Source organism: Phasianus colchicus, chromosome 4 (genome assembly GCF_987193195.1).
Source record: "Phasianus colchicus chromosome 4, bPhaCol1.hap1.1, whole genome shotgun sequence".
Lineage (NCBI taxonomy): Eukaryota > Metazoa > Chordata > Aves > Galliformes > Phasianidae > Phasianus > Phasianus colchicus.
The window spans coordinates 43,457,175-43,529,263 of record NC_143439.1 but is presented as its reverse complement, the minus strand read 5'-3'; the positions used below and the strand labels follow the sequence as shown (position 1 = coordinate 43,529,263).

The 72,089-nt window shown below is 34.5% G+C and overlaps 1 long non-coding RNA gene across 1 annotated transcript; it reads right to left on the bottom strand.

Annotated features, from left to right (window-relative positions):
• Positions 1-32,805: 32,805 nt before the first annotated feature.
• Positions 32,806-63,766, bottom strand: LOC149918224 (uncharacterized). The gene is made up of 4 exons (XR_016466450.1): positions 63,731-63,766; positions 47,372-47,497; positions 37,881-38,014; positions 32,806-33,187 (listed from the first exon to the last, which is right to left on the bottom strand). It is a non-coding gene; the product is annotated as an uncharacterized LOC149918224 (long non-coding RNA).
• Between the last annotated feature and the right edge of the window lie 8,323 nt (positions 63,767-72,089).

Below are 72,089 nucleotides of genomic sequence, written 5' to 3'. Positions count from 1 at the left end.
CAACTGATGTCGAGAACCCTATAATTATTTCTGGATTAATCTGAGGAGTTTTTTTTTAAGTAATAGTGGAAATCAGTTTTCAAAATAATGTAACGGATATTCTGTGCAATGCAATTAATTTGCATTTCCCTCATTAAGAAATTACTAGTTAAAAGCACTCCTGCTTACATAAGAAGGTTCAAGTTCAGTACAAACACATTTCAGTTTTATTTTCAGTAGTCCCTTTGATTACGATGGTAATGATCCCATGGATGAAGTGTGAAGCAGGAATGCTTAAGTGTATTCCTGGGCTTCAGTTATTGCCTAAAAGCATTAAAATCAGCTGTAACTTCTTCACTGAGATTAATGGATTTTGGACCAAGTTCCACTTGTCTCAACAAGTGTTGCACCCATCAAGAGAAAGATAAACATAAAATGTAAAATCACTTAAACTAAAAACTTCAAGTAACCTGGCCATCTACATTTTGAACTAATTTCCAAAATAGTCAAAGTAGGTTACAGAGATTACATCAGCTTTTTTTTTTTTTTTCAGATCACTTTTAAAAAATAATTTTTTTTTTTTTTTTTTTTTTTAAAGAGGTTAACTTTCTATTTCTTGCATTGGTAGTTATTTGACAATCAGATATTCAGAAACTTTGTCAGAGTAATGCTCAGTTTTTACAAAGCTTGATATTCCACGGCAATGTGTTTCAGATTACTGGAAGTCAGAAAGCAAATTAGAGATGTCTTGTAGCATACTCTAATAGAAAATAATATTTTAGTTGTAGAGATTAATGCAGCCATTATTTCATATTTTCTTTTGAATGCTGATATAGTGCTTTAGTTGTGGAAGATCTAACAGCAAAGGGAAATAAAATAGAGAATAAGTGCTTAACCAGATAGAATACCATGTCACCATTTCTTACTTGTTGGAATAACCATAGGCAAAATAAGATTCTGCCACTGAACAAACTGAATACTCTGTGTTTCTACAGCATAGCACTTATATCCATAAATGACAACACAGAGGAACGTTTTAATTTTTCTAGTTTCTTTCCATTTCAGAGTCAGAGACAAACTGGACCACTCTAGGAGATAAATTACTGAACAGAGGAAAAATTTCAGACATACCAATCCTCGAACTTCCCAAAGCTGGAATGCAGTCACAGTGTTTATTTTGCAAATGAATAAATTTACTATCCATTGTCCAACAGCCACTAAGCTACTGGATCAAATATCACTGGTATTTCTTGTAGAATTCTTCCTCCTAGACCTACCAGAGGAGATCTTGTTCTTACAAAAGCACTACTGTGTGGCACCTGCTGAATTTCTGCAGGGAGTAAAGATACTGTCTTCTTTCTATTTGCTTTCCTACAAATATTTCTTTTTCAAAACAGTTTACAGACTCCAAATCTGTGCAGTTTACAGGGAATTTTCAGATGGCTGTAGAGGTACTCTTCATTTTGCCAGACCCTGCAAACAAATAAAAGTTGTCTTGAAATAAAAAGTCATGCAAGAACAGGTGGGCAACATTCATATTGTTTTCCTTCCTATGAGGATGTCTGGGAAAGCACTTAGCAAGCAATGAAAACTGTGTTACAGTTGATTTGAGTAATGGCTATGAAATAGTTTTTCATATTTGCATGAACTAAAATTCACATACTTGACAATTTGCTGTCAAAATGCAAGCCATTTCAAGGATGTACATGGCTTGGAAAATAAGCATAAGTACACAGGAATCTGCAACTGATATGATTTACAGTGGCAGCATCTCATAGAAAATACTGTCTGTCCACTGAGTCTCTGGCTATTTTATTTTTCAGACTACTCTTTTGTCATATAAGTACTGCAGAAAGAAATAAGATTTTCTCCTGGGGACAAATATACTAAGATGTTTACTTATTTAATTTTATTGGCAGTGTGTGTGCACATTTTGTCAATAGGAAACTGAGAGGCTAGTTTCTGTAAGGTGGTGTAGAACTAGGTAGCATGTGTCATCTGATGACAACTTCTGTTCTCTGCTTCAGATTGATTATTTCCACTTGAAACATTTCTTACCTGAATGAACATTTTTTTTCTCTAGAAGTTGTATCCTGTTCTTTGCTGGCATAATACTAGGCTTTTTCATGCTGCATATAAATAACAATAAAAATAATGGAAACTGCATTTATTATTTGAAAGAATTATGTATTTCAATATTCAGGCTGAATTTAATGGAGGATTATTGAATTTCTAAGATTTGTAGAGTTCTTTCAATTTATGATTGGGTAAGGATGGCTTGATACTGTAGGTAGTTGTTGAGATTCTAATTTCATAGCCATGGAATAATAAAATCCAGAAAATATTTATGCAAACCATATGCATGAACACTGAAATAATTGCAAAGGAATATATTTCTTATTTACTTCTCTTTTGGTTGTTAGACATTTAATGGAAACTTGTACCTAACAGCAGTTCTAAGTCATTTTTATTCTTGGACAGTTGCAACTTTGGATTGTGTTGCAATTATTTTCAATATCTATGAATCTTAAAACCCTGCTATCCTTTCCTTTCCAGTTACATCTATTTCATCCATATCTTTATAGAACAGTGTTGTAATGATAAGTTTGCAGATTAACCCTAGCACCTGTGAAGGACATTACTGAACTCAGTAGATTTACTTTATCTACTGGGAGATCATTATGAAACTAGTACCATTAACTGCCTGAATAGAAGTCACAAACTAATTATTAACTAGTCATTAACTATCTAATGACATTAATATGTCATTAACTATTTCCATTAACAGCTGAAATTGTTCCACACTTTACATTTTACTATGAATTTCTGATGTAATAATGATAACCTGTGGGACCTATAAATTATAAAAAATTTAAATATATTCATTAAGAAATTATGGCCTTAATCAAAGAGATTATCAGAGTCATAAAAACGACCCTAGATCATCACTCGTAAGGAACTTTACTTCTTGCCCAGAAATCTGGTACCAAAAAAATTAACTACTCTATGGAAAGACACAAAATAGGCAGTGTTGTAAGAAATACTAATAAGGAGAAAGTTTGTCAATAATACAGAATGATAGCATTTCAGGGTCTGGACAACAACTAGCTAATAATGATATGTGGTAAAGTCAAGCCACAAATGTGAACCAGATATTGTTCTCAGTTACAATGTTGATGCTCCAAAACAGAACAAGAGAACATTCTTGTCATTTATATATTACATAAAATTAAATCATACACAATTACAAAAGTTAATAAACAGTTATGCTTGTGATTTCTTTACTTTTCTCATTACATCACTGAACTGTCACCTTCGTATACTTTCATTTTTATGAAATTATAAAATTTCAATTTTATGAAGCAATGCATTGCTAGATATACATGAAGCAGTAGGCAAATTCTACTGAAACAGAAAGTGTTTACAAGAGCAAATCCCTGGTAGGCAGAAACTGCAATGCAATGTGAATGGGAAGAGTGTAACCAAAGATCAAAACATTCCTTAATTGTTTATTTATGATACAAATGTTAATTGCCTTATGACTTACACAGACTGTACGATAGGATTGGTTAATTGGGCTCAGAAATGGCTAGCTCTGAAGGTGAAATCTCAGTATAATTAAAATGCCTACGCCATGTTACCACAATTCTTCTGTCACATGTGCTCAGAGAATATTGTCTTGCTTTTTTTTTTTTCTTTTTTTTTCTTTTTTTTTTTTAAATCTTTTTCTTCTGTTAAAAAATAAGTAATTTCTACTATGAATGAAGAAATCCAAGACCAGAGCTTTGGCTGACTACTGATATCATGTGAGACAGATTTTCATGTGGATTTGAAAGTATTGTGGGAAATGAAAGGACTACATATGTCTGAGTGACTTACAGTGATTTGATCACAGTTTTATTTTCATCTGCCAGTACTAAAACAGACAGCAGGAGCCTTTAGTACTTCCAGGAAATAAAATGGTCTCTAATTGCTTATATTTTGATTGCAAGCTTTGCAGAGCAAATCCATCACATAAAACATATCCTAGGTCACTGAGCAGTGCAATGGTCACATATCTACTTTTAAGAAGGGTAGCTGAAGAGAAACCTGAGGTCTTACAGGCTGACTCGGCAGGAAAAAAAAAGTGGAATCTCATTCTCACTGATCCCTATTCACATCAAGGTGGCTTTATAGCACACTAGCAACATAAAAAGGGACAAAGTGGGTGTAAATTACAGTTATAACTATGGTGCAGCAGTAGTAATGTCAAAGGATCGTAAAAGGCCTATATTGCAGACAAAGATTTGATGGCTGCTGCTCTCAGAGCTGTACCTGAGTTGCTCTGAAACTATGTATCTGCCTCAAACAACCCAGGGAGACTAGCCAACCCCTTAGCAAGCAGCCCTGCGCTAGCGCTGCTTGCAGTTACTTCCAGCTAGCTGTAGCAAGTTTGCTCAGAGCCGACATAAAATGTATTATTAAACAAGACAACCAAGTCTTTGTCCCAAAGGTGGTCTACCCTCACTGTGCTTAAAAAGGTCCATTAAGCGGCAAAACTACTTGATATGGAGAAGTATGAAGGAGAAACTTTGAATGAAGAGAACAAAAAAACAGCAAAAAAAAAAAAAAAAAAAAAAAAAAAAAAAGTATGGGATCAAAAACTATATAGAAAAAAATTTAGAAATGAAACTTAAGATTAAATAAAGGACAAAAGTAAAATGCATGGCTCTCATGAAGAAGAGCTGTGAATCAGTCATCTGTTTCCCATAATACTGTCTATATCTGATGGGTCCACTTTGAGTAACAGCAGAGTGCCTCTCATTCTCCAGGAGTTTCATTCTCTCAGAAGCTGAAGGTGAACACCTTAGAGAGATAAGTTGGCATAAGGAGTTTAATTAGGAGATTAAAAGCCTTTCCTGTCTATATTTTTCCACAAGACAGAACATTTTATTCTGATGGAACATAAATCAAAATAAACCTTCTTTCTGAGAAGGACAGAGAAGCCTGATTTATAAGCTGAGAAGAACTACATTTTCTTCCATCGCATTAAGACAAACCCATTGTGTTCATAAGCTTTTGTTATTTCTTGCTATTGAAGCACACCATGACATAGTATTTTCCGCTTCACTTCGTTAATTAATTCACTGTTTTCAAAAGTTTTTCTGAAAAGGCAAAACATCAAAAGGTCCAGTATACGCTTTTGTACATAGCAATATTGCATACATGAAATTAAACATTTGCAGATTTGATGTCCTGACTGTACTCACAAAAAAATAAAATAAAAATAAAAATCACTCGGTCAGTTTTATTTTCGTGTAAATGACCTTAGAAATGGAGATAATGTTCAAGTATTTTCATTTACCACTTTTGATCAAAGCATGCTTATGGCAGGCCAGCAGTGTACAGAATATTTTCTAGACCCTGTTCTCAGTACAGTTTATCTGGTCATCATTCAAAGCTTGTACTGAAATACTTTAAAAAATGCAGTCAGAATTTAGTAACCCCCAAACTTACTCTGAACTCCTAACTCTATAAAAATAGAAGATGAGTTACACCCCTCCATCATTTCTTACAGACAAGCATTCATCTTCTCCACTCATGTACAGTCTTGATGGATCACCTTCTTCAGATGTACATATTGTGCACGAATTTACTAGGATTGTTTTGGATTTCCCGTCCCTTCACCAAGCATACTAGAATTTTTTATTTTATTTTATTTTATTTTATTTTATTTTATTTTATTTTATTTTATTTATTTTATTTTATTTTATTTATTTATTTATTTATTTATTTATTTTGTGAATTCTCTCTGTACTTTGGACTGATTGTCTCTTTCCAGGGTAATCAAAACATAGAAGAAAGGATGCACTTTGACAGTATCTTTCCAATATACTATTGCAATCAGACTAGTGTTTTGGTGTTTTATTTTTTTTTTTACTTTTGGAAATGGAAATGCTCTCAAGAATGGGACCATAAAATAGTTTCAGGTAATATTACCAAATGTAGGTATGAAGTTTCAATAGTGAAGTTTGTGTCTTGTAAGTGGCTCTACTTCTACTTGAGCTTTAGAGCCATTTAGAAATTAAACTCACCTCCCACACAGGTGCTCACTGGGATGCTTCAGTAGGAAGGCCAGTATCTTACGTAAATTCAATCCAATTCCTGTTTATACTACTCATTTAAACAATGGCTCCATTTGCTATCTAGAATTGCAGCAACTACACACTTACCTCTGTGGCTGAAGGATGTGAGCTATTCATCTTCCTCAGAAGTTCCAGGCAGTCTGTTAAAGCAGTATAGATAATGATTTCAAATCATAATGCACATATCGCTATTCGAGAAAGATGGGTTTTCAGTGTAAATAGGTCTAATTCACGGGGGAAATCATTGTTTTCATGTGAAAATGTTAACCAAGTGTCTATATTAAGCTTGTGAATGAGATACCATCCAGATAAAAATTACTCTGGCAAGGTTTTAACATTACTACTGCTATTAAATCTTAGTCATTCTGCAGTCAGGTAGAGAACCATTTTGATGCTTGGTTACATTTTCTTCCTCCTACCTGGCTGTGCAAGAGGAGCAGTTTAACAGTTTACCACTCAGCTAATTCCAACTCATATTTGCAAGCATAGAGACGGTGACCTAGAACATGGAATACTACTTTTACTCACTCTGACACATAAGAAATGAGAAGAAAGAGGTACCTTCAAAGCAAAATCCTCAAGAATAGAATTAAAATGAAACACATTTAAAGTAGTGGTGAGGGATTTTTGTGTTTAATTCTATTTCTGAAATAAAATGTACAAAAGGCTACTAATTGTGGATTATATAAACATATGATTAGCTACTACGTGTGAGAAATGCTGAAATTAGAAATACTTAATTAGAAATGTAACGGAGAATTTCACACAATTTTTTTTTAATTATTTACTTATTTATTTATTTATTTTTGTAGTGATAGCTACATCCCACTCTTTTTTGTATTCAGTTTTTGAAGTTTTTCTACTTCAGAGAACTGGTTGCCAAGAACTTGATAACAACAGTGCACTAATTTTTAAGTAGATACACTTTTTTAGGAGGGAAATTATCAACATACATTGGCTTCCTGAAGTAGTTGCTTAGAGCTTCTCGAATGAGATTTCACCGGATGTACTACTTGTCCTGCTTTAATGTGGTCAGTTATGGAAATTAGTTATACATTTGCACCAGGGAACGTATTTCTTAACATTTAGTTTTAGAGAATCTAAACAAGTAATATGTGGAAAGACTGCTTTGTACTATCACATTACTCTTCTGCAGTTTTTATTCACTGTGCAGCAGAAATAAAAAGAGTAAAAGTAAATCTGTGATTTCTGAACACTGAGTACATTACTTAACACTTTTGCATGAGCTACGTTTCTCCCCTCAGACACACTCCCATGTCTCATGATTTCCAATATCTAGGATTCATTTAGGCTTTGCAAAGTAGCATAAAAAGATTACACTGTTAATTTTTAAATGAAACCCAAAGGCAAGTTTAATTTTAAGCAGCGTTAATTTTCATGGTGAAAGACTTCAGTGGTTTGTCATATGCAAGGATGTAGATATTAAATTTGCTATTTAATGAAACAGATGAACAAATGGAGGGAAGTTTGTCAACAAGAGTTTGTCAGTTTTGCTTCTTTTCTTTGCAGGTTTATATTTGCCTCAGAGATCATCTCTAATGTTACAAAGGAGATCTGGCTTCACACAAGATGCTGCTGCAGTCTTAGTTCAGCAGAATTAGGTAGTCACACAAGTGTGGCACATTAGGAAGAGATAAGCAAGACATTGGACTAAAATACAAAGTTGTTATAAATAAAATTAACAAATGCCTATCTATCTCAACTTTTTTTTTTTTTTTTTTTTTTTTTTTTTTTTTTTTTTTTTTTAAGATGAGTCACATTTCAAGAGAAGTTCCACATATCAGAGGCAGGACAAAACATAAAAATATTAAATAGGAAATGTCCACAAAGTACTCTACATCAGCTGAAAATGAAAGACAATAAAACGTGCCAAGGCCACTTCTTTTCTGCTTCTGGTAACCTCAGAATATGAATTTTAGATTAAAAATTACTGAATCATGAAACACACCTTTAGCTTCTTTGGTTTTTGCCTTTGCCAAGTTCAGTGATACTCAGACTGTTGATGAGGTAAGTTTGCTTTAGCTGGGCCAAACACACACAAACAAACAAACAAACCAAAAGATCAACTATATTAGGTCTTTTAGAGCTTTTACTCCTCCAGTCAACCATCACTGACTATCACTGGCTGGGTCGGGGAAGATGCCTCCTCCCACGCGATCCTAGACTAGTGAAATGTCATACTGAATTTATCCAGGTTGGGCCATAACTCTACTTAGAAAACATTTGTCAGCCTCTAATGCCTTCAGATAGAGACGAAATCTTTGCCTCTAATTGTCATATTTTGGGATAGACTGAAAACTTACTTTGAATCTCACTGGATTGAGCTTCAATTAGATTAATATTCTGCCTGCAAAGTACATGTAAATACTTTGATTGCCATTACTTTCCTCTGGGAAGGTAAGATAAGAAGATACCACAACAATCCTTTTAACTGTGACTGTATTACAGAACAAATGGTTCAAAAGTAATCACATTAGTTCTACACATTAGGCTATACTCTCAAGAGGGCATACTAGAAATCATGCTGGTACTAAACTCATAAGAAAATAGGTGGCAAGGTATTACAAACACTCCAAATGAAGATTATATTTTAGTCCTCAAAAATATTTTTCTCACTGACGTGAGTATAGTTTCACCAACAATGCTGGGAATTAATTCACCTTATCAGTGCCTGGAAAGTGGCTTACTGCTAGCATAACATTTGCTTTCAAAATTTCATGGCAAAATGGTTAAAATACTGCAATTTGCCCTACACAGTTTTATTATATGCTGACTCTTCAGTTTTATTTCAATTAACTTTTCTACTATATGAACTGCTCCTATAAGGTCCACTTTTAATAACATTTTTAAGAGACAGTCACATAAGTTTTCCCTATTAAACTCAAAGACATTGTAAATAAGCTGAAATATGGCTTCCTTTTGTAAGAACCAGGTTATGAACAGATCATAAGAGCTTTTTTTTCAAATTGAACTTCTCATCTTTCATCTGAAAAAACAGAAAAAATTGATGATTTATTTCTCTATCTTAATCATACATAACACATTCAATCCCATCTGTTTGTCATGTGATACACAAACTGCTTCAGGCCTTTCCAAAATGAATTTGATCAACCATTTAAGAAGAATACAGACTAATTTCCCATTGGTCAGGCTGTTTTCATCCTACTGGAACCCAATATGTTTTGTGAATGTAGATAACTAGTCTGCGTGAGCCTAAGATAGTGACTGTGCACTTGACATGCAGAAAGAGAGTTATGCTTTGAGCACTAGGGTGGCAGAGATAATAACCAGACAGATCTTAGACAATGTACTAATATGTAGACGAAATGTCACAGGACTGTTGTACAACTTATGAGAAACAGGACATTGAGTTATGCAAATTCTTTGCAAAAAGAGACGAAGAAAGATAGATGAAAAGAAGATTAAAAATAGGCGTTCAAGACAGAAGTAATTTGTTTGAGTATAACTCAGGTAGCATCAGGAATTTCATTGTAAAATCATTTCTAACAGGGCTAAAGCTTGACTGTAATAGCTTCTGGGGGGCTGAATCATTTCTTTGAAGGTCTCTCCACAAGCATCAAAAGATAGACTTATGTATTAAACTCTCTTTTTCTAATTAAAAAAGAGTAAATATCAATTTTAATGACAGTATTTCACAATATCTTTTAAATTTGTTTCAGTTGCATCACAGATGCACATCACACTGAACTCCTAAGAGAAAAGCAGAAATATATTTATTGATATAAAAACTGATTTTAAAAAGCTTAATTGTAACTAAGAAAGAGACTTAACAAGTTTTGAGACTGTAGAATACACCTGATAAGCTCTCCTGTTGAGTCACAGTCACAAGGTTCAGAGTGGACCTCCCCTTTCTTTCTAAGCTCCTCAAGCCACTGAATTAAGGAGCCTACGTGCAGCTGTTCCTCTCCTAGTCTCAGATTCAGTCAACAATTTATATCTGAGAATTATGTGTACACAATCAAAGATAAAATCTTAGTGAAGTTAACAAAACTTAAAAAGTTGGTCACCAATTATGTGCATTGCGAAGGCATCTTGACGTCAAGGTGTAAGAGATCTCTGCACAAACATATAATCTCAAGACATATTCCTACTTTAAGGGAGATCATATCATACAGCATAGTATCCCATAGGAGAGCTCAAGGGGCCCTCCAGCTAAGGCTCACTGTTTATGGGGTAAGGTGATTGACTCACAGGTTTTAAGCACGTGCTCACTTGGTCCTCAGTTGTTAAATCAGGAGTCTGCTGTCAGTTCTGTTAGCCCTCATGGACTGAGACAAATTTGTGGTTGATCTTTTGCTTTAGCAAGTATCTTATCTCACTGTCTTTCTGTATAAGACCAGGTCAAAGGAGGAAGTTGAGAGAAGAAGAGGATGGGAGGAGCACATCATCACAAACTGACACAAGTATTTTTCTTTAATAGGCCGCCCAATGACTTCATTTCTTGAGACCTATTTAGAAGAAGTAAGGGGTGGCTCAACTATTCTCTATTCAGTTCCCCTACATTTCATTCCTTACTGTGCCCACAATTTTAGGATATTTGTAAGCAGATAATTTTACAATAGATTTTTAACTCTATGTTTTGGTATGGCCACCCAGGTTCTGCTTCTAAAATTTCATAAGCAGCTGAGACTATTCCTGTAGTTTCTAGGGTTAGTGTTCAAAGTTACCATTGTAAAGCTCTCAATCATTGTATTTTTCCCTGTCTGCCATGCCCGTATATTTAAAAGACAGTAGAGGTTGGTAGTAAGTAAGGGGAAAATTTTATTCCCATAGCTTAATATTTAGAGTCATTCTAAATTATATTTTTTCTTCTTAGGCTGTTTTTGGGCCTAGTGTAATGTAGGATTCTGCACAACTACAAAAGCTGACAGATTTTATTCTTAAACTTTCTGTCCCTTTTATTAATTCTACTGCTTTTATGTCATCTGAATTTGTTTCACTTGTTTAAAGAAACATAAAACACAGCTGTAACTCATTCTCAGGTAAGTGGGTATCTCAGTCCATGGGTATCTACAAGTAACTAGGTGTTTTTCAGCTGAAGGAGATTTATTTGTAGATTCTGTTTTTCATTGCTTTCCAGAAGCGAAGCCATAATAAAGCATGCAATTTCACAAAATGCTACCAAAAGGAATATATTGATGTAAAGACTAGTTCTTAAAAAATTCTGTCAGCACAGCAGCTCAGTGGAGTATTGCTTTTTCTTGTTATAGTTCCTGTGACACCAAAGTTCTGCATTAAAGTACTGTCAATTAAATTTTCCTACATTCAACTTTTCTCTCTTTTTGTTTTTGCATGCTTCATTTCTACTTTCATACATTTTTCAGCTAATGGAAACTGAGATTATGTGTGTTAATAGGAAATATAGTTTGGTGATGGTAAAAGTGTAGGTGTTGCTCTCTGGAACTTTAAATTAAAAATTTTCTACTGCAATTACTTTCAACAGATGATTACTTTAACTTGTATAACAGTTAAACAGATTTAAAATTAATTAGTTCCCAAGCAGCTTAGAAATTAGTGTGGGATTTTTCAGTCAATGAAATAAAATGGCACAGAAACACGATCTATTTAAGCAGAGACATTCTAGCTACAGTTATTTAAATTGCAGAACCACTATCTCTTGGTGATATACAGCAGCAGAACATTTAATGCACTCTTTCATAGAAATGTTAACATTAGAAATAAATTTAGTGACTATGCAAAACCTATGCAGAAATAATTGGTCACTGGACAGCGCAGAATGCTAGAGGAAAACTTCAGATTAGTTATCATGGGGTTTTTATTGGAAATTAGTATAAAATATGTTTAATTTATCCTTTCCCCTAACAGCCACAAAGCAATAGTAAGTGGTACCAAAACACCAGACATATCTGAACCCAAACTTGTTGACCCCAAACTTCTTTTCCAATGGCTTAGACTTCACTTATCTTTGTTTCAAAGTCCCTAGGGCCCACATATCTTTCAAAAATTAATGTTCCTTACTTTGCAAACTGAATTTCTTCCAAAAGGTCATAAAAAAAAAACAATGCCTTGCCCACTGCAGCTCAAAAAACTTATTCTGTACCTCAGAAGCATAGCAAAACTTGAGAGTAATTAAGTTCTGTCATCCTGTCCTCCTCCCCCCTCCTGATTTTAATTGATGGTATTTTAAAACTAAAGTCCAGCAGAATGAACTGTGTCTGCTGCTGATGCATTGAAGAACAGTTTGGCTAGTATGCAGATTACCTCCACTACATTAAGCTCCCTTAGCATTGCCAAGTATAACATTAGAAAATTCCACTGTGTGATGAGACTGGGATTCCTGACATGTTCTGTCTGGGAACTGAACACCAGGTGGGTTTTGTTTGCATGTTGGTTGATTTATTCATTCCATGAAAAGCAGCACTTATAAGTCATTACAAAATGATAGTTGATTTTTATAATTTTTTTTTTTCTGTGATATGTCAGGTGCTTTGAGCACTTATCCAGTTAACAGAAATAGATTATCTTGGAGTAATTATTTGGCTAAATGAGTACCTGTGCATTTCAAAGAAGAAAACTGCTGCAGATTTCACTGAGCTTTACTTCTTTACTGTACCACAATCTCCTTTGCAACCTCTGTCCAAGCAGGTACATTCTCCTGGGGTTAGTTGTTTTTCCTATCAATACCTGCATGAAACATGATCAAAGCAGCTGTCTCTCACCAGATTTGTATATTGAAAACTTGCAAAGTTGTGAATGTCAGGTGATTTCAAAACACTATCTCAGGCATAGGTTAAATGCCTCCTTTGATGAACACAGTCTGGTATTCAAGCTTAGAAAAGGACACAAAGGAGTCTGATTGTTTATACTCTGCATGCAAATATTGTGTGCAGACCAGATTCACCATATCTGTTATTTCTGTCAACATGCCCCAGTGGTAACTCCATGCCATATTATTTGCATTACCTTGTCTTTCCTCTTGGAAGAATGCTAACCACAACAGTTTGCTGAAATACCTCTTGTGTTTCTTCTTTTCTGTGGCAGTTATGTCATTGTCTATTTTTATTACAGAAAAATACATTAATGTATTTTTGAAATAGTGATACTGATCTTATTTTACTGTCTGATATTTTTATTTTAATATTTTATTAAAAACACAGCATATGCCACATCTTGAGAGGAAGACAAAGAGGTTTCTCACATTTATAATCCTACTTACTCTGACTAGTGCTAATCCAGACAGTAGGAAGAGTTAATAGAAAGTCATTAGTTCCATTTTTAGGAGTGAAGACGCTAAATAAATAAATAAATAATAGAGAAATTATGTATAGTTAAAGGTAAGAATAATTAAAAGCTTGTAGAACAAATGAGCCAATACCAAACTGCAGTGTGCACAGAGGCTCATCTAGCCCAGTTATATTTTGGAAGCATTAATTACTATCTACAAAAAAAAAAAAAAAAAAAAAAAAAAAGACAAGGAAAAGCACAAGGAATAAAAGACAGCACTAAATCCTAACTTAATGAAAGAAGCTGTAAATGAGTAACAGTTTCCTTAAACTGTTTCATCTTTCCATTGTCTCTTCACAACCAACCAAAGCACACCTGTACTGAACAAGCTCTAGAGAAAAAGTGTGCCTGAATATGAAGTGGGAAGCAGCTGGATTAGGTAGCAATATATAATGATATTGAAGAGAAGGACTGAAAAATAGGGACTGTGTGTCACAGAATGGATGTGGATCAAAACTTGCCTTCATGTATAAATAAAAAGAAGACTATTAGTGTATACAAAGTAAAGCCTTAGGAAATAATTTTATTCATCACGGGGAAAACTTAAGCTGGGATGTGACAGTGATGAGCTTTGGGTGATGCAAAAAGTCAAGGGGAAAGAAATATTTTGGAAGATATGACTGACATGAAAGATGTAGCAGTGGCTGAGTACTTAAAATCAGCCATCTGATCCATCTGTCTGATGTAGAGGCCTCAGTGACATTAGTGGCCTTAAAACAATAATCAAAGTCAGTCAAGAGATCTTTTCAACAGAAAGGAGGAGTAAACTTTTAACTTAGTTGTCTGTGAAACTGTAGTCAGTATTGAAGTATGCAGAAGTCTTAACTTTTCAGAAGTTAAGACAAGAGGCTTTCAGGAAACAGAAAAGATCAGTGACTCTCTCCAAGCCAAACAAACTTTTGTCCTCCTTCTTCTCCAGTCCTGCAGTTTTCTGCCAGTTCTATTCTCTGTTTTGTGTTGGCCATTGTCTGTACATATTCAAATTTGTGTTTAATATAATCTGCTTCAGGATCTACATTAGCCAGTGTATGAGACCAAGTGTTTACTCTCCTGCCTCATCGCTGAGAAACTTTTGGGAATTCCTGGCTGGACTGTGGTCAAAGAGACTCCTTTCAATGACTTGATGCTTTCTACCTGTGTAAAAATCAATCCCTTCTTTCTCACCATGTTCTATCCAGACCATCTCCTTCTCTTACGAATGAGAATATGGCAGCATAATGTATGTTTTTCCCATACGCCTTAGCAGGCACGTGCTTTCAACTTAAAACTATTTTTTTCTGTTTCTTGGTATTGCTGATGTGCTAAACCATCTAAGTAACATTCTTTACAGTAAAACACTTATTGATCACATTGCAGTATTAGCAAAATAATTTAAACTATTTCACTCTCAAGAGCTGGTGAAACCTAAGAAGGCTGTCTAAAATCAACCAACTGACTGAGAGACACGAAATATAAATTACCTGGACTGGGTAGGATTTTCATCATATTAGTTTTAAGGAACTGTCGGGGACATGAGGGATGTAGTTACATGGAGGATCAAGGAAGAGGAAGGTAAAGGTAGGAAAAAAAAGATGAAAGTGAAAGGAAAATCAAGCATAGGGAAGGAAATGCAAGAAGTTTCATGTTATGTGTTAGTGTCTACAATTGTTTCTCAGAGGAGTGATCTTTCTCATCCATTCAACTTAGAACACTTTTCAGAAAGTGGATGTTAAATGCTCAGTTTGAGCCAGATGGAAATCAGTACTCCACATGGTTGAGGGCATAGCAGCTATAACAAAAGAAATCCTTGTTTCAATTTGCTTGACCTTCCAGTATCGATATCACATTATAAACCTTAGTCTGCAAGATCTTGCTTACTGTTATCTGTCATGTGGATGCAACTTGCAACATCTAATGGCCACTTAACCATCAGGACCTAGGGCATATGATTTGACATAATGTATCCAGATATGTCCCCAGAAAGGCACCAATACTCTGCAGGTCCTGTGTCAAATACTCAGCATTGTAGTATCAGATAGCAATGGAATGGAACAGATGCCTCTGTTTTGATACCTGTATGTCTAACACAATTTCCATCCTTTTACAGGCAGAAATGTTTGTTACATTACTGTTTATTTTGTTTCATCAGAGTAAAGTTTTCTGTCTTTTCTTGATTCTTCAAATAACATTTTATAAGAAGATGAGTTGAGCCTTCACTAAAGCGAAAACTAAGAAGTGTAAATCTGTGTCCGACCTTCATCTGCAGAGTGTGCTACACAGGTACCTCTGACTACCAGTTTCATCTGTGGAACTGGCAACACAGGATCTGGAATTCTGCCAAGACCTCAAAAAGAGAGAAGCGTGATGAATAAGCTGAGGATTTTTTTCACAGAATTTAATAAACTGGAGTTGATTAATCTTTCTGTTCACGCAAATGAAAAGGTACATTTTAGATGGCTTTCGCTGACATTTAAAGTGACTTCTCTCCTTAATCTTACAGAAATATCTTCAAACACTCTTTTGGGAGAGGAAGTTGTGAGAAGAGCAGAGTAAAGAAAAATCTAGCTCATCTATAACCTGAAAGGAACAAAATTTGTTTCAGTCTTATCAGTTGGGCCCTCTTAATGGATTGGAGTAGACAAAGAGGGGAGGACAGCAGTTTTTTGCTTACTAGCAGTTTTTTACTTACTGGAAGCATTCATTCTTGACTGAGAGTAGCTCATGCAAAGGAAGTTTTGACCTTACAAATTATTTTATTAAAAAAGTAATGCATATTAACGGGAATTAAAATGATATTCATTCTTAAAGGTTTTGAGATAATCTAAGAATATAATGCAATATTTCTTTCTCCCACAGTGCAAGAAAAAGTTGGAATAAATAAGCAACAAACAAATAGTTTCTTCTACATCCAAATGCCAGTTGTCCCTTAGTTTCAAAAAGGCTTTAGATGGCCATTAACATTTCAAAAAACTCATCTTCTGTGTTGACATAATTTATTTCTTGTTAGGATGGTAATTCATACTAATTAAGACAAACTGTTTCTAATTAATTGAAACCTGGCATTTGTAGACTGAATTTTAATGTGTGCAAAGAACACAGGAATCACAATCAGATAATGTTATAGATTTTTGCCACTGTATGATTTAAATTTTTTGGATATACATTACTCATGCTTATATAAGTAATAAGGTCCCAGAAACTTAGCAATAAGTTAAATATATCTTGATATTTTCAGTGTGGTGGAATACTAGGGGCTAGTGGGACAACCTCCACTAAAAGGCACTGGAAAGTATGTAAAAATGCCTGAGTAAGGTTAAGGTTTATTTTAGCTGATATTGACTATTCATTTAATTAATAAAGAGAAAGAGAATGACAGAAAAGCAAGCAGAGAATGATGCTGGAATTGCTTCTTAACATTCACTCTTTGACCATTTGAATCTTAATATGATATTTAAAGTTTTTTCTCCTCTCCTTTATCAAGTTGTCCCATCTCCTAACTTTAGTCTTTCTCTCAAATTTTATCTTTTTAGTTCTACTGGAAAGGTCTACCTTAACTCCATTTGATCAGTGTAATATCTTAGTAGAACTCTCTGTCACAGATCTGAAATTCATAAATACTAACCCTTAAAATAAGCTCTATTCAGGATAGCTCCTAGAGATTGAACTTTTTGTTTAGAAAAGAAAGGCCAACCATTATTTATCTTGCATATATGTTATGTCAACAAACAGGTGTGCATTCTTTCAAATTGTACAGGTTTTGTTTGTTTGTTTGTTTTTTTCCTTCGGAGTGTCTTCCTCAGGGCTACTATTTTTTTTTTTTTTTCACATGGCAATGAATTAGGAATTAGTCAGTACTATGTTTGTTAACTTATTCACTTTAAAAATAGAAAAAGAAACAAAAATTTCTTAGCAACAAAAAGCATACGCAGTGAATTCTGTCTCATGAAAATATATATCACAGCTGGTCTTTTACCATTTTCCTCCCACTGAAGGCTCATATCCCATTTCATGTTTTTCTTGAATACTTTTTACTTTTCAACACTGCCATCATAGATAAATCTGGAAGTATGTTTTATATTATTATAGTTGCCTTGATGACAAATAGCTGGTTTAGTGATACTTTGTTATCATAAAGCACTTTAACCTGGCATTTAGCACCTCTTTATTTATATTTCTTACTGCTTTTATTCCTAGCTGACCTGGAATTTTTAAAACTTCAGATGTATCAGCCCTCCAATAATTCAAATTGATAAGTCTGTGCAACCACAAGAAAAAGTGAGCTTGTCTTTGAAAAGGCATACAGACTTTTCCAAAGTGAAGAGTTTAAATATAATATTTGCTTACCTGTGACACTATTCTTTCCCTTGGTTCCTCCTGAGGCATGTGAAAGAGGCAAAATCAGCAATGGCATTTGGGGTTCTCCTTGAACTTGGACTAAAGTCTGCTAATGTAATTTCTCTACTATATACCTACTTTCATATAATCTGTCAAAAGCCTGCACAAACCCAAGAAAGTCTTGAGGCTACCAGGCCAACTCTGCTTGCAGTGACCTCCAAAGCGTGTTTCACATTTTAAGACTTGCATGCCTCAAACACAGGCAGGTGCCCTGTTGGACTACTTTGGGCTTCAGGTCTTTCTCTTCCTTCCTTTCTGCTTCCCCCACGTTCAGGTAGAAGGGAAGACAAAGCAACAGGGAATATTGCTGTAATATAATACTGTGACTGGAAAATGATAAAGACATTGGGGCTGACTTTTGAGTGCGGGGCTGGTCTTTGACACTTCCAGTATCAGGAATGGGAGGTCTACTCATGAATAAGTGATATGTGAAGATCAAGCTTGGAATGAAAAATTTCAACTTTGCCTGTTTCCTAAGAAAATTGTTGAAGTTTCTTTTTGTTGCAGTTAATGAATTAGTAGGACGTTTGGTTTTGTTTGTGTTATTGTTGTTGTTTTGTTTTTTTGAAGAGTAGAAGGATTTGCAGTGTGGTTCTGAGGAAGCCACTGAGCTCTAACATTACAAGAGGTTCCTTCTCCCACTTTCCTTTGATACAGAGGTTCAAGATAAGGAGGAAACCATGATCTACTTCATTTCAAGTGAAGCTGAGCTCATACTAGGCCTGAGCCAGACAAACTCAATACATGCCATATGGGTTTCTTCATTTAACTCTTCATTAAAGTGCTTCCTTTTGAAAGAATGTACTGTAGGGTCATTCACAAGTGGCCTAGGCCACTTCAGCTCTTCTATTCTGTAGAATTGTTTGTTTTCTTAAAGAGCTCATACAGAAGTATTTCCTTTATAAATTAGGTAAGCATGAAATGTAATAAATCCTTACTTGAATAAAGATGTATGAAGAAATTTTTTAAGCAGTTGCTACAAACAGAAATGAGCTCAGTTGTGCTGGTAAGTTAATGTTCATTATGATGACTTTTAGAAAAAAGTGCATTTATTTATGGAAGTAGTCTGGTAAACCTGTGAGCAAAGCCCACCAAAATACTGATGGAACATTTCCATAGCATCTCTAGCATCTAGCCCTGTATTTTAGAAAGGAAAATCAAGTAAAACATACACACACACACACACACACACACAAAGACACCAGTGTTTCTGTAAACACAGAGCAAATAAATAAATAATTCAAAGTATAGGTGAAGGCTACACTCATAACTAGGGATTACAGTTCAACCACATGTTCCATAAGGTATTTACTACTATGTGGACCATGTATTCATCTCAGACACCAATTTACAAAGGAAATAAATATGGACAGAACAAAATTTTCTCATGGAGAATTTAAGCATTTGTTTCCTTTTATATTTGTTTTGGTTTTCTTGATGGGATGACTTTTATTCTTCTAATAAATCAAAAGTGAAAATGATAGACTCTTACTGAAATGAAAGCCCATTAAAACAGACTAATCCAGTTAGGGGAGAGGACAGGTTTTCTGGAGTTCCATAGTCAGCATGGCAAAGTGTTTACTCTGCTGCAAATAAGACATGTGGGAAATGGTGAAAAAAATGAGAATCTAAAGCACATACTTTTGGCATCACATGTATATAAGATTCATTCATAATGAATCATCAGATGATCTCATGCAGGGGAGTAAGAGGTTGTGTGCGTTCCATTACACCTTTGGGCCTCTTTATAGTGGTAACACATTTCTGCAGATTGTGGCAAAATAGTAACTCTTCCTTTTCTGACCGTGGTTTGATATACAGAATGCTACAGAAATACTGAACCAAAGAGCAATTTAGGAATTTCAAGGAAACCAGATGTCCTCTTTTGGCCTTTCTGTCCTAGACAGCTGCATATCTGTCTGAAGGTGTGAGAGGTTACTCTGCTCTGTGGTGGTGGCATAAGTGCATCAATCCTGAGAAGACCTAAGCAATTTTGGTATATGTTCCTGAATATCCTATGGGACCCTTAGACTCCTGTGAACACTGCTGTGGGCAATGGGAGAGTCCAGATTTGTTGGTTGTCAATGATAGGAATCAGCATCAATCAGATTCTGTCTTAAGGGTTTTTGTGTAATTTTGCTGTAATTCTGAAATTCTCTTATCAATGTATTTGTAAATGAAACAGAGTAAATGTCTAGGCAGAAGTTGGAGCATTTAGTAAGATGAATGTAGCAAAAACAGTGTATTAGCATTAGAAACATAGTCATCTGATTGTTTAAGAAAAAGTAATATAATTTTATGAATTCAAAATTATTGTCCTGTTTTTCATATTTAGCACACTTTCAAAAGCAGGAACTCTATAATGACAAATCCATGTTTTAAGACATCACGTAGTGTATAGAAAAAAGTCATTTAAAGCAGGCATATTTTTAAAGTATATTTTATATGGCAAACATAAACCATAGAAAAGGCAAATTTGTACTATTTTCTCTGGCTCAGAATAATGTTTCCGTGCAATTGGAGAAGCAGTGAAATAACTAATTAGTTGCTTATAACAGAGACATGGGAGAATCCCAGTTAGACTGAGAAATTATTTCTGTGAAAAAGTACTACTCTTCTCAGATAAAATCTAAATTATTTCTGCCAGCTATGTTATAATCTTCTCAAGATAAGTAGTAAACTGGTAAAAATTGAAGCTAAAATTATATCTCAGGTCTGTAGGGAATAAAATAATTATTGAAAGACTTGATATCTTGTTTCTTGAGTTATCATAATCTATTTTTAATTTTTAAAAGTAGCACTACTTTTAAATGTCAATTCTGCTTTCACTTTCTTCTGTTATTCATATGGTAAGTAAATGTGGATTTTAAACAACATTTCCACATAATACACATAACTGATAGCTCAGGTTGTAAATAGTGAAATAGCATCTCAAGTCTGTAGAGTGTATGACTTAAAACCCCATAAGCATGTAAAGAAAGAATGCTGTGCTTTTTGTGATCATTTATTGACAGTACCACTCCAACTATTAAAGAATGAAAGCACTGCACATTAATTAACATAAAATATTTTTAAGCATGTTAGCACATCACTAAGACTGTTCATGTACTTTTCATACTTTTTCACCTGAAAATAAACTGAGTACAAACGATTTGAGAGTTTGCTGTGCACTGAACTACCTTTCTTGATCAGAAGACTAGATTGATTTCAGTTTTTTTCTGTAAGGATTAGCTTATAAATACATGCACTGTGGTTATACTAATACTGATACTGTCTAATTGTGACAATTTTGAACAAAACTTTGTATCATTGTTTGGGCAGAATTTTTTAAACTGACTTACAGGAGCTGAACCATTGTTGTGTTCACAGATCTGAAAATGACACATTTCTCAAATTGGCTGTGGTCACTTGGCACGTCTCTAGAAGTGACTATTGCTATTTTCCATGCTGAGATGCCTAGCAGCAAATGATGGACAAAAGTAAACAGTGCCTAGAACATTCATCATTATAAAACAGTTCCGAGGCAGCTTTTACAAAGGTATATTTTTATTAATAGATAGTCAAGTTAACACAGAATTTCAGAACTAGAATCAGCAGACACTGAAGTATAGGTGGAAACTTTTAAACACGTTTATCATTTATTAACATTTAATTTTAAAGTAATTCTGTGGAAAAAAAAAATACAATAAAGAATGCCACAGGGAGGTATCTATTTACTAATGCTTGTTTTATTCAAGAATCAGAGTTGGTGTCCTATTACTTTCTCCAAAAAATGATGACTTTCCTGTTTTCCATACGTAAAGGGGGTGGCTTAGTTCAAAGGAATCCTTTTAGGCATCTTATAGCAAGGAGAATTCTCTTTTTAACCTTCTAGACTTATGGAGGTTTGAGGTTTAACCTAATGAGCAGCTAAACACCAAAACCCTAGAGGTCAACCTTGAGTCTCCACTGATGCTATTTGCCAGAGACATGCAGACTTGGAGATATTCTTGTGAAGTGCCATTTTAATGTTTGTCATGCTTTTTGATTCACTGAAACTGCAATCTCCAAAATGCATATTCCAAAGGGAAAAATGCATGTAACTTTCAAGATATCATTTTTTATTGTAAAAGTAACAAGCATCAGAAGTAGGGAAGAATTAATTCATCTGCTCTGCTTCTATTGCTAGTATAGGATTACTCTCAACATATCTAACAAAAGCTCTCTCCATTCTATGTGATGGTGCTGTGAAGAATGGTAAGAAACAGCTTTATCTTATAGATCCTTTAGCAATACTGTAGCAGAATCTAGACCTAAAAAATAGTATGCAAGATGAATATATATGTATATATGCATATATATATATATATATCTCACAGAATCACAAGGCTTGGGAGGGACTGCCAGAAGTCATCTAGTCCATTTCCTACTAAAGCAGGTTTCCTTACATTAGCTTGCATAGTAAAGCATCCAGGTGGGTTTTGAATATCTCCATAGAACAAGATTCCATATCATCTGGACAACTAGCATCTCTGGCCAGTGCTCTGTAACCCTCAAAATAAAGAAGTTTTTTCTCATATTTGTATGGAACTTTCTATGTTCATACCTATTGCCCCCTGTCCTGTCACTAGGCACTGCTGAAAAGAGCCTTGTCCCATCTGCTTGACTCCTGACCTAGATATTTATAAGCATTGATAAGATTTCCTCAGTCTTCTCTTTTCCATGCTGAACACACCCAGGTCTCTCAGCCTTTTCTCATAAAAGAGATGCTCCACGCCCCTCATCATCTTTGCCTTCCTTCAGTGGACTCTCTCTGGAAGTTCCCTGTCTTTCTTGAACTGATGAATGCAGAACTGGGCATAGTATTTCTGATGTGGCAGAGGAGAGGGGGACAATAAGCATTCTAGTGTATATTATAGATAGATAGATAGATAGATAGATAGATAGATAGATAGATAGATAGATCACTTTGCAAGTAATGTCTCTTATTCATTTCCATGAAAACTACAACAGATACAAAAACCACAATAACACTATTTGTTAGAGCAAATTATCAGCTACAAAACACTACTTTTCAATCTAACTACAATTCTTTGCCATTTTTGAATTTTTTTGCCAGCAATGAACAAGAGCTGCATGCCATGCTTATTAAAATCATGGCCATCCGGAACACGGCTTGTATTTCACAGCACTGTTATGACTGCTGAAATGCACCACTCACCCCCTCATTTTGCTCACATGCACTGTTTTATCTCCATAAGCGTACAAGAAGCATCAATGAATATCAATGGATGCGATTCTTTCCACACGGAGAAATTCAGTGACACACCTTTGTTTCAGCTACATTTTCATGTTAGCTGCCGTTTTGTCAGGCTGTAATCTGCTGTAATCGGTGATACAGCAACAGAATGAAACCAAATATTGGCAGGAACTGTCTTACCACCAACATCTGCCTCTGATGTTGCTGGCCAGCATAATAAGATAGTAGCCACTGTTTTTGGAGCAGCCCTCATATATAAATAGAGATAAATAATAGACAATAAGTTAGCCTTTGCAGATATTACTTCCCTAACTCCACTAAACAGAAGGAGTTTTTGAAGGTTATAATAACTGACAAAAGTGATTAGAAAAACCACCTGACCTTATTTAAACAGGAACACAGAACAGTCTAAATGCACCGTAATCATTACTTTGTATTAAGTGTGTCAAAACCCCCCAAAATCTACTTAATGTGTTATCATACATCACTATTAATTAGAGGAAAGATTATACTCTTTACCTGCAGAGAATGTTGAAAGGTGGTAGTGCTATGATATTTTCGTTTAGGTTGCAACGCTCATCAGGCATAGAAAGTAGTGCAAATCATCTATTGCAAATCATTTAGAAAATAGTTGGTTTTAAAGAATTGTCTCCTTGTTTCAGCTTCTGGAAAGATATTACATATATGGCACTTCATAAACATAGCATTATAATATCTGAATAGAATGGGAAGTAATTATTCATACATTTACATTCAGTCAAAGTAAATTATTTAATTCCAGAAAGACTATAAAAGCAATGAAAGCTCATCTACTTGTCCCAGAAAGTGGACAAAGAAGACAAGTAGGGTAGAGCCTAAGAAAAAAGGCCAAATATGATGATTCCTAGTAGAACCCTCTCAGGCTTAAATCCCTTCCAGATTACTGAACCAGATGTAATTTCTCTTTCCAGTCCAGTGTCCAGTGTCCCAAAGTAAACCCAGTTAGGGGAATATACACAACTGAAGCATGTGTATATTTATTGATCAATGTACACAAGAAATCACTAGATCTAGCAAGCTCTTAAGCACCTAAACATAAATATGTTCATCATCATCCTTGGTGAGTGTCTTCAGGCCAGGCAGCCACAGTCACATGAGAAGGTCAGACTCCCTTATCTCCTGATTCTCCACTCTCTTTTGCTTAGGATTTTCAGACATTTTCACATCAGTATTTCTTCCTGAGAATCCTTGAGTTGCTAATTCTGTATCAGCTGCACTTCTATCTCCTTCTGCATATTTTTCATTCACAAACTTTCTCAGAAGTTAGCACTAATTTTCTTAGCAAAACTAAGCCAAGGTCATGCAGCTGTGCAGCACCAAACTACAATATAAACTGACATCAATGCCACAGGGAGGGTGGTTATAAAAAAAATAAAACGGAAAACCTCTGTACCCATTTTAATTCCGTAGTTTTTTTGTTTTTGTTTTTTTTTTTCAGAAAACTACAGTTTTCTGAAAGGAGATTTACTGCCAACTCTGTGATCACTGTGCAAATTCTAGATAATTATGAATAATATATTTTCCAGTTATAAAAAGAAATAAATCAGAGATGCAGTGTCAGAATTCTGTACCAAATTGGAGAAAAAAAAAAAAATCCAACAAAACCAACAAAAAAACAGATATATTTCATGGTGTTCTTAGTGGTGTCTAGTTTAAGCTAAAAACATATAAATGTATTTTTTTAACAAACCTTCAGAAAATGGAAAACACAAGGATTTCAAACTCAGTTTTTACAGAACTAAAAACAAAAATGCAAATGCTCATTCACAAACTAAATGCATAAGTATCTGGAAAGGAAGACAAAAAAACTTTAGTGATTTTCTGGATTTCATAAGTTCAATTTATGGTGCATGAAATCACAGGGATTGACACAAAGTTTCAAATGGAAGCAAAAAGGAAGCTTGATTACTGAAGGGATGAGAAAAGACAACATTGGTCAGCAGTCTTGTGTTGGTTGTCTGGTTGACAGTAACATTTTGGTTATGGATCCTTAATGGCAGATCTAAATCCCTTAAAGCCTACTGAGGAATTTTGTGTGTAGAAAAATGAGGCTCTATGACAGCTATCCATTCCTTCTTTTGAAAGAGAAAACTATACATTCTTACCTGTATTCTGAACAATTTTCTGTCCTCCTTGAAGGATGCCAACATTATTGATAATTACTAGTCTGAACAGTAATTATTAAAGCTTACTTGCCACTTCCAAATGAGTTGTTTTCCACTATTATAGAGAATAGATCTGAAAAGTCTTCTACTCTCTAACTTATGCACCTATTCAGTAAAAAACACAAATTCTCCTTCTAACAGCATATCTTAAACACTTGTATCAGGATGGGATGAATTTCTTTTAAAGGGTACCTAATTGCTTCCGTGGTCTATGCAGAAACACAAGTCTTAGGTGTTGTTATCCAGACTAAGATAATAATGATTACATAAACTAAGGAAACAAAACATTTGATTCATCATAAATAATAGGATGACATGCATTTCACTTTTTTGTATATGTTTCATTTATCGTCATACATCACTTTTATAATCTTTATTATCTAAATGTTAGTCTGATGTTTACAAGCAGTTTACTAGACACAGAAAATAGAGTACAATTTTTTCTCTCCTTCCCAGTCTACAGAACTTATTTGAAAAAATGTATATGCTCAGTAAGTAGCCGGTTCAGCAATGCGTTCTAAACTAGTTAGTGCATGCTTAAGAGTAAATGAACTCAGTGCAGTCAGCAGTAATCTTGAATAAAAGCAGTATAGGTCTGTGCTTCCCAATAACACCAGAAAGTGAGTATATCATCATAATTGTGTATTGACAGGAAATCATAAAGGGATTTTAAGAATTTCTATTTCAGTAGAAAGACTTCTGGCTTGATTTTAAAGCACTTAACTCATTTGAACTACACCAATATATTAAAAACAAACAAACAAAAGTAACAACAAATGAAAAAATCTGTCACATGTAAAATGTCATGATTAAAATAAAAAACTAGTATTTTTTCATAATATATCTGATTTTCCCGAAGTGCGCAGGCTCACTTCTGAAGCTGATGCTAATACAAGTTAGGAGATGAGCATATCACAGAGAAAAGGAAGATAATTAAAAAGCATTTGGATTTTGCAGGGAATTAAAATCCAACTTCCAGTTCAGATAGCACTAGAAATTTTAAAATAAAATTTCATATTTTCACACTTGTGCAAAGTATATTTTCATTACAGTTCAAGAAGTTGGGGCAATAACATTAGGGAAAGTCTGGTAACTAAAGATAGGTTAAATTCACGCCTGATTTTTTGTGCCAACAGCTGTCCTCTGCTGATGGCATCATACCTCTGGATCTGCTTGCAGCAACTCCCAGCTGTGTGGAATCATATCAGTATATTAAGCCTACAGTCTATGAAAAACTAATATATGTGAAACTGTGATAAATGGGATGTCTGAACTGATTGCTCTGAAAGGTTATGCTATAACAAGTAACTATCTTAAATGTGTGGCTCATTTAACTGGAAGTTTTTGAAAAGAAGATTTAAATTAATTTAATTTTAAAAAAAATCATAAGAACTCTTTATGACTGTGCTAAAATATGTGGTAGTTTTATTGGTTGAATTATATTATATATAAAGAATATATTAACTAAACATTTACTTGCTATAAAAAAAGCAGTTGCAAGCCTATGAAAATTGCAGTGTTCTGTCTTGACCTCTAACTATCTTCTTTCCTTTTAACAAGTGCTTTTTTACACATTAGAATTCATGTTACCAATTTCTAAACAAGTAGATTAGCCTCATGTAAGCTGGAAATTGATGGTGCTTTGTTCTGGTAACTACCATGACAGTATTGCAGAATACCTCTCATAGAGGCAGCACAGAAAGGTTATTTGATTTGATCTAAGGAGCTGAAAGCATGTTTATTCACATACTGTCAAACAACAATGAATAGCAGCTAGAATACTGGCTGATTGCTGCATTGATGCACTTTCTCTCCTTTGTTCTTTCCCCTTTTTTGCTTATCTTTCTTATCTGTATTATTCCCATTGCCAATAGCCAGCCACAAGACAAACCATCTCTCTGCAGAGACTATAAATGCGTGTTTAGTATTTCAACTCTCTCTAAATTTGTAGAAGAAATACAATGTTTCATTGTGTATTTCTTCTCCTAGAAATGTCAGTGGGGCACTTAACAAAATTTGGGGCATTTTAGTTGTTATTCTGTGAGAAAAGTATAAAAATCAGAAACTCTTATTGGGAATCAAGATTTGTTAAATTACACAATCCACTCCGCTGCTCAGTTGTTTGAAGGTTCTGACCTAAGTTTAGGTATCTTTGGGTACACTCCTGTGTACAGCGAATGCATCTGGCGCCCACATACTAAGCATATTAACTGTTGGCTTTTCTGCAGCCTTTCTTTGTCTGCCCATAGTATTCTAGATATGTGAGAAATCTTTTCCAATAGAAGGTATATTTCCTTCAAAGGTCAGAGAAATCCAAAATAAAATTCTCTCACAAAAGTAAACAATTAAATAAAACTAAAAATAATAATAATTCAACAAATTAAACTATGATTTACTTTCATAGGTTTGTGTGTTGTCCAGTGAATTTCCATAGCCTTGCATGAGGGTGAATGTTGTATCATTATTTCCAAGCTATTTACAGTACAAATAATATGGTGTTTGACAGATTGAAGAAACTGTTTTAAGAAACCAAATCATATATGCTTTTGCACACATACATGTATATGTACACGAAGCAAACGTATACTTTTTTCCCAAAACATATCCCCAAATGTTAATCCTATCTTTCTCACACAACTGAAAAACAAAGCATGTTTTATATAAGCATGCTGTTTAATGTACATTTATGTGTTTTGTGTATTGAAAGTACAGTTTTGTGTGGACATTGGTCAATGATATGAAATGCCTGTTCTCTAATGGTGAGCCTTGGAGCATACAAATTAACTACTGCTTCTGCTGTTAGATAACAAATTACCATAGCTAAATATACTCAGCTTCCCAGTTATAAGTACCACATCTACCTAAATAAGAGTATATACTCATGAATTTATTCTGAGTAATGAGTCATTTGGCACTTGTCAAAGCTTCGTAATAATTCAGAAATCAATCAGAAAAGGACTAAATCACATATATATTCATGGTAGCTACAAGCCAGAAGTCATGCACAAACTATGAATAGACGTTCATTGAATCACTCAATAAGTTCAAGAGAAAAAAAAAAAGATTCTGACACCAATACTGATTGCACTCCTTAGTACCAGAGGTTTCAAAGTTGTAAAAGAATGTAACAACTACAGAATAACCCAAACTGAAGACAGGCTCCACTCAAACATGCATGACTCAATCAGAAGCTCAGACTAGTAAATCTAATGTGAGCATCCAAATGCTTTCTAGAAACCAGTGATTTTGTTCTTACTGTCTGGGAGATGGGCAGGAGATGTCACAGGGTCCACTGTGTTAGATCATTCATTTCAGGATATATGAAAATGATATCTGCTTTCAAAGTGAAAAATAAAGGTCAAGATTCCACATTTATGCTAGAGTGGATGATAGCATGTTGAAGAAAAGTTTGTGTTTATTCAGTGTGATGGGATCTATACTGGTGAAGAGCAGACTCATAACTCCCATTTTTTGAAAAATACTTTCGAAAATGTATTAGAAATATGCCAAAACATACAGTTAATGCTCAGAAATTTCTTAAAAACCTTGAATTCTAGATGTTGAATTGAAAAAATGCTTTAGGGAACATATATAATTTCACAATAACATAGTATTTGCTCTATTTAGTTTATAAACTCAGTTTAATTATGTTGCTTTTCGGTGATAATTCAGAATAGAATACAATATATTTGCATTTACACTAAATGGAACAGAAATTTGTTTATCTTAATGTATTGTTTTTTTCAGTTCTAAATTTTGTGAGACTGTGATACTTGGAATACTCATAAAAAGGTTCTCCGTATATGATAATCATCTCCAAGAGATGATAATTCCAAATCTCTCCAAAGTGAAGGAGCCTTTTGGAAAACAGAATAAACTCCTCCTCCACTTCCTTCCCCTTCTTTTTAGTTGTCAGTTATTTAAAACTGGATTTCTTCCAAGAGTGAGAGTAGTGGATGCATTACGCTAAACTTAGTGGCAGCATACATTTCATCTTTCTTTTCCCTATAGCTTTTGCTTACATTTGAGGAAGAGCAAGAAGCTTAATTAAGTATGTATTGAGACTCTCTCTACAGTGTCAGCCCAGGATGATGACAAATGCGAGTGGCTTGCCAGAAGTATGGCTACTCCTTTCATCTCTCTGTTTTTCAGCTGCCAAGAGAAAGTCCCTCAATCTAATGTTTATAGAGACTGTGCTCAGTGTACATGGACATTTTACATTTGAAAGGATTAAAATGGTAATGGATGATGAAAATCTGTACTGAAACAGTATTATCACAAAATAATACCAGATAAATTATGTTGTTCTGCTCTAAAAATGGAAAGTTATACACATAGGCAATTCAGATAGAACAGATCTTTCCTTGAATATGAGGAAAGTCCTCACAAAAAGTTGTATTGTAATACAAAGAAAAGTTATCTTACACCATCTCAAAAGGCAATGTCTTCTCTACATTTGTGAATTTGGGGATTTGGGTTTGTTCTGAGCTTTTTTTTTTTTTTTTTTTTTTTTTCCAGGCAATTAATTTCATATTTATAGGATCTTTAACAGTCTAGATAATATGTATGTCACTCACTCCTCACTCCTTCCATTTTTGACCAAAGTTAAAATATTAACTAAGCTTGTTCCTACATCTCCAATTAAATTGTAATTTCTCTGGCACAGTTATTCTACACAGTACTTCATGTCTATATCAAATACATAGATGACTTGCTTATCTATATCAACAAGATACAGGATCAACAGATCCAGACAGCCATTTCCACTATCATGTATAGCAGTTTGTATGAATACTAAGACTTTACCTTGAACAGTTTACAGTTCAATACCTTCCACTTTAAACTCAACCACACAAGTAGACCATGAGACACATGAATCAATAAGGCACAGTTACAGCATATTTGCACATAGGGAATAATTGTGTCATTCACATATGTGTATTTAAAGTATGTGTAATGCCTACCAAGGAAATTCCTAATAACAAACCAAGTGTAGTAATTGTACAGGGTCAAACTATAGGATAAAAAGATATTTCAAAGAAAACAGTAATAACTGTGTATTATGTGTTTTATATTAGCTGCAGCATCTGTTCATAGATATACTTATTTCACTTACTGCATTTGGATCTGTTGCTCTGATACAGTTTGTTCCTCTGATATAGGATTGTTTAACGCAGTTGTTGTCATAAAACATTCATGTATTTTCTCTTATTAATGATGAAATGAAGATAAGATTGTCCCTGTCCCCTGTCCTAAAAGGTTTGCATGCCCCTTAGCACTGGAAGATATGAAGTCAAAGGGAATAACTTTTCATGATCAAATACCCAGATATTAAGACACACTGGAACAGCTGCCCAGGGGGGTTGTGGAGTCTCCTTCTCTGGAGATATTCAAGACCCACCTGGACACCTACTTGTGCGACCTGATGTAGGGAACCTGCTTTGGCAGGGAGGTTGGACTCGATGATATTTGGAGGTCCCTTCTAACCCCTACAATTCTGTGATTCTGTGAATTTGAGGATATAGGTCTAAGTGATTTTTTCTATATGAATTTTTACTTGTACTAAAAAATTTAATCTTAAATAAATTAAAAATATAGTCCCTGCTGACTTGTAAGTTTACTTACATGTTTATAAGCACATACACAGAACTGTGTTTGGGAAGTTAAGGAGGAAAATACCTAACTCAGGTTTATATCATCAGTATCTGCTGATGAGCAACTAAAGGCTGACTTGGCACTACCATTTGGGAACTTGGCCTATGTATTCATTTATCCTTATAGTAAAGCAAATGGAACAGACACTTTTAATGCACAAACTCTGTAAGAAATATTCATGTTATTGAATAAACAAGTATAAAAAGATGTCAGCAACCAAGCATGATTAAACCACCTTTTTGTATAGATTTAATATTACATATATATACACATAATTATTGATGTATGTGTATCTGTATATATAAGTATAAACCTGTATATATTTACATATCATAGAATCATAGAATACCCCAAGTTCAAATTCAGTATTCAATTTAAATGCTATTTCAAAAATATATCTTATAAACCTCATTCTGAAATAATAGGAGAAAAAAACCTTCAGGTTGTTCAGTGAATATAATGACATTACAGTACTTTGTCTTTCCTTTCTCCTTTAGAACAGAACATACTACCATAGCATAAGTCATTTGGAAGGAACCTTTAAAGATCATCTAACTGCTCGAACATTTCAGTGATAAGCAAAATTTGACAATGTCCAAAGGTCTCTTGAAGAGGCATGAGGCATCAATCACCTCTTCAGGAAGCCTGTTCAGTTTTTGACTACACTCAGGGTACAGAAATTATTCCTAATGTTCATTCTGAATCCCCTCTTTGGTTGATCCATCTTTCTGCCATTCCCATCCTGCCATCAATTCCCAGGAGCTAAGCCTGGCACCTCCATCAGCTTTCCTCAGGGGGTTGCAGGGAACAATGAGGTTACCCCTCAGCATCCTTTTTTCTGGACTGGACAACCAAAGTGTGTTCAGTCTCTCCTCACAGGACAGTTTCCCTTTCTGCTGCCAGGGCATGCTACTAGCTCATGCAGAACCTGTTGTCAGCCAGCAACTCGAGGTCCGTTTCCGTTGAGCTGCTCTATAGCCACTTGTCTTCACCTGAAACTGTGTTCAGCATTACTCTATCCCAGGGACAGAATTTGGCATTTTCCTTTGTTGAACATCATGCTCCTGATGATTACTCAAACCTTCAATGTATTTAGTCCCCTCTGCAAGACATCTTCTGGGCATATTCCCCAGGAATCTTCTCTATAACATTTTCAGGTATTGAGGTTGGAGTAGCAGGTCTGTAGTTTCCTGATGCTCCTTTTGTAATTGTGTATAACACTGGGATCCACCAATAACATTTGTTAATTGCAGCACTTCCTACTCCTTCTCTCAAATGAGGTATGAACAGACTCTTTCTAATAGATGAATCATTCTTTCTGCACTCATGTCTGAGAAGAAATCTAAATAACCATCATAAAATAAATGCTTCATTTTTTAGATGATTTTTTAGTCAAGAACTAACAAGAACAGATCTATCTACTGATATGAATAAAATTCATGTACATCTACCAAATAAATCACTGCAGGCAAAAACTGAGCTGTTTCATTAGTTTCCATTTAGCTATTTAAGAGTGTGCAGGAGTGTTTTCACACTAAGATGTTTATTCTGTAACCCTATATTATTAATGTTGCATGTATTATTTAACATCACTTCTACACACACACAAGAATTAAATATGAATATTCATTTCCTCCATTTGGTATGTACACATATCCTCAAAATACCAAAGAAATTACTCTTATACTGTACATTCCTTTGTTTAAAAATCTTATATGCCACACAGTTAATCTTCACAACTGTTCTGATCAGTGTTATGGTACATTATATCTATACAATGTCACTGTTTTAATATAAATTAAATATACTATTAATATAGAACTATGAGAGTTTGTTTTTTTCTGTAGATAAGTTCTCCTTCAGCCCACTATTTTTTGTTGTTGTTGTTGTTTTGTACATTTCTTGTTTATAAAATACATCTTAGCATTTTTCTTCATATTGTGGATATTGAAGTTGGCACTGTCAGAAGGTAAGTCAATCTTCATCACTCTTTCCACAGCATCCTGAATCTAAGCCCCTGGAAAGTACTGATCTTCTCTAGATGACAGGTCAGATTGAGTCCCTCCATTCTCCTACCCCACTCCTACACAAAAAGGCAGTTGCCCATTACTCTCAGTCAATATTTCCTTCTGGTGCTTCTGCTTGGCTCAGGATCAGTTGGCTCAAATGCTGTCCTCCTTTCCTTCTCAAGTGGAGCATAAGCCACCTTCTTGGTGCCAGGACACAGCAGAATCATCCTTTTCCTTCTCCAGATTATCCACTTGCTGTTCTACTAGGGACAGATTTGCCTTTCAGGATTGGTAGCTCAGCTCTCAGAAGAAATGCTGTTTTGGGTATCAGATGCATAACCTTCTGTTATGCATAGGTCTCCTCAAATATTTTGCATACAAATAGCAGTGTGGCTTGTCATTATTGGCTGTTGAGTCACTGTACATATCTAACTTACTTTAGGTATTATGGCAATAAACCTTATTGTTCTCATATTCTCACTGCTCTATCGATTAATGTGTGCTAGTACCACTGAGAGTAAAAAGACAACAGGCCCATTTTTAAACTCTCCCTTTTTATAGGTAGGTTCATTTACACAATGAGAACTAAAAAACTCCAAAGAAAGTTTCAGTTCACAAAATTAAATTAACAGCTATTGAAAAATTGAATTCTTTCAGATTTTCATGATCAGTTATGCCCCTACCTGTAAGACTACAGAAAAAAACAACAACAACAACAAAAAACCAACAAAAAAAAAAAAAAAAACAAAACAAAACCACTGAGCTTATCTATTTTCAGACTTCTTATTTTAACAAAAGTATGCTGAACTACTTATTGGCAAATACTTCCTATATTTATGCATTTGTGCTGAACTATACGCAACTAAGAATTCTAGTTTTTCACTGGATCTTAACTGAGTCATGTCTCCCCACTATACTAAATACTTTCCAAACAGAATAGATGAGTTCTCTACTTTCCATTAAAAAGTCGTTGTATTTTTACCAAATGGAATATGAATGAAGAAACAAAGCAATAATTCCAACATCAACGAAATTATTATTCCAGTTCTCTTGACATCTTCTTTGCTGATCTTTTAGCCCAGTGTGTCTTTCCATTCTAAATAGACAAATTCTCAAGGGCATACTTGTGTTCAAGTTTCAAGAAGAATAAGGATCACATGTATCAATGCACTGTATATGGAAATATTTCTTGTCACACAAAATGGATTTTTTCACTGTTTGACTGTCAACCCCTTCCTGATCAAACCAGACAACACTAGCTTCTGCTGCTTTTCCAGACTCTTGGCAGTCTCTCCTCACATCTGCACATCTTGCATTTACAAGTACACAGATTCCAAATCTGTCAGTGGATGGAAATAATTTTGAAATCCAAAGTGAATACAAATGGATTCCCTGTAAAAGGCTTTTATTTCTGTGTCAAGTGGTAGAGTTGCTAGTACAGAAGCTTCCATTTTATACTGTCCAATTTCCAACAGTATCACAAAGGCTGGAAATGTCCCAACAGCAAATGGATTGAGGATTTTTTTAATTGCCATGTGCATAAAATAAGTTCAAAACATTTTTTTTTTTTCTTTTAGGATATTTTGTAATATAAAAATAAACTTAAGGGGAGAAGAATCTCCTGATTTTTCATTCCCCTTTTTCAAAAGATACTTTCAATCAACAACAAAAAATAGTTCTAGTGTATTTATAGTACACTGTCATATGGGAGTGCTTACAGTAGCTATGGATTACAGTATACAGTATTGGCAATGTAATACAATCCATTTATTCCTTATTATATCTCACCCTTCCAAAAAAAGTTACAGTGTTAAAGTTCAAGATTAGCTTGCTTTGGAACACATTAGTCTGAACTGGTTGTTTATTCTGGATGCCGCCTAACTGTGATCTCATATTTGTGATGTGAGATTGACATCTTGACAACTGAGCAGAATTTCACAACATTTCCACCACAATTGGGCTTTTAAAGTAAAAACAGATTGTCTTTAGAATAAGTTTATTTTGGGCAGAATGTAAGAGTTTCCAAGTTTCTCCATGAGGCATAATGAAAATTGTCAGACTTTTAACTGCTACCTTAAAAAAACATTACAAGAATAGAAAAATGAAACTCAAAATAAAAAGAGCAGAGAAATATTTTCTGGTTTTTACCAACACCATAAAGACTTTTTTTTTTTTTTTTTTTCCTGCAGAATTTTGACCAAAAGCAGTCTAAGAAAGGGAAAATCATTACTGCTGGGCCTTTGTAGTGCAGCCCTATGAACAGCTGAATGCATGAGTAGAGGTCTACTAAGTCTGTGCCTGGCCCAAAGCAGCTGCCCAGAGAGTCAGATGCAATGAAGCCTTTTAAGCAATCAGCAAGCAAACCACAGATCTGGCAGTATATTGACTCTGACCCCAGTGAAAAATCTCAGCCTGAAATGAAATGTTAAACCATTATGTCCCTTAAGTATGCAAATCCCTTGGAACATTATCATAGTTATGTCAGCAACACATCCCAGATAAAGACAGCTTTTCTAGCATTATGTATTTTTCTACAGGAAGAATAAGTGCATTCATTAACGAGAAGGTATTACAAGACTGTGAGAAAAACAGTGTAAACAAAACTAAACTGGCTTTTTCTTAAAGCCTTCAGAGAGACGAGCGTCAGCCAAACCCTCACCCAAGGCCGAACTACTTGATGCTGCCTGCATAAAAAAAGGCTACTTGACCTACTTTTGTCTTCTGGATGAAAAATAGACATCTATGTTTGTTGAGGATTGTAGTACTTCCAAAATAGTAGGAACCAAGTGACTTATTTCTTCTTAAAATAGCTATGCTAAATCTGTTCTGGATGACAAAGATCAAATTACAGTACTGTCCAAAAGAATAATGAATTGATGTGATCCATTGATCACTGATTAGGAAAAGCCACAAGTTACTTAGGCACCATATGGCATAAGGTAAGTTTGAACAAGAAAACAGTTGTTCAGGACACATTTATCTGTAAATATAAGAACATATTTATAAGACCCTATGGAAACTGCATGTTTTGTGTTTAATGTCACTTTCTCTTTTCAGTTTTGATGTGTTGTGCTGAGTTGCAGTGAGTGTTAGGATTCTGCCATGCACATGGGAGGTAGCCTCAAGAAAGTGTTCAGTTATAAAATATTTTATTTATGACTTGGTTTCTCTTGCTATTCTTAACTGTCCTCCACATTCCTTATAAAGCAACACATCCAACCTGTGGCCACCTAGCCTCACATGTTCTGGAATAGTATGTCCTCTGGCCACTCCCTGCCCCAAGCTATAATGGCAATGGCTCTTTCCCTGCTGCACAGTTTGGCCTGGCCATGTGTGCACACCCATCATTCAGCAACAACCAAACATCACTGTGCTATTAAAAATGTCTCAGTTGAAACCAGGACAAGTAGGAAGGCACATGCATTCAGTTCTGCCATATGCATTCAGTCAAATTGAACTCCATGTATATTATATGTTGCAATGAACTTGTGCTACTTGGTGACTAATGTGCAGTGATTATTGATAAGAATGTTTCAACTTACCTAATATCACCTCAAAAGAAAATGGAACCCAAAAAAAGAGAAAAATCATGGATGAAGGAGGAGTATTCAACAAAAAAATGAATGGATGAGTACTTTTTTGTAGAGACAAATGATATGACATGGTACTTAGTATGTAAGGAAAATGTGTCAGTTTTCAAAAATACAATTTGAAAAGACATCACGTGCAAAAACATATTGCCAAATTCAATATATATCAAGGAATACTTTGTAAAAACAAAATAGAAGAAATGAAGAAAATCTATCATTAAAAAAAAAAAATTAAGTTACAACTCAAATGGACTCTATTATAAAAGCTAATTATGTGGTAAAAAATCTGATTGTAAAAAAAAAAAATCAAAACCATTTACTGAAAGTGAGCTTATTAAACTCATATGGAAAGCATGTGCTGATAAAAAAGATATATATATATATATTTAATTAGTATGTATCACTAGACTGTAACCAATCAAATTGAATAAACAGGAAAATCCATCAAAGGAAATATGGAAAGTAAAGCTGCTAATTTCAAACAGAATGCTTTGGCAACAGATAAATTACTAATGCTAAAGATATGGCTATGTTTGCCATTTTTAATAGATAACAAATATGATGTGTCTCAAGAAATTGCTTTTTTGGTGCTGCTAAAAGACACAACTAAATCTCTTTATTTTTACAAAGTAGTAAAAACTACATTAAATCAGTTTTCTTTAACTTTTGTCAGCTTATCAAGTATAGCTACGATGATGTCCAAAGTGATGTTTGGTAAAAAAAAAAAGTGGGATTTATAAATTAATAGAATGTAATCCAATTGCCACTAGCAACTCATGTTTGATGAAATACTACTACATTATACAACAAAATTAAAAACAGATAATGTACAAATCATCATCAAAGCTATGAACTCCAACAGATTGAATTACTGCCAATTCCAGAAGTTCCTGAAAAGTATGGAAGCTGATTTACTTTTCAGATGAAAGGTGGCTAGTTCAGGGTAAAATATGAAAAAGATGTTATGATTTGCAAAATGAAATCAAGTCAATTGTGGAATCAAAAAGAAAATTTGTGCCAGAACTTGAAGATTAAAAAGGCTCACAGATTTAAAATTTGTGGTAGATTAGACCACTCATTTAAATGAGTTAAACGTGTGTCTTTGAGGTGAAAATCAACATATCTATGCTATGTTTCAAACAGTAGCAGCATTCAAAATGAAACAATTTATGGGAAGCTTAAGTTATGGCAAACACGTTATACATTTTGATACACTGGCTAAACACAGTCCTATGAAAGGTAAAAAATATGAAGAGGCAGTCAAAGAGAGGGAGAAAGAAGGAGAAAGATTCCAGGAACAGGAAAAAAAAAAATAAAACTATGGGATGTCATTATTTGGCATGAGTAGGTTAAATGAGATTTAACCTACTTTTTCTGACCCAAAGCCTCCTCACATAGCAAGAGAAGCAAAGACTTACTGTTAGTTTTAATGGTCATTGAGGTTAAACCCCGAAGATTTGCGGTAGATAAGTCACAAAAAGCCTCCGTTAAGTAAAAGTAAATTCTTTCCTCTGATGGTCAATTTGTAGTTCAGGCAAAATTAGTAGGTGATCTGAAAGAAGTTTGGGAATAATGGCGCTGTTACACAAATGCAGATTTCAATCCACTAAAGAGAGCTAAGAGTTTAAGTTTATCAGCATTTGAAGGTAATGGAATGAGTTTAATAATTAACGTATTGCAATCTCTGGATTTGAGTATATTCTTTTACTTCCAATATGGACAGAGAATATGATTGTTCTGGAAATTCAAGGTTTTATCTAGCTCTTAAAGTCATACTGTATTGTGTCTCCTAACTTTAGAAGTATAATAAGGAAAAAAAAGTGTATCAAAAAAGCACATTTGAGCTATCTGCAGCAATAATACAAGGTGTCTGTATATACTGATACAGCCTTCAGTGAATAAGAATAACTTCTGATTCAGAGCTGGAGAGAATTTCTCTTCGTTGTTCGTTTCAGGGGATTCTTGTATGTAAAAATAAATCTTTAATTGCTACAAGTTTTAACTGCAAGATTCTCTCAGTTCAGAAGACAAAAGAGAGGTTAGAGTGGAAATGTGAGCTCAGGTCCTTCAACTTTATATTTTTAATCCTAAATAGGATCCCATTTTTTTTGTTTGTTTGTTTTATTTAGGACTATTTTTTCCCTCAGAGATTTTTGCTCCACAACAACATGTATTGTAAAATGGTAATATAGGTACTTCTTGCCAAGGGATCTGGCACATAATATCGCAATTAAAAACTGCAACAAAACCATAAAGCAATAAAAATGTCATGTAAGCTTCTATAAACTAAACTAACAAGCAGTAAAACAAATAGAGTTAAAGTGTAAGGAAGGTGTTTTGCTGCCAATAGATGTATTTTACAAAAAGTATATATAGCCATTTGCACGTCCATATTGTTAAACTAGTGAATGTTCTTTAAAGGGCAGCATTGCTATTTAAATCAGTGTTTGAGAGCAGTACATATATCAGAAGGATTTTTGAAGTACAGGTAAGTAATGCAGCTGCCCTTCAGAAATAAATTCCCAGATTTATTCCCATATAAATGTGATGATTCTGTTAAAAGATTATCTGATTCTTTTGCTTAACATGTCAGAAAGCCACTGTAACAGAGAATTGAGTTAGGATTACATAAACAAATACCTTAGAAATCTCATTTAAAGAAGAAAACAAGCACAAAGAAAAAGCACACTTGAATGATCCCTTAAGTCTTAAAAAAGAAGAGTTCTGCCTTTTGGAGTCTTTGTACCAATGGTAATGCTCCTGCTTCTGTTTCTCCTTTCTCTTTGGCTTACAAAAGAAGCAGATGTAGTCTCCCTTTTTTGCCTACATTTCATGGTGAGCATAAACTGAAGCCAATGTCAGGATTTAGAAATTCTTGTCACCAGCTTGAGTGTGGCAATGGTCTGGGCTGAGCTGGCAGAGTCCTCCAGCTCAAATCCACTCCCTGATATACTTCCAATTCTCCTGCCACAAGCAGACTGTTGGCACCAGCAACACAGTAACCGTGTACTATAAATTGACACATTTGGCTGAGAATAGACCACTGTGCACAAAAAAGAAGGCAAGGGACATCAAATTTATTTTTTGTTACTGATTAATGCTGCTCTTTCAGCTTAGACGAAGACTAATGTAGCTGCATAGGTCATTACTTTGCAATGGAGTAGAAATAGCGTGCAATTTCTTCCTCAGTTCTTCCTCTTAGATTTATTCCTATATTAAAGAACAATGGCTGGTTAAAAATATACAAATAATGCCTAAGATTCAAACTACTGTATTAATAGCGCTTCAATTACTTTTTGTTTTCTTAAAGGTAACATCTAACAAATGTCAGAAATGAAAGAAATAGAATAAGAACTGAAAATACATAGCACTATGTGAAAAACATGGAGAAAAACACACTGGAGAATATCTATGTGTTTGAGGACATTTGCTTTTTCAGGTTTACATTTCTATAGGCTGTTGTACACTGAAAAGTCAAAATAATACTTCTATTTATACAGGCAGTCTTCTGACGTTAACTCATTATTAGTGATTTTAACTTTTTAATATTATAGGTGCTCTTTCACTTAAATCATTTATCTCTTTTGAGCAGAAAGGACTTCTAAGCGGATTTAATTGCCCAAATTTATTGGATAGATGCCCAGTTCTTCAACAAATGAACTGAGTGCTGCTTCTGCTGCTCTCTGTGAGAGCCCCATGCAGTTTGTGTTGCCTTCAGAAGCACAAACCATCCTTCTAAGGTAGGAACTATTCTGGAGTAAGAAAAGGTGTTAATTTTAGCTACTGAAAATTTCTGCAAGTAAACTTGTGGAACTGCCATCTAGTATCAAGCAGAATCAGTTTTGCATTTACTGTAAATGGTGAAAACGCACAGAAACCACATACTTTGCCAGAAACTCAAAATACACCTGGACAAGGACTGTAAATAGCCAGCTCTTCTCAACACTCAAGTTTTTGTCAAGTTTTGGCACTCTCTAACACTGAAAAAAACAATCTCCACATTAGCAGAGATGTTTCCTGTTCTCTGCCAGCTTATGCAAGAGCAAATTTTTTCATCACCATCCTGTTAAAGGAAAAATGGCCTCACTCCAAGCAACACAATACTGTGCTATGGGTTTGTTCTGTGACTCTGCAAGTCTATTTGCTCATGTGTTCACAAACATACTTCCAATGCCTGAGACTCATGAACATCTACAGCCAACCAGTTGAGACAAGCTCATCTCATTATACCAATAGCAGCTGACATTTAATAAACAAAATGATCACAAGAGTAATCTTATATCCTCAATAATTCAGCCACTAGAGCACCTTCAGTTGCTAATTGCAGCTGACTGCCTTTCTCAAGTAGTTTCACAAAGATGCTGAGGAAAAGAGGTAAGAGTCTGGCATCTGAGAGGTGTTGATGACAAGGAGTAAAAAATATTTTCTGTTTTTTAAAAGATAATTCTTCAGCAATTTGGCAGATATCACTCAAGTATGAAACCAAAAGAAGTACTGAAAGATAGCCTTGGTTTCAGTTATCCTCAAAAGTGCAGGTACAATTTTTTAACACAATCTAGAAATGGTAAGAATAACAAGTTACACTCTGGCACAGTAGTATGAACATGAACTCGTGCCAGCTGTTGTTATTTCTGTATACATGCTCCTGTCTGGTGGTGAACAATAAATGCTCTCAGGTAACAACACAGTCGGAATTCTCATATATATCATACAGGTTAAGTTCACAGTGAAGCTTGTCTTTAAGAGGCTCTGTTAAGAGCTACTTCCTCAGGTCCTGTTGCTGTAATCACAGAGGGGAGATCATAGCTTCCCCTTTGCTCTCCTTGAGAGGAGCTGTAAGCTGCCACAAGGCCTCCCCTCAGCATCCTCTTCTCTGGACTTCATCCTCTTTCCATACTTCTTGTCCTCTAGACCCTTCACTACATTCATAGCCCACCTTCAGATGCTCTCTAATACTTCTAGATTCTTCTTAGATTGTGTCGCCCAGAATCATACATGGTGCTTGAGGTGAGGCTGTACAGCAAGAGCAGAACAAGACAACCCTTCCCCTCACCCAGCTGGAAGTGCTGTGCTTGATGCACCCCAGGGTACATTTGGCCCTTTTGGCTGCCAGAACACACCAATGACTCATATTCATCTTGCCATCAACCAACACACCCGAATTTCTTTCCAAAGACCTATAGGCCAGAGTTTCATTCCCCATTTAATTTTGGACAATATTTGATAAGTGCTGAAATCCTTTCTGTAAAAGGACACAGCTTCTAGTTTACAGAGACTAACCCATAGCTCAAGCCTTTCAGCTTAAAAGGAATTTCAGGGAGTATCACAGGAAACAACACTATATATTTGAACTGCCCTCTGTTCAGCACTAACTTAAGTTTAGCATCATCTATTATAGCCATTCTTATATTCTTCTTGAATGATGAATGACAGGCAGAGCAAGTAGTAGGAGATGAGAAAAAATTGTTCAGAAGAATAAAACAGAGAGCAATAAGTGTGAATAGAATGAGAAAGGAAAGTGACAAGGAAAAGTGTTAGTGAGTTGGATATCAAGGGGAAAAAACATAAGTATGAATAGATAATTCACTGTACACTTGAAGGAAAAATAGTTAATAGTAAGGAGTCAGATTTCACTGTAGGAATATAAGGAAGAAGTATTATCAGATAGGAAAACTGAAAAAGATTACAGGAAGTTAGGGGATGCAAAAGAAGAAGGTAACAATACCTAGTACTTGAAATTGTACTCCTGCTCTGATATTATGAGCATTCTTCATGCAAATGAAAAAAATCATTTCTTTTCTGAAGCCACTAAGATTTAATGAATTTTACTTATAGGATAAAAAAATAAAAATCATAGTGTACAACCAAAAAAAACTTGTTGTACTTTTATTTTCTCACCCAGTGGGATTAATAGCAGACAGCATTTTTTTTTAAATTTATTCCCAGAAGTAGTGTAATTGGGTGAAGTGAAAGCAATTTCCTTCTCCCAGTATTTCAGTTTCTGTCAGGAACTATCAAGATTAAGAATTAGTAAGAGCCAAAGCATGGCGATTAAACATAATCACATTTACTATGCAGGTAATGTAGAAACTGAAGATAGTAGCACACGTAAGACTTTGGTACAGCAAGTGCTGTATACTTTCCTGAAAAACAAGTGTATTTCTTTCCTAAGAGCTTTCACATTGGTACTTTTCAATCTTATAATGTAAATATAATTTGCCTACTCTGTGTTGATCATGTTACCTAAAATACTTGAACACCTTCAGAAGTATTATTTTATGCCTTAACATTGTTAACACTGGTGCATGGGAGTATTTGCAGTCTGATACCACACCATGGTCCTTTGTTAACAAGTTTCCTGAAGTACACTTATTTTCTGTTTGTCCATGGTATTCAACATTTTCAGATTTCTTCAGAGTTTCAGAGTCCCGTCATAGATTTTTTAGAAGATATCTGCAAATAACATCAAATTCCAATTCTTTTTCCTGGACCTAATGTATCTTCCTTGTACTTCACTTATATGATCTTTTCTATTAACAGAGTTATTTGGAAAAAAATAGTAATTATTGTTTAATATAAGGCTGCTCTACAGCCTTATTTTTAGTTTGTGGTGAAACCATTGAAGCTGTTTTAGTGAACAAATTTCCAAAGGTATTTTAAAGTTTCACCATTTACATGAAATTACTATCACATGTCAATGCAACTGTCTCATAATTCTTTAAAATAATACTTAAACAGCAAGTAGCAGATTAAAATGCAGGTATATCATCAGTCTTAGCTGACTATCCAGATAGTTGGTGTTATGTTTCATGTATGTGTCTGTTGATAGGTAACTTAGAGAGGTTGAGATTGGAGGCAGCCTGGGTCGAAGTGATCCTGCCCAGGTGGAGTTTGTGAACTGGAGGAATGCAAGTCTAGCAAAAAGTGGAGTCAGGACCCTGAACTTCAGGAGAGCAAAATTCCAGCTGCTCAAGGAACTGCTGGATGGGAAACCATACTTAAGGGCATGGGCACAGAACTGGCACTCTTTAAGGACACCCTTCTGTGAGCACAAGAGCTCTCCATCCCCAGTAGAAGAAATTGAGCAGAGGAGTTGGGCAACTGGCATGGCTGAGCAAGGACCTGCAGTTTAAGCTGAGAAAAAGAGGGAAATGTACAGGAAGTGGAAGCAGGTTTGTTTAGCCTAGGAAGAATACAGGGGTATTGTTCACATGTGTAGAGATAAGATCATAAAAACCAAGACACAGATGGAGCTGAACTCGGCAAGGATGTGAAAAATAACAAGAAGGGGTTCTACAGGTACATAGGCAGGAGGAGACAGACCTAGGAGAGCGTCCCCCCTCCGATCAATGAGGATGTAATGAAACAGTTTTGACAGTTGCCAATTGCATACTTAAGTAAGCAGTGAGTTAGATGTTCAACAGTCCTACTGTATTTTAGAGAGAACTTTGAAATAAAGTAATTCTTTGTTATTTCTTAGAACACCAAACATCCCCCTCTGATTTTTCAAGAGTACCTTCAGACTCTGAGGAATAGTAGATGTCCTTCAAAACAGATTTATGTCTGTGTATTATTCAGTACCATAAAGCTGGAAAAGAAACAAACAAACAAAAAAAAAAAAATGCAAAAATAAAGTGGAAAAGTTAGTAAAAACTTGAAAGAGAGACACATTTTTCTAATATGACTACAGTATATCTTTGAGAATGTCTGTAATGAAGCTCTCAGATGTTCAGTCTATGATACAGATAATGTTCCTGAGAAAGAATGAAGCGTATATTCAAGCTAAATGCCACATAAGGAATATTATGAGACAGTGCAAATACTAATTGCATCTGGAATCTTGAAGAAAATTACCTAAGAAAATGTGATATAAAAATCAGCGCAGTACTGCAGTAATTTAGTATTTCCTTTTCTATGAAAGTTAGAAAATGAACATCAATCACAGATAATTTGCACAGAAAGATAGTCTGTGAAGCCACTAAGGAAGTTGTCCCATGAAATTCTTTAAATAGTTAACATTTAAATGAGAAAAAAAAAAAGATATAAATGAACATGTTTAAGAGCTGATTGTTACTGCTTCCTGAAATGTAAACTAACAATAATAACCCCACCGTAAACGTAAGACTGAGTCATACGTCTACAGATATGCAAAGTAGAGGCGAAAAATGATTGCAAGGCAATACTTTATCATCAGCTAAAGGATATACTGAGCACATAATTGTAAGACTTTTCTTTTGCACAACTAAATTAATACCAGCTCTAAGATCATATTTCAGGCCTTTATTTTCTACTTTCAAGTCATCTTCACTCTTTAATAGCTTTCAAATTCTTAGCAGGATCCCAAATGGAGGAAGCCAGGTGTGTGCAGGCTTTTCTAAACTACAGACATCTTAACAGATATGTGTCTCTGTTTTGTAAATGTGCCTAACAGAAGCAGGCTTTTAGAATCCAAGAAGCTCTTAAAATTGCTACTGAAAAATGTAGCAATATTTTTCAGATAAATGTGATATTTTACTTTAAGAACGTGCAGCCAAATGTTTTGCTAATTTCATCCTACTAACAGAATCTACAAAACCAAAAAGACAGGTCAGGAATTCCAAATTCGTAAGATCCATATTAATTGTCCTCAGTGTACCCATGGCATTTTTTGGATTCCATAACATGAAGGGAAAATAGTAAATGCTGGGGTAAAGCTGCTATTTTTTACTTACAAATGAAATAGAGAAAGTTTTTATTTTCTGTATTAGAAGTTAACCTTAATTTTTCAGCCAAATGGGGACACTGCTAGAAAGTATAGCAGTAAGTAAATTGTGTATGTAGAATTATGTTCATTCACTTCTGGTTAAATGAACAAATTGAAGTTGAAAGATGTACTTTCTGTACAATACTTTCTGAATAACACTGTATGACAATGTGGTTAAGAGCTCTGCAACTTTACACATTCATAAATTATGTGTGTATTATGCCAAGAAGCTCATGTCTTATTAAGTGATACCTGAAAGAAGCAACAGGAGCAAAAATTAACTTTCAACAGTAGGAACACAGAAGAGCCTTTCTCACACTTACCATTTAGTAAGTTATGATGCAATCAGCAAAGGACTGCCATCCTTCTAGGGCTGACATATTAATCAGCTCTTAAAGCTAGATTAATTCAAAAGGGTAGGACATAATACAGTCTGTCTCACCCTGTTTGTACTCTTTCATATACAATAGGGCTCTGTTGTTTCCAGAAAGCTGTTGCGAAGATTGTTTTCATAACTTATTATGGACTATTTTATTAGTATGGACGCTTCTCTGACTTTTACTCCTGACGAACTTAAAACTACTTACTTTCATTCTCAATGATTCTCACAGTTATCCCATTTCCTCTTATTCCACTTGGAAAGTCTCACTGTTGTTTCTGATTGATTTGAGACTTCAGCCACTCCTAAGATTTTCAAAAACAATTTGTGCTTTCCTATGCTGACCCTCCATGCACAGATAAAATATTTAACTATATTCAAACCTTTACATCCTTTCCTACTGCTAAGTTCCCCAGATATTATATATTTAACAAATTTGACAGCTGTGCACCTTCTATTAACAATATAAACTGTACTTTTATTTTTCCTCTCATACAAGGACCAGTAAATATTGAAGAAACAACAAACTACGCCACAATGCCACAACCACTGTAAAGTACAAATACTCTATTCTGATCAAACCAGGGCCAAGCAGCAAAAGTAGGTGGTTTGAATTTTAACATAAAGGAAACTTCTCAGAATTACTATCTATTGAAGAAAGTTATAAATATCCTGAAACTTTAAATGCCAATTCTATCAGCAGCATTGACACTGAGAAGTACAAAACAATAGACAATTGAATATAAAATATCTCCTGCAGCAGCTAAAATTCAAACTCAGTAGGAATAACTCGTCCCACAAAATTAATGGCAGCTTATGTCATTTGAGTTGTTCTTACACTGTTAAAATAGTAGATTGTGCTCAGAAAAGAAGCATTTATCAAACAATCATTCAATAATGATGGAGGTTTACTTCCAAAAGTAGATCCTGACAGAATAGAGGTACTTGATTTAGAAAGGAATAACAGTACTGGAGATCTTCATTTAGGAAGCATTGTGAGTTGGTAGGTTTACTGAAATTATGCTTTGAACATAATTGCATATGTGTGTGCGCGTGTGTTACTCTGGATTATAGAACGTCTCAATACAGACTAGCATTATCACACATTATATAGCTATGAGAGATTTTAAATTCTTTGCTCAAAAAACTGAGAAATGATACTAGTTGTATTTGTCTCATCTAGCTCTTCTTTTTCCCTCTTTTTTTTTCCACATGGCTCTAAATCCTGTCAGACCTTTATGTCCTTACTTGTCTGTATTACACTTAATTTGAAATAATTGATTTATCTTTATTACAATTGCATACTATGATTGCTCACGTGCTGAGTATTTGCATCTCTATGCTAAAATAGTAGTGTTGTTTTATTACTTATTTTTGTTTTCTTTTTTAATTTTTCTAGTATTTGATTGAAATAAATAAATGGAGTCATGAAACTTGTTTATAGAATGATGCCTTTTTTAGAAATAACATCTCTTGTTTGTGCAAGGCATTGTTAGGGTGTGTAGTGATGGCTATTCAGAAACCTTGAATATTAATTTACAGGTCTGATTCTTTGACACGGTACAGATGTAAGCATAGATTCTTTTTATTTGATGAAGTCTGGAGTTTCTGACATAGCAATTTGACATAGAAACTAATTAAGGATGCAGAAACAAGTTAGAAAATGACTGACAGAACTCTCTAGTTTACAGTACTAATTATAAAATCCCTCCCAGATAAGTACAGTTTTTTGTTTTTTTTTTAAATTCTTAACACAATCATATTTAAATTTGTGTTGAGATACTCACCAGTCACATATATACTTCCCTACATCCTTAAACGCTTGTCTGAATCTGGGTCTGAATGAATCCATGCTGTAGAAAATCCTTTTAGGGGTATAGCATTCAGGCTCCAAAGATCACCTCAAACACCAGCTAAAAAACATTAGAACATTTTTTTTTTTTTCAAAGTCATTTTCCTGGACACAATATTAAGTTGTTTTTGTGTTGGATTTCCTGAAGATTCATTTCAAGCAGATAGTTTACCATTTCCCATATATTGGCATTCCAATATGAAAAAGAGAGAAAATAGAGTTGCTAGGTGACAGCAGCATATTTACTAGAACTCTAGAAGAACTAGGACTACTGCAGAGAACTTTTTATTTCCTCCTTTTGGTTGTGACTGGTGTTTGCAGAAAAGCAAAGTTTGAAAATATAGAAAGTTTCACGGGATATAAAATTTTTAATGGTATTTATTTCAGGGGAATAAAATGGAAAATTGTGCACATTTCAAGATTGTGAGATAGAAGTGCCAAAAAGCTGGCTATACTCCAGAAACACAGCAGTCAGTGATAAGGTGCCTGATGAAAAGGGCAAGTGATTAGCCAACAATTCTGTTTGATCATGAAGCAAGACAGCTAGAGAGACAATTAGATGGAAAGAGAATGAGGTAGTGATGTCAGAGTTACCTATCTGAGAAACGTGTGATGTCAGGAATTGAATCATATGTCCTGTCTCCTTTAGAAAACTAACTCTGGAAAATCATGTTTTCTGCAGAAAGGAAACTTTTTTACTTAGTGGCTCACAGCACAGAAAGCATTTTCAAATACTGCTTGAAACAGAATGAATATGGTTGGCTTTAGGTGTCTCTACTTTTTTTTGTGTTGAAAGACAGAAAGGTTATTAGCAATAGAATTGGTACCTAGTGTAAATATTAATTTGTAAACAGTTCAGGATTATCTGCAATAACATCAAATGACAAGATCAGTAGTCAAACTATTTACCTATTGCTGTGATTAATTAAACAAAAATGCATTATTATTCTTATCAAAGTCAGAGAGTTCATTTTAGCTTTGTGCTGATTCTGACAATGGATCTAGTGTTCCTCCTCAAAGAGGAGGGATAAAATATTAAAATTAAAAGTCTGAGCATTGTTTTGTGTACTGCTAGTCCTGTGCATTTATGGCAATTTCTGAGACTGTATTTGCCTACAAATGTAACAATTATGAAACTGGAAGTAGATACACATTCCTGCTAAGCAAGCATACAGAGGACTAGACAGAAACAATTTACAAAAAAGACAGTTTGCCTGTTTTATTGCTCACAAAATACCAGGAGAGTTTCAAGCTAATAGCATTAAAAAAAATTAATAAATAAGATGAAATAAATGGATTCTCTCAGAAAAGGCCAAATGAAGTCCATACTTTTCATCATGACACATAAGCCTTCTGAATGCTTTAGCTCTAAAAAAGTTGTGTATGTATTTATCCACTTACAAGAGCTGGGGTGTTTTTGATCTTTTGAAAGTTATATAAAAAGCTAGTCGGTTTTGGTTGCTTTTATTTTTTAAATTGCTTTCAGTATTCACACCCAGCAAAGACATGCCTCTCTATGTATTTCATCTGAGGTGAGTTTTCATGGAAATTCCTTCAATGTTTAAATATATTTTTTCATGTTTCAGTGTTCTCTTTATTACGCTTTGTCCAAAAGCTAATTCTTCTTTAAAATATTCACTCTTGTGTATGAAGTCATGTGACCAGATTTGCAAAATTTGGACACCTTGGAAAGAAAAGAGAAAAATTTCCATAAAAGTCCTTATTTGCTAAAAAGCACACTATTTATTGTGTTTTTCAAAATTGATTTTGGAGGAACTAGAGTGTCAATGGATTGCAAAATACATCTCTTACGCTGTTGCCTACAAATATTGAACTTCCTTACCTAAAAGGGATAAATTTTTCAGAGATTTAACTTCTAATACAAGAGTATCTCATGTTTACTGAAAACTTAGTCTAAATAATATAAAGCAAAATGCTCTGGCAAAGAAACAGCAAGAGTAATATAGATGTTCCATGCGATACTGCAAAACATCCTTAAAGTAGAGATCAGGCCTTTGGCTCAGATTTCTAAGCCTCTTTTGAATGTTTCCCATCTTTAGTATCTATATTGGCTAGATGTCCAAATACAGACATCTTCAGCCACTGTACTCTGTACTCCCAATCTCTCCATGCAGGGGAAAGCTGCAGGCTCTGAAGTCTTCCCATGAGAGGACCATCATCCTGACCACAGACCACACCCTGATATTGCCTTGTCCTACTACTTCTAGCCTTTTGCCCCTTGCATGAATGGGTTACTGAGCACAGAGAGTCTCTTCATTCCCTGAGACCAAGCACACTGTTAATCTGCACAGCTTGGTTTGCCTTCCAGCAGCAAGCAGCTGCAGCAGGCAAGGCTCAAAGCCAGGAGCTGAGGCCACACCTCACATCCTTTGATCTTCCCAGCTTTCCACAGTCTCCTCAACCAGATGCAGCTTGTTGGTAGGGCTCACAATCTGCCCGCCAGGTGCACCTGGCACACTGAGACAGCACATGGTGGAGATGCCACTGTACTGCACTGCAAAAGGGAAGGAAATCTGCCAGCCAGGCTTTCCCATTGAGAATCATGGAAGAGGCTATTCTGTGGGCTGCTGCTTTGAACTCACATCACAATATGCCTCCCACATCTGGAGCCTGAGGTAAAGGAAGATAAAAGTGAGCTGGGAAGTGTAGGGGCTTGTGAGGCACGCTGGGAATGCTCCTAGTCTGCGAGGAAAGCTCACAACTTGGCCAGCCCCCAATCAAGGTTATTACAGCTCATGGTTTGAGGAGATATTCCTTGAGTCTGTGCATTGCACATTACCAGGCGTGCATTTGATGTATGGTGGAGTGTTTGCACATAAACAGAAGGTTGCTAAAAGGTGCTTGTATTAAAGACAATCATAATATTTAAGGATCATGTTGGTATTGATCTGAGTAGTTTTCAGAAATACTGATTATGAGCTTACAGTGAGTAAGTTATCAAGTAAGTTTTGGAAATGTTAAATATGTTTAACTTTAACTTACTCAATAACTTACCCAGTGTATGTTCCCATTGGCTTCACCAAGATTTGAATCAAGCTGTTAGCACATCAAAAGGAAGAAAAAAGGAGGAAAATTTCCAACAAAAACTTCCATCCAATTCTATTAAACTTTGTAGTAAATCTATTTTAAAAAGGGCAAGTCAACATGAAACAAACCACCTGGCCTGTTATGCTGAAGACTTGACTGCTTTCACCATCTCAGGTAAGTTTATGAGCCCCACCATTCAGCAAAACAAAAGTATTTTATGAACTGGCTATTCTGAGCAAGGATGAATTTCTGAATAGAAACCTTCAGGCACCCATCATACTTTAGTATTAAAACAAATTGTGAACTGTTTTTTCTTTGTTGTTGCAATTCTTTTTCTGACCTGTGAGTTTTATTGTCTTTATGATTGTGACATTATAATATTCCCTGAATATTAGTGGTAGAGGAGGCAGAGAAAACAGATATGCAAATATATTATCATGTAAATCTTAGTCTCCCTGATCTTTTTTAGAATAACAAACAACTGTACATAATTAATTGTAATTTTGCTAGAAGAAGTGACATTATCACCATACTCATGAATACCCACAAGGCAAGAAGAGTGTCCTAGGAGGAAATAACTTTTGTTCAATGATGTGATAAAATGTTTTCATCACGGACAGTATTTATTGCCTTTGTCTCCTGAGAGCTGATTAAAACAGGAGAAGAGCAAATAAGCAGGCACGGAGAATCTCTGCTGTGCTTGTTTCATACTCAAGCTTCCATTTGTTTAAAATACAGTGCATTAATACAGAATCTGAGAATGTTTATTTTTCCAAGTTCTGCCTTGTTATTTCTTTTTGTTGTTGCTTTGGAGCAAAATTACTAAAAAAATAAACAAAACCTTAATTTCTTTTAGAAAGCCCTGCTACACTAAGCTGCAATCTCTATCACAATAAGCTACCTACAAACTCTTCAATTATAATTTGGTTCCTTTTGCCTTGCTTTCATGCCTCATTCTATATGAGCACACACTGTTTTCTTACAAGCAAATCCAGCAGAAAATAATTACAATGAAGTATATCATTTTATTTATGATTCCTAAATCTTCTTTTTCTTCATACTTTAATGATAGAGGTATTTTAAATTAGTCTTACAGCAGCAACACTTTTTCTACTCATGCTCCCTGTTAAAAATCTGTGAAATTCTCATTTTTACATTAGTGTTTTCTTTCAAGCTATGATTGACATTAACTGAAGATACTAGTGTGATTTCAGTATAAAATCACTAGTCTGGGTGAAAATTTATGATCCATCAGATTTTATTACATATATTGTTTTATTTGTTACCAGAGGAAAAAAATTAAAACTTCAAACTTTAAATGCATCATTTATTGAAAATAAATGTTTTTATTATTTCATTTTTTGTGTTCTTAAGCATGGAAGATTTATACAACAAAGTTAACTTAAGAAAATTCCTAACTCATAGTGTGCATTGATCAGTATATATTCATCTAATACCACAATATAATTACTTATCCTGAATAATAGGGCTATGGCAAGTCTACAACAGAACTCAATAATTCACAGAATGGCCCAGGTTGGAAGGGACCTCAAGGATCATGAAGCTCCAACCCCCCTGCCACATGCAGGGCTACAACCTCCCCATTTAATACTAGACCAGGCTGCCCAGGGCCCCATCCAGTCTGGCCTTGAACACCCCCAGGGACGGGACATCCACAACCTCTCTGGGCAGCCTGTTCCAACACCTCACCACTCTCTCTGCAATGAACTTCCCTCAGACATCCAACCTAAATCTTCCCTCCTTCAACTTAAAAACATTTCTTCTTGTCCTGCGGCTATCAACCCTTTCAAAGAGTTGATTCCCCTCCTGTTTGTAGGCTCCCTTCGGGTATTCAAAGACTGTAATTCAGGAAAGTGATGTCATTTCTTGACTTACAAAGACACAGAATAGCTATAAAATGTAAAAGACATGAAATAGTAATAATAATTATGATTAGAAATATATGTAGACTATAATCTTAATTAAGAATTATAGCTTAAGTTAGATATAAGGAAAAAGTATTTTACACTGAGAATGGTGAGGCACTGGAGCAGGTTGCTCAGAGATGCCCCATCCCTGGAAACTTTCAAGGCCAGGCTGAACCAGGCTCTGAGCAATCTGATCTAGCTTTGGATGTCCCTGGTAATTGCAGAAGAGTTGGACTAGATGACCATCAAGGTTCCCTTCCAACTTTAAGAATTTTATGATTCTAAGATTTTCTAGGTTTTGGTTTGACCTCTTTAAGTTGAATTAATTTTATATGAACAAGTTTCTCACATGTTCTTACAATGCAATAATGAGTTTTCTTAAATTATATTTTGAAGCTTCTGGTTATACGTAATGACATCTCAATATTTTGAATGTTAAAAGACATTCATTGATCTTTTCTACCTCATTCAACAACTAAATATGAGTCCTGTAAACAGGCAATTACCCTGTGTGCTGTATCAACCATTAGGCAGGGTAACAATATAAATCTATCTCACCCACATGGGTAGGTGGCAAATTCTATCTGCTGTTCTTGAAATCTTTCTGGTTGTTTCCTGGAAAGTGTTGTTAGGGCATGACCTTATTTGATTTGAGAACAAGACTGGCAGTAGTCTGGCTGGCAGTTGGTCACTAGTGTAGTACCCAGGACTTGATTCTAGGGCCACAAGAATGTGCCAAGCTCAGCTCCTGAGAATTGATGGGAATAGCAAAAAATGGATCAACAAAAGAGGAGATTCAGAATGGATATTAGGAATAATTTCTGTACCATGAGCATAGTCAAACACTGGAACAGTCTTCCTGGAGAGGTGATTGATGCCTCATGCCTGTCAGTGTTCAAGAGACATTTAAATGTCTTAATTTTTTTTTTGTTAGTTCTGGAAGGATCAGGCAGTAAGATAATCTCTGAAAATATCTTTCAACTGATTTTTTTCTATTCCATTCTATCCTGGACAGTTTCTAGAATCATGGAATTTCCTGCAAGCTCAAGGTAACATTGGCATTTCAATATTTTCAAACAGCTTTTTATCAATCCAAATTCAAAATTTAAAAGACCATGTCAGAGTTCCTTGTTATTCATTTCACTTCCAATAAAAACAGATTCCTAAAGGGAGAATGTAAGACTCAAACACAGAACAAAAATTCTGAAGCATGTGTTCATTGAGAAAGAGATAGAGAATGTAGTCATATGGGAAAATAACACTAAGTAACTTCACTTTTAGGTCAGATTGACTGCAGGTTGCCTTTGAATAACTTTTTCTAATTTTTTTCTTCTTTTTTTAATTTCTCCATATTTTTTTAAGATAAGTGTCTGATTTTTATAGATCTTTAGGATCAGCATTTTTACATGAGCAAACTGCAGACGTCCAGATACAGCAAGACTTGCTAGGTGATAACAGGATTCATATAGAATCATAAAATCATAGAATCACAAGGTTGGAAAGGACCTACAAGATCATCTAGCCTAACCATCCTCCCATTTCCATTGCTACCACAAGCACTAAATCGTATCTCGTAGCTCCTCATCCAGACACCTCAAACACTTCCAGGGACAGCAAATCCAACATCTCCCTGGCAGGCCATTCCAGTACCTACCACTCTCTGAGAGAAAAAGGGTTTCCTTATGTCTAATCTAAATCTCCTCTGGCACAACTTGTGGCCATTTCCTTGGGTCCTGTTTGTTGCCTGGGAGTAGAGGCCAAACCCCTCCTCATCACAACCTCCCTTCAGGAAGTTGTAGAGTGCAATGAGGTCTCCCCTGTGCCTCCTCCTCTCCAGACTAAACAATCCCAGCTCCCTCAGCCCCTCCTCATAAATTTTGTGCTCCAGACTCCTCACCAGTTCCATTGCCCTTCTCTGGGCACATTCCAGGGCCTCAATGTCTTTCTTGCAGCTGGGGGCCAAAACTGAACACAATGCTCAAGATGCGGCCTCACCAGTGCTGAGAACAGGGGGATGATTACCTCCCTGCTCCTGCTGGACACACTATTTCTAACGTAGGCCAGGATGCCATTGGCCACTTGGGCACACTGTAGGCTCATGTTCAGCTGGGCATCAACCAACACCCCAGGTCTCTTTCCTCTTCATAGTTATTCAGCCACTCTGCTTCAAGCCTATGGCGCTGCATGGGGTTATTGTGGCCAAAGTGCAGAACCCAGCACTCAGCCTTGTTGAATCTTATAACACTTGGTTTGTTGAACCTATGTACTGTAGTCAAGACCTAATGGAATCCAAGACCTAAGGGGCAGGTTGCAAATGCCACTCAGCATAAACCAGAGATAAGAGTCATAGAATCATCAAGGCTGGAAAAGAACACTAAGAATACCTAGTCCAACCATCAACTCATCACCACCATGTCCTTTAACCATGTCACTCAGTGCCACATCTCATCACCCAAACTGCAATCATGCAAAGAAGGAAACTGATTCAGCTTGTGCTGTGATCAAGCCAAATGGGTAGGACAATTACAATGAAATAAGGAGTTCCTTGAACAAATACTTAAATCTTTTCAGTGTGGATTACGTATTTTATTTTTCCTCTTACCTTTTTTATTTTAAATGCTCAGTTTCAGATTCGCAGTTCTTACCAATACTTTGTTCAAGAGAAAGCATGAGACAATACTATATTTGAGTTACAGGACATCAATAACAATAGCAAAATTCTGATCCTTCTTGTACTATCTGAAACTTAATGCATAAATTAAAAGTACTGAGTTTTTATGCATCTCTTCCTGTAAACATTTTTTAATTTTCAGTTATTTTTCTCAGTGCTTTTCTAGGCTCCTTTTTTTTCTTCATTTCATTTTGTAAATTGGTCTTCAGATCATTTTATAAAAAGGAAGACTCAGAATTTTAGTGCATTGGAATTTCACTTTGAACAATATTTCCTACATAAGCATATTAAAAGTGTGCTACTTAATTATGAGAACTTTTATTTCAAGTTCCTGTCCAGAATGAATTTTGCAGCTAAGTTATAAAATCTTGAAAATGGGAGTTTATAATGGAAGACATTTAACTCTGCTCACTGTGGTACTGTTGGAATGATTTTCTAAGTTATATAAAGGCTACTTTTAAGTTCTCTTTTGACATTTTCCCCTTGTAAACCTAGTCAGTTTCAAGAAAATGGATCTTCTGAATAAAATCAACTTGTTCTTACAGAGTAGTATCATACCCTGATATTCAATTCAGTTTATTTTTTCCTTGTAACCATGTTACACTTGCCTACAAAAAGTACTTTTTCCTCAGCAAAGCAATCAGCAAAGCAAAGACTCTGCTTAATGAGACAATACCATGGATAATCAGGAGTATCTATTTTCTGAGACAAGAGTTTACTATATGGTATCAAAGACAAGCCAGTGTTCACTTTGAAAAACAGAAAAAATCTATTTCACTTTTTTTTTTTAATAATTTAAGTGTAGAGGGAAGTAGCACTGTATCACAGCTTATATTTTGTCCTTTTTCCTAGAGAAATGATCTTGCATATTGAATTGTGGAATCTGTAATACAAAAGCAGTGAAACTTCACTAACAGTAAGTAATACTCCTTTCAAGAACATTCATTGCTGCTTTTCAGTTTTTTGGGGGGTTATTTTTCATCACACGAAGTATTCACAAAAGGCACAAGGAGGCTTAACACATTGACCCTATAAATTTTCTGATCCACATTATTTACATAAGGCTAAGAATCTATTTAATAGCTAAACTCCATTGTTTGTTCCCAGCTATAGTTGCTATCAATTTTAAACTTCTGGAGCATTTTATGTGCTATATAAACAAGAATTAGAAACAATAAATCAGTATAGAACACCCTGGAATGTTGGAATGGAATTTTCCAAACCAGTTATTAAAATCTGGTTTAAGATATATATAGGAGATGCAATTTCTCTAGACTCAAACTGATACTGTAATAAATAATTCTAGAATTTCCTGTTTATCCAAAGATGAATCTTTACTTTTTTGAATTTGATGGCTAGAAATATTTTAGATTTTGTAGATTAGATACACATTATACTAGTCACTTAGATCAGTGTGAGAGTCAAGGAAAGATTTTCACTATACATGTAGACACATAACTATCATCTCCTATACATATACATTGTTTATAAAATAACAAACTATTAGGATATTCATTTACTATTTGATAATAAAATGTTTTTAATTTAAATGATAGGGAAGTTTCAGTACATATTCAGTAGCTTGCAAATCATACTTGTAAGTTTCATTCATGATTAATTAATTTACTGTAATACATCACCAAATGTGTAAGCAAAGTGTTTTCTATTTCTTCAATTAAAATCAGTACTTTTTCAGTGAGATTAATAATTCTAAGTTCGACAGAAACATACATATATATGCAGACTTAAAATGCTCTTTTACACTTGTCTTACTAACAGATAGGTGTGGAAGTCATTTCTCTGCATTACGTAGATCCTATTCTATCTGGATGTCATTAATATTATGATGGGATGGCAAGATGCACCACACTGAACTTCTAACAGCTTGGTAAGTGACGCACCTAGTCTTTTGTGCTATTACTTTGATAAGAAATTTGAGTTGTTATGAAAAAGTAAGGAGAACTTGACAAACATCTCTTAATTTCCTTAAAGTTTGATTTCAGAATTAAGACTGCAGTTTTTGCACATTCTGCATTTCAATTTCCCATTTAACATATTGAAAACAAGAAATATTTTTAAATGTTACTTTAATGAGTATATTCAAGGGAACGTTTTGACTAAATTAAGCTTTTACTAAACAAGACAAAAGAAAAAATGCTGCTGGATAAAATCAAACCTTAATGTACATTTCCTTCCACCTGTCTTTGATACGTGTTTTAATTCCCTGGAATTCAGAACAGGATCAACGAAATTCTTTCATAGTTCAAGAGTCAAGAATTTTTTATGCCCTTATTTGTGACCAAAGCTAGAAAACAAGACAATGCAAGTGCCCCTATAAAAATATTAGTCCCAGATTTTATGCTATACTAAAGTAGTTTTTTTTTTTTCCTATGCAAACTATACCCTAAATACCTCTATAAGTCTCAGAGAAACTTTCTAGGCATATAGATGAAAAAATCTTGTTTGCATTACTTCCTCAACTGATCATCACAAGTATAGTTAGATTCCCAGCAATTTGTAACTTCGACTAAACTATATGCTGCTTTTACCTTCAGACTGCGTTCATTTTTGGCAGCAGTTATAAACATCTAAGCACTAATGAAGAAGATCATACTAAACTTTTCAACCTTTGTTTCTTGCAGTTGAGTTCATAATTTTAGAAGACATCTTTGTTACATGCATGTAAAAGAAATATATGCACTCATTCTTTAGAGAATAAGTGAGAGGAAGCTCTGTTCCCTACTTTAGTATAAAGCAGAAGGTCTTATTTGTCACACTGTGAGGGAGCTATATCTTTTTTCTTATTTTGATGGCACCTTCTGTTATCAGTGATTTTACTAACTCATTTAATGTGTGTAATACATTTAATTGTAAGTTGTATTGTTATGAATCATATTTAATACTCATTCTAATTTGTTTTTTATATTTAGTTTCACTCACTTTTGCACCTTAATTAGACATGTTATGCTATATTTTTTCTTTTATGGTACATTTTTCTAATGATGATGCATTTATCTTTTATCACAGATTTTAGAAATGACCTTCTAAGTCTGAATAGAATACACTATGGCTATAGAGACATTGCTTATTTAAGCAAATACCTTGAAATATTCACTACTTCTAATTTTCCAGACACACACAAACGGCATCCAGATCAAGTAGCATATTTCTTCTGCCCAATTCTGTATCCCTCTCATTATGCCAAATGACTGCTCCTCAACTGCCCAGTTCTGAATCCTTTAGCTATGAAATCTGCTTGATTTGTGTCAGCATGCATTTCACACAGTTGTTTTAATAGTCAGCTGAACATGAGCCAGCAGTGTGTCCAGGTGGCCAAGAAGGCCACTGGCACCCTGCTTGTGTTAGAAATAGCCTGTTCAGAAGGGACAGGGAAGAGTCCTGATTTGGTGAGGCTGCAGCTCAAGTACTGATTTTGGTTTGGAGCCTGTCACTACAAGAAAGACATCAAGGCTCTGGATCATGTCCAGAGAATGGCACAAAGTATGGTGAGGGAGCTGAAGCAGAAGTCCCCAGGGGGAGCAGCTGAGGAAACTGAGACTATTTAGTCTGGAGAAGAGGATGCTCAGATGAAAGCTCACAGCTCTCTACTACCTTAAGGAAGTCATAGAGAGTTGGGAGTCAAACCTCATCTTTCCGGTAACTAGTGATAGGACTGGAGGGAATGGCCTTAAGCTGCATCAGGGGAAGTTCAGGTTGGATATTAGGAAAAATTTTTTCTCAGAAAGACTGAGCATTGGAACAGGTTGCCAAAAGAACTGGTGGAGTCACCATCCCTGAAGGTGTTCAAGGAAAGTATAAATATGGCACATAAGGACATATGTTAGAGGATATGGTGGTGATAGGTCAATGATTGGACTAGACCATCTCTAGATGGTCTTTTCCAACCTCAATGATTCTATGATTTTATGACGTGTGTGTATGTGCATGTGTCAGTGGTGCAAAGTTAAAAGAGGTGTTGGTTTCTATTAATCATGCAGTCTTTGAGAACAACAGAGAAAATGGCAGTTTCCAAGGAACTGGAGAGCTCTGTTTATATTTCTTCAAGGATCAAATGTTGTATGTATTTTGCTTAAATAAGACTACAGCATTAATCTTTTTCCTTACATACATCTCAGCCTGAATATTCTTTATTCAGGAGTATTTATATTACAGAGATGCATATCACAAGCTTTCTCTCTGGTATTTGCTCTTGCAGTCAAAACCCTTACTACTCAGGGGACTAAAAGACAGGATAAGGTAAAGGTCTGTGAATTTCCATAAAAGTGGAGCTCTGGATATTGATCTGGTACCTACTTCCAAGGCACTATCTTCATAACCACATTCTGTATGAATACGGTTTGTAAACCACTCCTGGCCTGTGCTCTACAGAAAGGGGCAGGGCACTTCTGCCCTTCTCTTGCATCAGAAAAATCTTTTGGAAAACAGGAGTTAAACAATGAGTTTGCTGTTCTTTTCCTTTGTCTGATAGTCAACTCACATGACTTCATTTTCAGTGGTCAAATTTATAACACAACATGTTGATTACTTTGTCTGCCAATTTATCTACATTGTTGATTTTTACTTCTGGAAACTTTTTAAAGTCTCTAAGAAAGTAATTTAGGTGAACTTTATCCATCACGGAATTTCTCTCTCCTTATTAAAAACTCTTTAAAGTTCGCATAAAATGTATTTACTCTGCCAAAACTGATAGTTGAAATCTTGATTAAATGTGCTGATAAATTTGCACAATTTTCTTTTTATATTACATTTCGCTATAAAAACTTTAAAAAAAAATATACTAGTTATCTCTAAATTCAGAGGGGAAAATTAACAAGATAATTAGCTGAATCTGAATATGAGAAATGTGTTGGTGAGGCTTATAGCTTCTGTGCTTCCTTACTGTTCAAAATATCAGTGATAAAAGACCGTACATGACTTCTCATTGTTTTCTGTTTTCTTTATTTCCTTTTTTTTATAGGATAAGCATGTTAATTGTATGTGACTTACAGTGTTTTATTTTGTCCTTTTCTTTTCCATCTGAAAATAAATTTATCTTCCAATTAGTAACATTGGTTCTAGTACTTCATGAAATTTTTTCAGAAGAAACTCTAGAAGTGATTCAATGCAATACTATACTTCATATGAAACTGAAGTTCAGTTTTGTCTAACAGTAACTTAATAGTTAAATAGCAACTAAAGCTCAGTTTTGTTTAACAGTACCAGCTTATTACTGTCTTTAGACTTCCACCACTGCTTGCATTCTTCTGACAGCATGCAAGCTATCATAGTGATTTGACCAAATTCACCAAGCATCAACCTTCTGTGAGCACTTCTGTCAAAATTACTGCTACAATCAAGCTTAAGACATCTCAGGAGAAAGCTCTGAATTGCCATAAAATCCTCATCTGCTCTGCCATCATCACAGCACTGCAGTGTAAAAGTCTTCCATCATGCACAGAACTTGAATAACTTGACAGCTCTAAATTTCTCTGGCTTACGGTAACAATAAAGTTCTGAAAATTGACTCTTGCTGCCACAAACTTCTTCAGCATACTTCTCAAATAACTATATCTCTTATTTGAACTATTTTAGTTTTCTACTTGGATTTTGCTGCTCAAAGATTTGATGGTTTATCATAAACTATATAGTTTGAGTTTCATGTGGCTTCAGAGCACTTGAAACTCTAAAACTAGTTTTTCATGTGTAAAGACAAATGATTACAGTACCATGCTTCTATCCTTCATTTTTAAATCTTCCCTCAAGTACAGCATTTGTCACCACTAGTTGTCTTTTCTATTTACTGAATAAGCTATAATATCAGTCAAATAATTCACATGTTAATACAAGTTTTATAATAATATGTTCCCAGGTTGACACTGTGTAACTGAAACATTTATGAAACATTGAGTGATGCCAACTGTAAAGTTCCTAGTCTACTTTTTTCATTATCATTACAGAGTTACTTTAAAAGAGTTTGAGAGTTGGTTTTATTAGCTCAATCTTTTCTTAACTTGAAAGTTTTTGTCTTTCTGGCATGATAGACTAAATAATTGAACTGAGATTACTGATGCAATAATACTTTCCCCATGCTGTCTGATTATAATTGAAAACACAAATTTATTATGCTCAATGAACCAGTTTTACCAGTGGATATCTATTTTACTTTCATAATCTAGGGGGTCAACAGTGAGTAATAAATATTGAGTAAACTACTCTTGTCAGGCAGGATCCCTAATGTTATCATGGCATGTTTGGAATGTCCCAGTGGTAAGCTGTTACTAATCAGAAGATAGTAGCTGATAAAAAAGAAATTACTTCTCGCTGAGAATCTCAAGAGAAAGTATTTCTAATAAGAATGAATTTCATTTTTAATTTAGAGATAAGATTTCTATACTGCCCAACAGCTTCTTTTTCTGACTTTCCCAGTGTGTTCTCCTAATGATGTAATACTGATATATTACTCCTGAGTAATAACAGTTTTTATATGCTTCTCTCCTCTCCATATTTACTTCCTTAGCTATAATGCTGCCATGCAAATGGAGATGAAGAACTTCTGCTGTAGAGGGAAATCAGTTTTCAGTCACAGTTTGGGCAAGCAACACTTGAATTTGTTAGCAGTTTAGGTGGGACTCCAAACCAGTTGCCTGTTACTCCTAAAAGTCTGAGGCCATTTTCCTGTAATTCAACTCTAATTTCTATTTTACTTCCTGTTATCAATGATATCTGTATGTCTCTTCATTTAACATAAGTAAATACTCATGACAATATGCAAGTTTCTTCTGACATATATCTCTACACAGGGATAAGCAGCAGGAGGTTAAGCTGTAGAAACTTACTAGTATGCTTGAGGATGCAGCTATACAGTTTCCCTCAGCCAGTAAATAAATGAAGTATGTCAACTTACATATAGATCTGATGCTACATATATGTTTTTTAATGGCTGAGGGCAATTAAAAATCTTTTCTGCTGATTCATTGTTAATATTGTTGTGATCTCCAGTTAACCAACTAAGTTGTCTTAAGTCTCATTCTTGGCATGTACCACTATAAATAATTCTTAGCGGTCTATCATAGAGTTTTTGTTATACTACTCAAGAAAATTTCTCCCTTCACTTCCAAATTCTTGTGGAAGACTCATGCTAAGGACTAAGGAGTCAAACAAATGACAAGTGTAATTAGCTCTGACTACCTATTTCTCTTTCACTCCTTTTTCTGTCCAAAGCAATAATACTTACTGCAATGTGGATAATGCATCACAGTATTTTCAGTCAGTTCTTTATTTGCAGTACTACCTTATATTTGACAGTATTGTATTTTGTATGTGAAAATTATTTCTGCCTTTGTATTATAGACTTCAGTCATGCTGTATATGGTCAGTTAATTTAGTTTTGACTAATTTTTCAGGTTCTAAAAATCATCTAAATGGATTTCGAGGTATAGTCTAAAGTTTGTCATTGACCAGAAAGGAGCAAAAATTTCTTAATGATCACAGTTATGACTACATTTAAATTGGATATGCTAATTGAGTGACACCAAGTGCAAAGATCCTTCTCCTGTAATTAAAATATTGCTTGTGAAATATATTTGGTTTATGAGTATCTGACAGTTTGACTGTATACATACCTCTTATTATTCAAAACCTTTTGCATATTCATCATATGTTAACGTTTTACTCCTCATGAGAATAAAAACAATGTCCACTTCACACAGGAGTATCTGCTTGCATGCAAAAATAACATTACCTTTGTAGCTTCTGTGTAATTTGTTACACAGATTTGGTAAATATAGATGTAACTAGCCACTACATTATAAATACATCAAAAACTATAACAATTGTCAAAATGACAGTTCTGTATTGCTAGCATTATGAATATGAAACATGAAAAATTCTTAAGAAGGGAATAGACTTGTTGATATGCATCTGTTCATAGCGATAGCAGAGAAAGCAGTAAAATACTTTTTTTTTTCCACAAAAATCAATGGATAGTAAGCAACCAAAAACACATATAATAAGTCAGATTGACATGGAAGAAAAGATTAATGCCAAGAAAGAACCACACAGTTGTAGGTTAGGTAGCAGAGATATATATAAAATTTGTGACATAAGTTTCCACGTTTACAACTTCCATAAAGCCTGGTTAGCAGCAAGACACTAGAAATTCTAAAAATCTCTAATGTAGTGATAAAAAAATTAACTGCTTAGGGATTCATATTCCACACAATCACTTTTATAAGTTCTATCCATTAGATAAAATGCTAGATTTTTCTTTATTTATTTGTTTTAAAGTTTCTGATGTGAAGAGTATGCTCCATAACTCTCAATTTTGTAGTCACTAAGAAAATACTATAGTGGTTTAACATAACAGATAGATGAATGGTACAAAGTCTTTAATTAAATCATCCTGAATTTTTAATTAAATCATCCTGAATTCACTAACAAAAGAATACATTAGAAGTCACTGTTCCTATTCTCAAGTTCTCCTGTGCATAAACAAACCACTAAAAGAAAGAGGGAGAGAACATTTGATTTTGAGCCTAACTTATGTCACTACACAATTGTATAATCAAAGAATATTAAGATGCTATAATAATGAAATAAACAAGAGAGTTAGACAAAGCAACACAAATAGAATAAATAGGACACTCACCTGTATCCTGGGCTTACTTAGAAAACTCCAGCAGAGTAGATCCTCAAAAAAGGCCCTTCCCCACTGGTAGTCAGCTCTTAAATGGGTCTAGGAGAGGTGGAGTCAGGCTCCACCCCTTCCTGCAGCACAGGTGAATTGCCTTCACCTATGCTCCATGGCTGACTCATTGCTTGCCTCAGGTGATCAGTCACAGGTTCAGGCCGTGGACTCAGCAGTTCCCATACAGCAATAATGTCAAGAATAGCAAAAAATGTGAGAAATTTGCATTAAGACAGAACTAATACTGTTCTGAAATTTGATCTAGATTGTAAAATAAATCCAAACTTTCTGTAGGCTGTCTACAAATATATATACTATTTACACTATACATTTCATTTAGATGATGATTCACAAGAACTCAAAAGTAACTAATATATAATTTTCTCAACCTTAAATGAAATACTCAATAAAAGGAAACATCATCAGCATAAGAAATTTACATTAGCCTGCTGTTTGAATTTCAGCCATATCTGGAAAGCAAAGCAAACACGGAAAGCTGTTAAAAAAGAATTTTTCATAATATGTTGGGTAGACTAGAATGAGGGTAAGTCTTTTCATCAAGTCTTTCCATAGTTCATCCTTTCTTACTATGTTTTGTTTAAATTAAAACAATTCTCACTCTTTAAAAATATATAAAACTACACTTTGAAAGATATATGCTGTTCTATGGAATGAGACTCAGTCGAGTTTGTAGCAATAGAACAAAAAGTGGCACTGCAAAAGTTGTAGAAAATATTTTGGGCCTGGAAGCTCACAAGGAAACATTAGGCTAGCGTTAAAAATGTGGTCAAGTAAAGCTCTTAAATACATAACTTTAATCACAAGAGTGTTTATTTATAAGTTAAACACTTGACAACAAATAAAACTATTTGTTTACTGAAACTAATATTTTGCTGGTAAGAATCAGAAAAGTGTGACTATGAAAAACTTTGGCTTCCAGGCTTCTCTCTCTATTAATGTTGTTGATAAAAATTATCTTTAATATTCACATTATATTATTTTCCAGCAGGGAAATTCTACCTACTTACTAGTAAGTTTCTGGGTACCCTAGCTACATCCATGATATTTTAAACCTGATTCCTCCTATCACATCGACATGCGCATGCACTGCTTGCAAATTCAACTATGAGCTGGAACTTAATGGGAACTGTAGTCTATGCTGATATGAATTAGTAGCATTTGGATATTTATCCAAATCTAAATTATCCATGTTAATAGGTGTTTGGATATTTATGAAAACGTCAGCAGTCTCCGAATGCTCATAAGTTTATATACTTTGCTGAAAAAACCTATTTTGCTTTGTAGTCAGTAGTCAGCTCTGTTACTCAGGTGATACAGAGAAGCATAGAAAAGCAATTGGGTATTGAGGTAATAGATATGTGCAAATTACTTATTTTATGGATAGAGTTTATTAATACCCAATAGAGATGCACAAATAATGAATACAATCAAACAAAAGAAGCTATGAAGCTGAAATAGTTTACCAGCACAAGTGGACTTCTTGCAGGACTAACTTTATGCTTGCAAGAAACAATGCATATAATTTTCTCTTTCTGTAGAACATATAATTTTTGTTCTTTCATTTTTATTCAACTATTTTTGAGTAAAACTTCACCATTCTATGATTCTGCAGAGGAAAATGGTCATTTTTACATTGCATGAAAAAACTGTGAAAAGCCAGCCCGTGGCAAACTAGCTTGGTTTTGGATGGTATTTTCTTGACTGCTTCTGTTTGAATGTAAGAAAATATAGAGCCTAGAAGAAAAATTTTAAAAAGAAGCGTGCCAAAGAGAAGTAATTGTTGCTGTATATGTGTAAGACTAAAACAGCACAGTTTTGCACACAGATATTCTAAGTTTTATTTTCTCTGAAAGCAGATATGAATTTTATAGAAACTTACAAGAATGTACATGCTGTTTAATATTTCCGAATACTAGGCAAAGCATCTAAAAACATAATTTAAAAATAATTAGTTTAAACAGAGCCATTATTCAGCTTCTTAAACTAGTGTTTTCTTTCTATTGTGCACAAAGTCAGAGAAAGAATTGCAAAAAGCTGATGAAAAATTCTGAACTAAATGGCATTAATATTCTTTTAAGGTCTCTGTTATTATTACTGTAAGATATTTCCAAACTCACATAAGAACTATACATTCACCCTAAGACACACAAAGAAAGTATTTAACATTTTATTTTGACAGGAAGAACATTGCAGTCTGTTTGCATTGGACTGAAAATCTGTACTGAGACATATGTAACAACTTACTGAACAAAATAATTGTATGTATGCCAATGTTTTGTGTTTAGTACTCCCAGTATTAAGACAGTTAGTACAGAAATGTTTCTGCTGCTCTCACAACTAGTTTCTTCTAAAGAACATTCCACAGTCTCTCAACAAGAAGTCTCAGGGTGGTTCTCTTAGAAGAAACATAATTTCAGAATACCTTATTGGCAAGAGGATAGAAAGTGAGAAAATATGAGATTAAAATAGGCAGAATCTAGAGTTCTATGGAACTCTGAGATGTGGGAGTACTCTCAAAATTCCAGGTTTCTGTTCAATCCTGACTGCATGTGATGTCAGAGTTCAATACTTTTCCTTTCACTGCATTTTGAACTAGCACATGTGCATGTACACATGTAGGCACATACACACGTGTTTGCATGTACACATACATACACATACACTGTTGCCTGCAAACTTGATGTTTATTTGTTTTAATGAGTACAATCTGACGGACATATTTGGCTTTCTGTACTGTCCTCTTTTGACTATAAAGATAGTTATGAGTGTACCCTAAACTCTATATTCTTGAAATGGGGGATAAATCTGTATATTTTGACATTCCACAGTGTTTTTCTTAATTCACAAACAGACCAAAAAAAAAAAAAAAAAAAAAAAAAAAAAAAAAAAGCCTTCTATGTATGTATATTGCAATTATATTTCTTAATGTAGAATCTGATATACACATCATTACCCCATTACCTCATATACTCACATACATGCACATACATGTACACTAGTCCTGGTTGAATTAATATGATTACATACCTGCAACAAAGATAGAATGCTAATAACAGTATATATAAGTAGATGAACAGAAGTGCAGCAAGTATGAAATTGCAGAACAGGGAATATTTGTAACTGCTAATACGATACATATTTTTTTGTGCTTAGCATTTTAAAGCAGAAATAGAAAACAATGTCTTGGTATTTTCCTGCTTATTTTACATTTGATTGTACACATACTTCCATTTGGTTGTAGTATAAGTCACTCAATTACTTTGCAAAACTACAACTTGAAATTATTCAGAGCCTTCATCTTTCCTGCACCATACAACACACAACAGTAGCATCTACTACATACTTTAACATCGACTTATCCTGATAATTTGTTTTCAGAAATGAAAAATATAAAAACATAATTAGAAAGCTTACTTTTATCTGTTCCTGAGAGTGTGAGTGTACAAACAGGTACATTTAGCCAGTAGAGTGCCTTTAATACACTGAAATGCAAGAAACTCAAAATTTCATATTAGTGCAAATATTTAAGTGGCAAAGACTTTGGAAATGAGAAAATTTTGGAATTTTGGGAAATCAGAAAATCCATTCATATAACTGTCTGAAAATGACTTGTCATGCTGAAACTACCAGGAAATTTTTTTCTTGGTGTACAGTTTGCTATAGGCCACATTTCAGGATTTGAAAACTTAAGTTTAATTCCTTCCCTTGTTTCAGAAAAGTTTAGTCTAGCATCCTCTTTTACTTGGGTGCTGCAATAAAGACTTGAAAACTGAGGTGTATACGGAGTTTAGGTATCACATGGGCTAAGAGTAAGGGATGTTCTAATGCCTGCAATTTTAATTATATGTGCCCTAATCCTGCTTAAACATTGCCAAAAGTCTTTGCTCCTTTTAGAGGAGCTAGATATTATTGTACTGCACGCCCGAGTCTTCCTTACTCCTTCAGTAGAGTCTGATGTCTTGAAGTATTTATAAGAAAGTACATATCAAAATCTACATTCAGCAGAAAAAAATTCTTAGCATGTGGCTATCTTGTTGAGGTGTCTTCTGTGGGGGCCTGCATTTTTACCTCCTGTAAATGTGTTCAGCAGGGGAAATCACATTTGAACACCATGTGAGCTACTTATACAGAAAAAGGTCTTTTTGACCCAAAAGGAATGCAGAATTTGTTTCCTAAGCCATTAGACACTGGAGAAAACACCCAGGAAAAAAAAAATCTTATAGTCCTCACTGTAGTTCTTTTCTTTTGTCTTAAACAGAAAGACCAAAATCAAGTTTCCTTACCTGAAGAGCCATTTTTTAGTTTAACATTTAATAACATGATTTAAAATGTGCATATATTGAACATTATTTGATAGCAAAAATGACATTCCCAAAGTCAGTGCAATGAAGTATAAAGGATAAGGCTCAGCAGGGGTTTGTGTCTGTCTTGTATCGGCAGATAAAATATACTTTTCTTGCAAGTGTTCTCATTCTTTCCACTCTTCAAGCTTTTCAGCTACAAAAGCTGTGGTCTCATTTAATAGCTTTTCTTGCAACTGAAAATAAGTGTTTTAAGTCTTTAATATGTGTCTCAGAACTGCTATTTTGTTTCTGTCATTTAGTCCTGTCAAGTTCTTCACATCTTGACAGCAAGACCAAACAATCCTTTGCTTGCCAACTTTCCCTTTCACACAGAAGGAAAAGAATTCTATGCTGTGTGCCAACAGAAAAGAGAAAAATACTTCAAATCCAGAACTGTTCAGAAATGCAAAGATGAAAAATTAGCAGGGCAAATGATCCTCTGATTGCAAGTTGACACTTATTAGAAAGAAAATGCCAATAATGTTTGCTGAAATTGTTGGTTAAGTACTGAGTCTCTCTCTCTTTGGTCCTCAGAAGAGTTTGTTTATATCATGTGAATACAGAATTCCTGACTTCACCTGAATTAATATTCACACAAGTACAAAGCTGATTTGTAATACGTTTTTATAAGTTATCTTATCATATAAAACAGAGTATATCACTCTATATGAAACATTCATATCATGGCGCATAAATATCTTCAGAGCTCAAAACCTATTGTTTTGAAAGGCATTATTTATTTGACCCTTTTAAATCTTTCTTTCCTTTTCTTTTAGATAAATTTTTCTTTCAGGACAAGAGAGGTTGTAGAACTGCTGTTCTACAGAATCAGGGACTAAAGAAGTAGTAGCAGATATAGAAACCAGAATGAACTAAATCACAGAAGTATGTACACACATATTTATAGCTAATTATTTTGCCTAAGAACAGTCAACATGATTTCAGCCACTAAGTTTCAGTGATATAAAAGATTTCTAATTAAGGGGGAAAAAAAAAGCTTTCATCTGTGTTCTATTGATGAAGTAAATGGAGGGTAGTACTATCAAGTTGATATCCTTGCATGCAGCACAATTTTCAACCTAAAGTACCATAAACTAGCATACATTTCAAACTGATATATATTTTTCTTTGCGAATGATGAACAAGGAATAAATATAGTCAGGACATTTTAATATTTTAGATCATTACAAATTTGCAACAATACACGAAGCATTTAAAAACAAAATTGAAAAGTTAATTAGATTCAGAAGGACTAATCTTTTTCAAATGATTATTTTTAGAATGAAATTGGAATTTATAACTTTGTACATCACTGCAATCAATCCATTAATGACAGCTATTGCAAATCACATGACATTAGTATTATTGTATTCGCATACGGCTTCAATATCTACATCACAGGACCAGATTTAAACACTAGTAAAGGTTTGAGTGATTTATATTTTTAGGAATGTGAATTCTGATGACTCTGTTTTCTTATTCATGCTGGATTTTTTTTTTGTTTGCTTTTTATTGTTATTTTTATTTATTTATTTATTTTAATTTGCCTTTTTCAATTGTTGGGGACTTTATCTGGGTATTTAGATTTTCTTACTAAGTGATAGTGGAACTCAATCTTGTCTGCAGACTTTAACCCTTGAATATTATGGCTTCTGGTCACTACTTGATGGAAAGCTTTATATCTGTAAATGTACTATTATATTAGAGTCTTATTTTTATCTCCTTTCTGAGAGCAAAATTCTAAATTTCAGTTTATGGATACATTTGATTCAGTGAATTGCAAGAATTTGATTCAGTCAGAATAGCAGAAAATATATTTTTTTAATATATTACTTAGTAAAATTTAGGCTTATAATTTAGTCTTTAGTTTAAAATTCATTCTAATTAGCTAACACGAATGTAATTATTTTTTATTCAGTGGCTTATGCAAATTTATTGAGTGCAGCTATGTAAGATTATTGTTATCATAATTCTAAATATTGAAAAAATTGTATAGACAAGATTTATTTGACATTAAGAAAAAATTAAGAGTGAGATGGGATAGAGTGCCAATGCATTAGCATAGTCATAGCATTAATGATATTGATAAAAAACTCTGGGGCTTAACAATTATTTCTACAGATTAAGAAATATTCTTCTCATCGTATTTTCTGCATTCTTCCTTCCATACTAGTCTTATCAAAGTGAGATGTTTATGAGACATTGATCCTAATAATTCATAGAGTAGAAATACTGGCAGAAATTGTTCACTAAAGCACTGTGGGAATAGATATTCTTTATCAGTTATATATGCAATTGTCTGCTTGTATTGGTGCAGGTATATCTTCAGTTTTTGAAATAGAATATAGATAGGATATGTAGCATAATTTATAAAGTTTTTTTCTGAGGGTTTTTTTTGTTTGTTTGTTTGTTTTTTTTTTTGTCTTCATTACAGACCAGCCATGTAAACTATTTAATGTTCTTTTACATAATTTCCTTCAACTTCAGACATCTCTGCATATTACTAAGTTACTGCTGGTGCTTTTTGACTGCCACCTACATGAAATCAAAATTCTATTGCAATTATAATAAAATATGACTTATCCCATGCAAATGTGACCAAGACTATTGTGGTCAGCTCTTTCTGAAGAAGAATCTACTACTTGGCTTTGATTTCTTTATTCACTGATCCGCTTTTTTCCCTTCAGATCAGGCTCAAAAGATGATTTGATTCTATTACAGTGGCATTTTGCTGTCATATTTGGATCAATCCTTGTATTCATTGAAAGAAGTGATCACTGTTACCATCCATCTTGTACTTACAGAGAACATGTCAGGAGACATTTCTGAAACAAATTCAATCCAGACTAATGTATAACTTTCTGAAAAATAAAAAACCTACCTTGTCTTGTGCTAGAGATTTACAAAAAAATTGAAATGCCTCTTTAAATTTTTTCAGAGATAAAATATTCTCTATTTGCTAGAAGAGGGAGGAGTGAAAATGCCTTACTTTAAATCAGATTATTTTGAGCCTGTTGACCTTGCTATAATTTGTTACACTAAGATCTTTGACTCTGTTTTCTATGTCCCAATATTCCCAATCTGTAAATATATATATATATCCACTACCTTTTTTTCCCCCCTGATCAGAAAAAGAAACTGTTTTTTCTGTTGTTCTATAAAGGCATATTAAACTAGGCAAAATTCACAATCCTTTGATCAGTTTCATTCTTCTTCTTTGAATTCCAAAAGTATTTCAGTATCCTTTTAAATGAAGAAATCTGAACTGAACACCAAGATCCAGCAGTAAATATCAATGCCAAGTACATACCATCTGCTATAAGATATTATCATCTGAATTAATGCAATAATTAATTTATCAGCATATCAAAGTAAAAAATCATGAATAGCTGATTAGTCACTAAGTTTTTTCTAAAGTCTTTCAAAAATACTGTATCCACCCTTCAATTAAGCTTTTTGTTCTCATGTACAAGGCTTCACATCTGTCTTTTGGAAAATGCAGTCTGTCTTCTCATATCCCCACAAAGTTGTTTATTTGATATCAGTGGCCATCTGCTTCCTTATTTTATACTTTCTCCTTTTTGCAATGTGCTGACAATCAATAAGGACTTCATGTTATAATATTATTCTATTTTGTTTCTTGGGACTACTTTTTTAATGGAAGTTTTGAATAATTAATAGTCGAGATCTAATCTCAGTGCCCTCCTATAAGTGCACAAATTTCATTTGATGATGATTTCCCATTTCCAATTTTAAGTTTATTTAATATGAACTCCATTTCTTAACTAATCACAGATTCACAAAATTATGCAGGATCACAGAGTTGCACAGAATCACAGAATTGTACGGGTTGGAAGGGATCTCTGGAGGTCATGTTGTCCAATCACCCTACTAAGGCAGGTTCCCCACAACATTACATGGGAAAGTGTCTAGGTGGGTTTTGACTACCTCAGAAA